Here is a 66,195-nt window from a genome sequence, read left to right on the forward strand (position 1 = left end):
GTTTAAGTAGGAAATGAACCAAAAAAGCAAAGCATAGAGCCTCTTTTGTTTTTCTCCTCCTTTTTTTTTTCTTTTAGGTCATCTGCAAAATTTTGAGAACCCTTTCTTGATTCCTATGCCTTTTTCTTCTCCGCTTTCCTCCCTCTTTTTCTGCTAACAGCCAACGTTTCTCCTGGCGGTTTGCCTGCTTGACTTGGGTCTCAGAGAACCTGGAGCCGGCCGCGGGCGCCTTTTACAGAGCGGCCGCTAGATGGCACCCTTGCTCCACGTGAAAATCTCGGGCGCCGAGGCTGGCGACTCCGGTGGCTCCGTACCGCACCTTATGCGGCCCTCCATCTAAGAACCGAGCGGTACCAAAAGCCATGAATAATTTGCACGAAATAAAAATATAGGGATCGTTATAGCCCTTTCCCTCCATTTTATAGGTTTCGGTTATAGTGATGTCCCCCTCCCTACCGCTCCTCAAATGGTCAATTTTCTGAATTTCCCCCACGAGGAGGACGCAGTGCTCCTCGCCCAGTTGCTGTGTTCGGTGGGGCAACGAATGCGTGAAAACGGAGAATAATAGTAATAATAGGAATAATGGGGTGCAAATCAAGAGGAAGCTTGGTTTGGAAAAAATGAGCTTTTTCGTGCAGGGGGGCAGAGAGCCGTCCACGAAGCGGGGGAGCAGGTCAGGTGAGAGGGGCCCGCGGCACGGGGAGGGGCTGCCCTCACTGCTGCAAAGGGGACCCAGCGAGCCAGTCCGGGGTGCGGGGCCCAGGTTTGGGGGGAACAGAGCCCTGGTTTTATGGGGATGCGGAGGTGCCCCGGGATGGCGAAGCGCCCTGCATGGGCGCGGGATCCGGAGCCTTTGTACGCGTCTGGGTGTGCGCGGGACGGGAGTGGCGAACCCCGCGCAGGACCAGGGTCTCCAGGGCGGCGGGACACGGGGAGCTTGGGATATTTCCTGGGGTGCTCTGCGCACCCCAAGTTGGTCCTCAAAAAAAAAAAAAAAGCACCTTTTCCGGATAGGTGTGGGAGCAGGCATTGCCGCGGGGCTCCGGAGCTGGGGTCCCCGGTTGTCCTCGGCTTTCAGGTGAGATCGGCGGCGGCTCCCGCGCGCCCCGAAACCAGCGGGAACCCGAGCAGGCGAACCTCGGGGCGCCGGTCTTTCGGTCACCCAGCAGCAGCCGGAGGGAGGCCTGGATTCCAGCGCTTTTCGCTCGCAGACCGGCTGGCAGTCGGCCGCCTGATCCAAATCTGCAACTTCCTCCCGGCCCAGCCGGATCCCTGCCTCCTTTCCCGACAAACCTGCGCGAGAACCCGCCACCCACCCTCTCCCTGCCGCCTAGCCTCAGCTTCATTTCCCTTCTCCCAGGGTCGGCTGCAGAGAGGCCAGAGGAGTTTCTCCTCAACTTGAGTTTCCCTGATAAACCTGCGCTCCGTTGGGTGTTTATAAATTATCGCCTCGCTCTTTCTTGTTTTTTCTTATAATAGAAACATTTTCCTTCCATCAGAGATTTCTGGCACGGTGTAGGGATGATTTAGAACAAGCCATTGAATTTCTTCCTCGCAGGTGAGTCCTCAAATCATGACCACAAAATCCCCTGCACTTGATAAAAATGTTCACTTCCTCAACACGTTGACCCTGGAGGCTTCCGCAGCCCCTCAACCCGAGCTGAAAACCCAGACCTGCTTCTGGCCTCTGCTTCTCTCTCCCTTTCTGCACCTCTCCCAGCTCTGTAGAGTCCATTGGGAGGGACCGTGGTGACCTTCGTTGTGACTGGTCTTGGAAAGGGTGATGGTTTCATTTTTACCAAGGTTGGGGTGTCTGGGGTCCCCATGGGGTGCCCCTCTGAAAGCGGACTACTGAGTCCTGAGTAGACAATGAACTGCACTGATTGGTGAAGCACTTCCGCCTGGGTTGCTGGGGATGTTCTTTCCTTTCTCTCTTTCCTTCCCAGCCTTTCCTTTGCCCGGCTGCCTGGGGCGGCCCTGGGTGGGTTCTGACTCTCAGAGCTGGGCCTTCTGAATCTGGCCACCGGTGTCCCTAGGCCAGGTAGGCACGGGAGGCAGTGGCCCAGCGTCTCCATCACCTCCACCCAGCTCTGGCTGCATTCTGGGAGCCAAGGCCTCAGGTCCCCAGGTCTGCAGGGAGAGCCAGGTTCACTAGAGGCTCCCCAAGGGGAGAAGAGAGAAAGTGGGGGGCTCTGCAGCCTCCCCCCATCCCAAGGCCTGTGTAGGGAGTGACAGTGGGTCAGTGGACTATGGGGACAGGGGAATAATAGTCCCTGTCCCCCGGGACTCTGCTTTCAGCCACTGCCCACAGCAGCAGAAGGCTCAGGACAGCAGCGGCCAAGGCCCAGCGTCAGGGCCTGGAGTCCAGGTCCCCTCTGAGCCTCCTCCCTGGCTTTGATGTGTGATTGGGACCAGAGCCCTGTGTGGAAGGTGCTGCCAGCTGGTCTCGTTACTGGGCCCCAGGCCTGGGTGCAGGTGTGGGGTAGTCCCCATTGGGGGCATTGATGCCCCCTCTCCCCTCAGGAGTCTGCTCCACAAAGTGCTCACTGGGCCCAAGGAGACCCCAGCACCCCCTCCCCAGCGAGCAGAGCTTGTGGGAAATTGCAGAATTCTGCCCATTTGCCAGAAAGTTTCTTCTTCTCCTCCCTGAGATCTCCTAGACCCCTGCTCCACAGAAAAAACCCTGGCTGGTTTGTTTAATGAGGGCAAAGTTCTGTGAGTGGCCTGGGCGGGGTGAGAGGGCACAGCTGGGGTCTCCAGAGCAGCTTTGGGGGCAGGTGCCTGCAGGCTGAAGGAGGCAAAAAGCTCAGAAAAGTCACCGTTTGCGCCGAAAAAAAAAAAAATCCCAAACCCCATAATCGTTCTCATTTCGGCTTCGTCACCCCACCGTGCTGCAGTCGGGCGGGGGCGACGGAACTGCAGTTTTATAGCTGTAGAGGAAAGAACTCGTAAAATGCTAACAGCCTTTATGCGCTGCGGCATAAACAACAACAGACTCTGGCTTTATTGCGTTTTATAGTTTGTTAAAGAGTTTACAGCCATTTTTTGGGGGGCCGGTTACCCAGCCAATTCCCTGCACACGACAGTTAAACCTTTATCAATAATAAGGAAATTGATCATTAAAGCTTTAAATATGACTACCTCGTTTGTTTGAAAATATGTTTAGGAGAGGAAGCTGTATGATTTGATAACTTGTATTAAAATACCAATTACATTTATAGGACCTTTTAAAACTCGGCGCAATTAAACCGTGTTCTTTTACATTTTTCCGAAGCGACCCTGACATTTAGAAAGACTCCAATTGCCTCGTTAAAATCGCGAAATTAACAGCGGGGCCTGCGCCCGGCGCGCGTCGCGTCTGTGCGCGCGCGCGTGGTTTTTTTCCGCGACTCCCCCACACCGGCCTTTGGGGGTGGTCCGCGAAGGTATTTGATTTGTTGGGAGGCGAGAGATATCTCATTAATGTAGGTGGTTAAACAGCCTTAATCCGTATTCATCCTCCCGCGCCCCCTCTCCGCTCCCCCTCGCTCCCCCTCTCTCTCCCTGGGTGTTTTTCCTTCCCCTCCTTTTTCTCCGCGCTCCCCAGCTCCTCGGCGCTCTCTCTCTCTCTCCCTCTCTCTCTCTCTCTCTCTCTCTCTCTCTCTCTCTCTCTCTCTCTCTCTCTCTCTCTCTCCCTCTCTCTCCTCTCTCGCTCGCACCCTCGCTCCGCGTTGTGTCCGGGAGGAGTACAGAGAAGCCAATAGGATGCGGGGTCTCTAATGGATGCAAATGATCGTGAAAAGACAGTGCAAAATATGAAACAACTCATTTGCAGGGAAGTAAATCACCGAAAACTGTTTATGAACTGGCATCCCTTCTTCGAAATGTAAAGCGCGGACCTCTTTAAGTGGCGGTAGATTTCGGTTTGGGGGTGGGGGGTGGGGGGCGGGCGCCCGCCGCGGCTGGGGCCACGCGAGCTTAGACTTTGGGAGCCTTCTCGGTCCTTTTCTCTATTCCTGGAAATCACAAAAAGTGTGGCGGCTTCAGATCTTCTTCGCCTTTTTCTTTCTTTTTTTTTCTTTCCTCCTCCCTTCCCCTTTCCTTTCCTGGCGAGGGTGACCAGGAGCCGGCGAATCTGCGTTTTTTCCTCTCTCTCTCTCTCTCTCTCTCTCTCTCTCTCTCTCTCTCTCTCTCTCTCTCTCTCTCTCTCTCTCCCTCCCTTTCCCCCTCCCCACCCCTCCCCACCAGCCCCCAACTACAGCCTCCACCGCCGCCGCTGCCTCAAAATTCAATAAAATGAGCTCTTATTTCGTCAACTCACTGTTCTCCAAATACAAAACCGGGGAGTCCCTGCGCCCCAATTATTATGACTGCGGCTTCGCCCAGGACCTGGGCGCCAGACCCACCGTGGTGTACGGTCCCAGCAGCGGCGGCAGCTTCCAGCACCCGTCCCAGATCCAGGAGTTCTACCACGGGCCGTCGTCGCTGTCCACGGCGCCCTACCAGCAGAACCCGTGCGCCGTGGCGTGCCACGGGGACCCCGGCAACTTCTACGGCTACGACCCGCTGCAGCGCCAGAGCCTGTTCGGGGCACAGGATCCAGACCTGGTGCAGTACGCGGACTGCAAGCTCGCGGCCGCCAGCGGCCTGGGCGAGGAGGCCGAGGGCTCGGAGCAGAGCCCGTCGCCCACGCAGCTGTTCCCCTGGATGCGCCCGCAAGGTGAGCTCCGGCGGGCCCGGGCAGGGGCCGGGGACCGGGGGTCGGAGGGGGTGCGGGGCGCGGGCCCAGGGCGGGGAAGGGGCGGGCAGGCCGGGCGCAGCGCCTGCAGCTCCTGAAGACTGGGCTGCGCTGCAACCGCCTGGCGCTTCTTCCTCCTCTTCTTCCTCCCTCTCTCCTTTCTTTTTTTCCCTTCTGTCTCTCTCTTTTCTGTCTGTCTCTCTTTCTCTCCCTTTTTGTTTCCTTTGAGGGGGCTCGCTGAGCGACATTTCCTGAATCCATAAACCCCTCACCCTGTCTCACTTCGTCCTCCGATCCTCCCCCCCTTTTACTGTTTTATGGGGGGTAGTGGAGAAAGGGTGGTGGGAGTGGGGGCGCTCAGCCCTTGCACTTTTCAATTGCTTTATAGTTTAATTACCCTGAAGAAACTTTTCTTCTAGGGCAGAGGCTCTGGGGGCTTTTCAAGGTGGGTTCGCTCATCCCCAGCCCGGCTTTTTTATCCCCCCCCCAACCTTCCTTCTAAACTTTATGGCACTTTGGATAGAGCTGAGCCACCCCCCCCACCCGACTGTGGCGCTGGTTAGCAGGGGAGGGGGCTCCCCCTTTCTGGCCCCCTTGGATTCAGTGCCGCCTGACCCCCTCCCCCTCCGCTGGCCTCGGCCTCCCCGCGCCCCCCGCCCCCGCGCGGCTGGAAGGTCCCCTGCCCTTATTACCCCGGTCTCCTAGGCTGGTTCACGACTCCGCAACCTTCTCTGTCCCTGCCCCCTCCCCCGTCCCGCCCTTCCCCCCCTCCCAGCAGCCGCCGGACGCAGGCGAGGCCGACAGACCTACAGCCGCTACCAGACCCTGGAGCTGGAGAAGGAATTCCTATTTAATCCCTATCTGACTCGCAAGCGGCGGATCGAGGTGTCGCATGCGCTGGGACTGACAGAGAGACAGGTCAAAATCTGGTTCCAGAACCGGAGGATGAAGTGGAAAAAAGAGAACAACAAAGACAAGTTCCCCAGCAGCAAATGCGAGCAAGAGGAGCTGGAGAAACAGAAGCTGGAGCGGGCCCCGGAGGCGGCGGACGAGAGCGACGCGCAGAAGGGTGACAAGAAGTAGGCTCCAGCTGGGACAGCCAGGGCCGCGCCGCCCGCCGCCCGCCGCCCGTCGCCCCGACCCTCGGCGGCCACGCGTCCCCGCGTCCCCGAGCCGCGCGCTCCAGCCCCGCCGCGCGCAGAGCCTCCCACCGCAGCGCCCCCCGCCGCGCCAGTCCCCGCTAGTGGTAGTCTCTGTAATAGCTTCCGTGTGTGCGCCGCCGTGGGTCTCCTTCCCTACCCGGGGGCCGGGAGAAAGAAAAGGATTGGAAGCCAGGACTCCCTCGCCCCGCGAGGATGAGCGGCCGCGGCCCGCCCGAGCCCCCACGCCCCCGCCCCGTGTACAAAGCCTCGTTGTGCAATGGTCTTTTTCCTTTGAACGTGCTTCTTTGTAAAGACCGAGGTACCGATTTCTGCTAAGTTCTCCCAACAACATGAAACTGCCTATTCATGCCGTAATTCTCTATCTCCCTCTCCCTCTCCCTCTCTCTCTCTCTCTCTCTCTCCCTCCCTCCCTCTCTCTCTCTCTCTCCCTCCCTCCCTCCCTCCCTCCCTCCCTCTCTCTCTCCTGGTGCGCCCTCATTTCCCCTCTAGGCCGCTCTCCAAGCTTCTTTCTCGCTTCTCTCTTCTCCTCCCTCCCCTCCCCTTTGGTTTGACAATTTTGTCTTAAGTGTTTCTCAAAAAGAGATTACTTTAGTTAGCATGCGCGCTGTGGGCAATTGTTAAAAGTGTTCTTAGGTTTACTGTGAAGAGAATGTATCCTGTATCCGTGAATTGCTTTATGGGGGGAGGGAGGGCTAATTATATATTTTGTTGTTCCTCTATACTTTGTTCTGTTGTCTGCGCCTGAAAAGGGCGGAAGAGTTACAATAAAGTTTACAAGCGAGAACCCGACACTGGCCCGGGCCCCCGCGCTGCTCCTCATTCGCTCCAGGCGCCGGCTCGGGCTGAGGGCCTGGGGCGCGGGTCGCCGCGCCGGGCCTCGGAGGCGGCGACTAGGAGGGGCGGGGGCTGAGGGCAGGTGGTGCAAGTCCTGGGCCCAGGGGCGCAGGGGGTGAGGGGGGCGGCTCCACGCGATTGGAGGAGACCGGGCCGAGGGAGGGGAGCCCACAGAAGCCCCCTCCCCTCGCGTTCCCGGGCTGCCCCGAGACCCCTGCGGCCCGGCCGCGCAGGGGAAGAGAAGTGCCGCCCGGGTTGGTGGCTGCATCCCCGGCCACGTCTCTCTTTGTTTCCGTGTGTGTCCTCCCGTGGGGCGTGGGGGGAGGTGGCTAAAGATGAGCGCGAGGCTGCTGAACACGCAGAGATTTTTATTTTTCTGGGACTCTGCTGGGGGAAGCGGGAGGAGAGGGAAGATGCTCTTTTGCGCCCCGCCCTCCGGGGGACCGGGCCAGCTCTGCACGGCTCCGAGGCAGTGACTCGCTGACTCGCTGCCTTCCTTCCTTGGCCGCCTCTGCTTCTCGGCCAGCCTCGCTCCACGGAGGCATCCGGAACCCGGAAAGCAGTGAGCCCGAGCCTGGGCCGCCCTCTCCCTTCCTTTCTCTCCCCACACCCCACTCCCTTCCTTTCCTTTTTTTTTTTTTTCCTTTCCTTCCAAACCTTTTCATTTTTTTCCCACCAGAAACCGCAGCGTCCGACACTCAGGGGCCGGACCCCCCCGCCCCCAGAACCTCGGAAGCCTTGGTCCCCCCGCGCCAGGGTATCTGGGGCACAGAGGGAGCCACGAGGCCAGGCCGGCTGGCTCCTCACCTTGGGAGAACCGGCCAACTTCTCCTGAGGCTCGGGCGGGACGCGTGGCCCGAGTTCATAAAGGCCTGCGCTGCCCCGCGTTTGTCCCCCGCTCGCTGGGGACTCGGGTGGTGGCGACAACACCGACCGCTCCGGGCTTATTTATTTTCCCTTCCACTCCATCCCTTCCTCCCCCGAACCTCGCCTGCAAGCTGCCTCCAGCCCGCGGGGGTCGACAGCGGCCCTGGAGCGCCCCAACCCCAATCCACAGCGCTCGGCTTTCCCATTCATTATTGATCATATTTTATAAATCCAACGCCACACAATTTTTTCCACATTACCGGGAGCCGTGGGGAGGCGGCGCGGCCATTGGCGCAGGGGACGTCACGTGGGCCGGGGTCACGTGGCCCGGAGAGGAAAAAGGGGGTCCTTTTTGGTGTAAATCTGGACTCTAATTCTGTAATATATCAAGGAATCTCGTAAAACCGACACTAAAACGTCCCTGCCTACAAATCATCCGGCCAAATTATGAGTTCATTGTATTATGCGAATGCTTTATTTTCTAAATATCCAGCCGCAAGTTCGGTTTTCGCCACCACCGGAGCCTTCCCCGAACAAACTTCTTGCGCGTTCGCCTCCAACCCCGCGCGCCCCGGCTATGGCGCGGGCGCCTCCTTCGCCGCCGCGGTGCCCGGCTTGTACCCCGGCGGGGGGGGCGCGGCGGGCGCGGCGGGCGCGGCCGGCGTCTACGCGGCCGGCTACGGGCTCGAGCCGGGTTCCTTCAACATGCATTGCGCGCCCTTTGAGCAGAGCCACTCCGGGGTGTGTCCGGGCGACTCCGCCAAGGAGCAGAGGGACTCGGATCTGGCAGCCGAGAGTAACTTCCGGATCTACCCCTGGATGCGGAGCTCAGGTAACGCCGCGCACCGAGCTGTCTCTCTCGAGCCGCAGCGCCGCCCCGGGCGCCGAGCCCGCGAGGGGGCCGCTTCCTCGGCCGGGCGCCCCCTGGCGAGACCAGAGCGCTGTGGGCCCCGGAGGTCGGGGCTGGGGACGCGGCACCCCCCAATCGGCCGCGACCCGGCGCTGCCCTCCCCCCCATTTTTGCTCGGTGCTCTTAGGCCGGCTCTGCTTCCCCGGCGGATCTCTATCCGCCGACGCCGCTGCGGCACTCAGAGTCCCCAGCCCGCCCCCCAGCCTTCCTCCCGGTCTTTTAGCTTTAAATATTTATCAGCAGCGCCGGCACGGGCTGGAGACGAGGCCGTTTGTCTTGTAGACGAAGGCTGGGGTTTGCAGAGAATAGCCATTAGGGTCTCCCCCTCGCTCCCCCCTTTCCTCGCCTGGGATCTCAGCCCTGGGTGTGTCCCCCAGCCCCGGCTCAGACACGATATGGGGGAGGGGGTCCGGCCCTAAGCTAAGCAGTTCTCCCCTCCCCCTTCCTCCCAGCCAACCCTGCTCCCCCATTATCCCCATCAGGACAATTAGAGGTGGGCTCCAGAGGCCTGGCCGGAGGAGGGGGGAGAGGACAGGAGGACCCCAAGCGGGGACCCAGAGCCTGAGTGGCAGGTGGAGGGGGGAGGCTCCTGACCCCCCAGTGAACTTGGGGAGTAGAAGAACTAGGAGGGGGCGGGGGCCTCTAAGGAGCACACTGGCTTCCCCTGAACCCTTCCTAGGAATCCTAGGTGGCCCTGGAGAACTGGCCAACAAGTTGGGGGGTGTCCCTCCAGCAGGATGATCTTCTCTTGGGGGGAGGGGAATGGGACTCCAAGGAGCCAAATCAGGCAGAGAGAGTGCAGGCCTCCCAGCAGCTACTGCAGGAGCCCCAAGAGGCCAGGACTCCGGTGAGGTCTCCCTTCCAGCCGGCTCTGCACCTTGGCTCACACTACCCTAAGGCAGATGGACTTGGGAGACACTCCACCATCCAGAAGGCCCAAGATTTGTGGCCAGAGGATCCCAGCCTCGCCAGGGGTGGGGGTCAGGAGGAGCCCTGTTCTCCCAGCATCAGTATTGGTGGTCACGGTCCCCATTACCTGCCTCATAATTCAACTGCCTTTCCAGTTGATTTATCAAAGCCCAAATTTTTCTGCTCGTAAACATCTCAGCTTGGCTTTTATCTGACTTGGAATTAGGACCTCCAGGCCTCCTCTCTGGCTGGCACCAGCACCCCAGGGCCTCCCCAGGTCTCCTGCTCCTCAGGCTTCTGGGCCTGAGGTCCCATTTCCTTGGCCCCACACACAGCCTTGTGTTCTGCTCCAGCCAGGCTGCTGTCTCTCCTCTGCCCTTTGCTGCCCTGGAGGCCCAAAGATGGCTTTGCAGAGCCGGTTGCCCGGGTAGCCAGGTGGGCAAGGAAGCCAGCCTGGCCTTGTCTGAACCTCAGTCCTGCACTGGGGAAGAATCACCAGAGGATGGCTGCTCTCTGCCGCACCCCTCCATTCTCCAAGGAAATCTGCAGATTTCCCCCTCCTGGTTCCATAACAGGGTGGGGAGCCCTGGAGCTGTGAGGCCCCTTTGTCTCCTTTTCTTCTTGGGAAACACTGAAACCAGGCCTAGCTCCACACCACAAGCCCTGGCAAGGTTTCTGCTGGTGCCTGGCCCCAAAGTCCACCAGTCAGTGGCCAACAGGGGAGGCTTGGAGTCCCTGGTCCCAGAGAGGAACTGGGGATCCACCTCCCCTCACCCCACATACATGCCTTAGGAGCAGAGCCTTCAGGAGCCAGCAGGTTAGAGCTTTCCAGCTTCAGAAGTCCAGGCAGGGTGAGGTTTCTCAAAGGGACAATGGAAATATTTCCCTTAAGCGACCTGCAGAAAATTCTACACATTGAGAGCAAAGGGCAGTGTGGTCTTATGGGCTGGGGCGTGGAGAGCAAGAATTTGATTTAGTTGCAAAATGAGGTGTTTTTTTTTCTTTTTCCCTCCTATGGACCTCACATGCAAGGTCTAAGAGGGAGTAGATACTCTCTTGGGGTTTTCAGCATTTTTTATTTGAAAAGACTGATTTTCCCCCTTCTGTATTTTGTGCGCAGGGACCGACCGCAAGCGAGGCCGCCAGACCTACACGCGCTACCAGACGCTGGAGTTGGAGAAGGAATTTCACTACAACCGCTACCTGACCCGGCGGAGGCGCATCGAGATCGCGCACGCGCTCTGCCTCACCGAGCGCCAGATCAAGATCTGGTTCCAGAACCGGCGCATGAAGTGGAAAAAGGAAAACAAGACCTCAGGCCCAGGGGTCGCCGGCCAGGACAGGGCAGAAGCAGAGGAGGAGGAGGAAGAGTAAGGGGCAGAGAAGAGGAAGAGAGAGAAGAGGAAGGGAGAGAGGGAGCCGCCCAGTTCTGGGACCTGAACCCGGAAAGTCATGTCAAATAGGAAAAAAATAAAAATAAAAATAAAACAAACTATTTAAATAAAAGCAGTTTTTAAAAATTATCAAGGAAAAATTATCAAGGAGAGAGAAAGGTGAAATTTTGGTTTCTCAACACTGTAAAGAAAATACTACCTATAGGAAAGTCTGTCGGGTTTGTTTTTGTACAATATGGGAAGAGCATCCTGTGCTGTCTGTAGCTTTCTAATTCGCCTCCCCTTTTCTATGTCGCTATTGTAAGGTCTTTGTAAAAGTTCCCTCGCTGCTTTGTAAGCCTCCTTTGCGGCTGTCTTCCTGGACTTGGGTCTGGACTAACACCAGTGGCTCCTACCCACCCTCCTAAGCCTCCGCTTTCCCAGTAGCGGCACCCAGAGGGTCTCGGGGAGTCCCGCGGACCCACTGACTGGCCCGCTAGTTCCTGTGCCCCGTGTCTAGCGCCGACCACCCTTCCTCTGTGCATTCTGTGTGTAGCCGAATGATGCAAAAATAAAACAAGATTAAAAATAGTTGCATGCCCTATTTTCTGTGTCTCCCGAAGCCTGGGAGGGGCTTGGGATTAGTGATAGGTGGGTTTCCCGGAGCCCCTCCGCCGCCAGTCCTTTGCTTTCTGTGCTGGGTCTCCTCTTTTTCTCACTGCCCCCTGCTCTGGGGACTGCCAAGTAGTGACCCCTGATATGACACACACACAAGCATGCGGATCTCCTTTGTACTCTTCATACACACTGCCATAACCCAGTGCACACAATCACACGTTTCCAGCGGGGGCATCTCACATAGACAAACACGTACGGACACAGTCACAAATAAACACACACATTCATATATTCACAGAAACACAGGCATTCACACACACAACCAGCTTTGCATTCACACACACACAAGTCAACACACATTTACAGTCACTCACAGACACATCAGACCCAAGTGCACACCCACACATGGATATATAAGCAGAGATTCACATTTGCCCTGGAATAAATACATCCTTGAGCCCATGTGCTCAGCTACACACCCACAAAACAACAAAATACAAAAGCTCACGGATTCAGGAACTCTTTCCCAGCAGGCCCTCAAAGCAAGCTGGCGGACCCGGCCGTCAATACAGAGGTGACATCCCCAAGGCCAGACCCCATAAGATGGAAGAGCAGATGCAAAGGGGATGTGAACCCCGAATCCATTCTGCCTCTTGGCTACCTTTGGGCAGAGGCTGGTTGGCAAGGAGAGGCTTCCTAGCCGGCCTAAAGCGGCCTTCGGCTCCAGGGCGCCCCGCAGCTTTGAGCTCATTCGGCAAACATTTTTGGCCAAATCTATTCCTTTGTTTTATTTCCATGGATGTTGCTTTCCAGTGTTTGAATTTCTCTCAGGCTGAATTGACCCAGGCGATCCACTTACAACTTAAAAATAGGGAATAAAATGGGTCCCGGGAGCCAGAGCAGTGCGAGTTTACCGGGCTGGTGTGGCCCTGTCCCCTGTTGCTGTGAGCTGGCTGTGCCGCCCGCCTCCGGCGACTTCCGGTGAGCCTTTCTGCCTGCTCTCGGGGTGGCCGACAACCTGGAGCCTTCTCAGGAGCACCGAGATGGAGAAAAAAAATGAAAACATTTCGGGGGAGGTTATTTCGTTTTTCTTTGCATTTGGGCCCACGTAGTTCAACCCAAAATACGGGGATGTTTTAGAGGACCTGGGGAAAAGGGAATGAATTGATGTTTTGCACCCCCAAAATCTTTGATCACAGCATGAAACCCTGAAAGATGGGCGCCTACACAGCTAGAACTGCATTGCTGATTTTTAGCATTTATTGAATCACCCTGACTCTTTTAAATTTAAAGAACAGGTACCTCAAACAGAGAGTGGGAGGGGGGCTGGTTTTAGGAAAATCTGTCTAATTTGAACGTATGAGTGAAAGGCCCCTAACCTTGCAGTTTCCCCATTAATAACCACGGAACCCCTTGGCAAGCGAGCCTGTGGAGCTGTCGTAGGAAATGGACCAGCCAGCATTTGGGCAGGAGCGCTCGACATGCGGCTTTACCCTCACCCAGTTTCTGGGGTGCCGAGGTGGAGACTCCAGCTGTTAGATTCTCGGCTTTGGCCCCCATCCAGGTCACCTTCCCTCCTGGGGAAAAAAACTAGGCCCTAGAGAATCTAGGTCCCCACACCCGCAATGCTGAGAGCCTCAAAGGTGGGGGTCCTATATTTTTAGGGCTGAGAATGAGGGGCCAGATCAGAGGGGAGGAGGGACATTGCAGCTTTCACTTCGCTCAGAGGAGGACACCAGAAACAGGCTGCTGCTCCCGCCTCACCTTCAAATTTGTCCCGTGCAGATTTGGGGTGAATTTTTACTAGAAAAGAGGCGCAGAGCTCCTGAGGAAGCAGGGAGATTTCTAAGAGAATCCTCTTCCTAGCTGGACCCTTGTGGCTGCTCTGCCCTGAAACTCTGCACCCCAAATCTCACCCCTTCTCAGCCTGGGGTTTCCCCAAAAAAGACAGAAGGAAAAGAAAAGAAGATGGCGACTGAGAAAAGGGTTGCTGGTGGAGCAGCCAGGAAGAAATGCAATAAATTCCTTGTTGTTTTATGAAAATTTACAACTTTGTGATAGAAGTTTATGAGTGGTTGAATCCAGCGATTGGCCGGCGCCGGTCATGTGGCCGGGCGATCGTGAACATGAACTTTTTATCATTTCCCTGGTGGTTATAATGCAGCATTCTTTTGGACACCACACCTAGGTCGGAGCACTGTCGTCCTTCAGGGCTCCAGCCTCTTGATATTTTTATACTTCAATATCGGCTCATAGAGCAAAAGAGAGAGAGAGAGAGAGAGAGAGAGAGAGAGAAGAGAGGGGGCAGAGGAGAGAAGAGAGAGAGAGGGAGAGGGAAGGAGGGGTGGGAATTATACAAAAGAGAGAACCAAAAATAATTTTGATTCCTAAGTTAATTTGCCTGCTGATCTGGGATTTCAGTCATCATGAAGGGTAAATGGACAATCTGCCCAGGACTGCAGCCTGATACCATTTTTCAAAGCCAGAACTTACTCTATTTTCTATGCAAATGTCAGAAAAGCGAAACACCCTCTCTCCCAAGTCAGAGAAGGGAAGTGACGGCTCTCAGGTTGGGACAATATTATCTGGAAGCCGAAAGAAGAAACCAAACGCTCTTCCCCCGCCCTCCCTCCCCACCCTTTTCGATGATCTGGAGCAAGAAAACCCCCAAGGTCTGCAAAGGTAAGGGAGATTCTACAATTCTCTTCTTATTCCTTCGCACTGCTTTTGTAGGGGGGTGGGGCTTGGGCTTTTCTCCCTCCTCCCCCAACTCCCAGTCTGGGGTTGAACCCCACCTTTGGGCGCTGGGGGAAGAGGCTTCCCAAGAAATTCGGTGTTGGAGAGAGGGGTGGTTGTTTTCTGGAGAGGGAGTCCAGGCGAGGGAGATGGGAGGAGGAACTGAAAGGGGCCATGGAGGCCATCGCTAAGTGCCTTTAAAAAGGCATGGGCAGAAGAGCCCGAGCGAGCGGGGGCTGCAAAGGAGAGGATGGGGTGCCAGGGCTCCGGCAGCCCCGGCGGGAAGCAGCCACTCGATCCAGCCTCGGTGGGTCCGTGCCCCCTCCCCCTCCCAGTCCCTCCCTGGCCCTGGCCTCCTCCGATCGCCCCTGTGCAGTTCTCTTGCCCAGTGTGGGTATCGGCAGTTTTCTGGCAGCATTGGCACGAGGGGCGGCGGCGCTCAGGGTCGTCCTGGTCTCTGTAGGGCCTGGAATCTTCGCAGAGGCTGGCGAGGCCGAGGAGGTGGCTAGAGAGACACAGAAAGAACAGTTCACAGAGAAATATTCACACTCTCCCTTCGGAGACATTTCGGACATGAGAGGGCTGTGGGTGGAGGCGCCCAGGGGTGGAGACACCCTGGGAAGCCCGGCCGAGAATCGGCACCCAGGTCTCTGGCCACTCCGGCAGGAGGGAGCCCCGCGCTGCAGGGAGCTGTGTGGTTTTGATGCGGTAGGTTCCAGCGTGTCGGTTGCGGTGGTGCAGGACTCATTCTCTGACTTGTGTTTTATTGGTATGGGGTGTGTGGGTTTCCGCGGAGGAGAAAATGGCCATGTGTGTTTGATATGGAAAATTCAAACTTTTCTGAATCCAAATGTGGTGTTTGTGGAGGGCTCTTTAGGGTCTTGATGTTTTGGGGCTTGTACACAAAAACAGGGCAGAAGATAACAAGAAAATCAAAAGGAAGCGCAATGAGGAATCTGAAGGTGTCTGGATGCGAAGCCCTGGGCTGAGCTCAGACAGCTTGGTCTGGCACCTCAGCTGCCTGATTTCACCCTCAGCCCAGCCTTGGGGTGGGAGGAGAACTGCTGGGTGGGAGACTCGGATTCCTAAAGTATCTGCTGGGGCAGAAGAAGGAGCCGATGGGTGCAAAGACTAAGTCAAGGGTCGAAGGGGCTCCTGAGGAGATGATGTAGGGTGTGGAGAACCCGAGATGTTTCGATTTAGATTTAGTTTGGTTTGCACGAATAGGTTGTTGATTTTTCTTTCTTAAGACCAGGCACAAGTTCAGCCTGAGGCCTCTGGTTGCCCTGGATTGCCGGGCCTGGTGTGTGTGTGTGTGTGTGTGTGTGTGTGTGTGTGTGTGTGCGCGCGCGCGCGCGTGCATGAGCATCTTGGCCATCTCAGCCCTGAGTTGGGAGAAGAGGGAGATGGCAGCCACTTGTGGCACAGGAAGGGGGTCCCTGGGGGCCCAGGTGGGTACCCTAGGTACAGGCCTGGCCTGGGCTCCCAGAAACACCCCTTGGTTCCAGAGCAAGTGAAGTCATTCGCCAGCATCCGTGACACTGGGGGCCTATTCTCTAAGGGAAATTCCCCAAACCCACTCAGACTAAAGGTCTTTTTCTCCTGGAGTCTTGGCGGGCTATAAATCGCCCCTTAGACAGTTTGCTCTGACCCAAATTATGCGGTTTGCTGCCATCTACCGACCGTTCCGAGACAAACGCGCGACGTGGGCGCCGAAAGCCCAGCGACACTGCCCAGCCATGCCCGACGCCTGCAGCCTTGGCTGGCCGCGGGGTCAGAAAGGGTTCGGGGATCTTGGGGCCACTCCGACGCCTCCAGTCCATGTTGGTTCTCTGGGGCGGATTAGGGGACAAAACAAGTCTCTCGCCTCAGGATCCCCAACCCCCTCCCCCCTCGCCTCTGCAAACCCATCCCAGCCCCAAACCTGGTGGCTGGCAGAGGAAGCGATCTCTCTTAGGACTGATACTGCAACCCGAGGACGGGGGGTGACCGAGCCACAGAATTGGGGGATCGGAGTCCCGGCCCCGCGCCCAACGCAACCCAAGGCTCGGGCAAGGATGGGGCGGCGGGAGCCACGGCTGCTCAAGGTTTATTTGGTTTCTTCATAGCCAAGGGAGGGGCCTCGCGGTTCCACTCGGCTGTCAAAAGACAAACCCGGTCTGTTCTTGCAGTTGGCCGGTGGCGGGCCTCGCCAGTTCCCCGGCGGTGGGTGCGGAGTTTTCCTGGAAACTCGGTGTCTGCCTGTGAGCGCCGGTCCCCTCCCCCACCCCGGATCGTTTCGAGCGAAATCGACGCGAGTATACAGTGGGGACAAATTGGGAGTGGGCCGAGGGGATACATCACGAAGGGAGCAAACCACGGTGACTTCCGTTCCCGCCGGACCCCGCACACCCGCTTGGCGCGACATCGCCCCCAGAGGGGGTGGCGGCGGCGCGCGCGCCCCTGTGTCGCGTTGGCGCATTGGCCCCAGTCTCTCGGGTTACTGATTAGCTCGGGCTTTCAAACCGCAGGAGGAAGAGCTCTCTGGCCGATCCTTTCAAGGTGCGGTAGCCCGGGCTCCCGGGCGGGGGCTGCAGGAAATTGCCTGTGGTTCCAGGCCAGCCGAGGTGTTACTGGGGTCTGGCTGGAGCGGGTCTAGGGGCCGGCGGCGGTGCTGGGGGCGACCCCGCTTGCTGCCCGCCCTCGGTGCCTCTGGAGTCTGGGCCTTTGGGCGGCTCTTTGAGCTTTTCCGCAGTCTGAGTGACTTTCTGGCAGCTGGACTGCCTGGCCAGCTCTGCGGGAGGTCCCGAGGGAGCCGCCCGGGAAGGCCTGGGGCCCCTCCGAGGTCTTTACTCTTGTGGGCAGTGGAAGGACAGGTAGGGAGGGGAAGTCGGACTGGTAGGGAGCTTGAAGCACTTCAGGGGTCTTGGGGTGCCCTTGGACCTGGGAGAGAGGACAAGCAGAGCTGGTAGAGCCACCGCTCACCCCCCATCACAGGGGGTGTCTCTCATTTGCATAATGGAAATGAGGTCTTTGTACCTCGATTTGGACCGGTGGGTTTTAGGGCAGAGTGGCCAAGGTAAAGAGCTGCTCTCAGTCTAGGAGAGACACCACCCTGCACCTCTGGAAATATTTATGTCCCCAGACCCAATCAGAGTCCAGGCGGAGAGGCCTGTTGAGGTGTTTTCCTCTGCCCCACCCCAGGCCAAGTGGGGGTGTGCTGGGGGAAAGGTGCCCCTCCAGCCCAGGAGCTGAGGAAGGGCTGCTGCATTGGCACTGTGGCTTAGAGGAAGCCGGAAGCCTGGGTAATGTCTCAGTCCCACTCCATGCAACAAACGCTGCCCTGGGAGCTGGAATGTGTGTGCTTAGCCGCAGTACTCAGCACAGAAAATCACCATTATGAACCTGGCTTGTGAGGTGTCTGCTCAATCCCCCCCTTGTGTACTCAAGACTTGCTGCTCATTTATATCCACCTCTGGGTACACACACTTGCTCACCGAGGCAGGGAGAGACACCCAGCCCAGTAGGCTGCTGCGCCTGCTGTGTATTTACATACCCACCCCACCCTCGCCGTGGGGACAGACAGACAGACTGCCACACTGCATGGAACCACAGACAGATTCTTCTGGAGATCTGGCTCCACAAACCAGGCAGTCTCTGGCAGAGGCCTGCCTGCCTGTTCTTTTTCCCAAACAAACGGATCAGAGGAATAAATGCTATAAATACCTCTGGGGTTAGATAAGAGGGATGAGGCGCTAGTTCCTTTCATGCTGGACTCCAGGCGCCTGGGCCCTGCCTGCAGTGGCTCCATCTCCCAACAGGCAACCTGCAGAGGTGAGGTTAATTTAGGGGCTGTGACTCCAAGGATAAGGGGATTATTTCCTGCTTCTGTCACAGGCCAGAGCAGAGCTCTGCCCTTGCTGGCTCTTACTTCACCCATACTCATCAGGGAAGGCCACACCACCTAGACCAGGCATGGGATGCTGTGGCCAAGGAAGAGGACTGAGGCCCAGGGCCCAGCTTCAAGCTGCAGGGCAGAGAGAGGCTCAGGCAAGCGCCCTTCCCTTCCCTTCTCAAACAGCTCTTATTCCTCTCTAGGAGTGGGTCCCAACCACAGCTAAGTTGCAGCATGTATGCTTCTCCATCACTAAGTGGTTTGAGTTTCTTTTTTTAAAATCCTTTAAACCCCCATAGGACCAGGGTAGAAAGTGGCTAGAGGGACGCTCAGGCTCAGGGATGGCCACTTTGCATGAAGTGCAGCCTGAGAGTTACCCTAAGTCAGACAGCCTCTTAGAGCCCACTTTGCAGCCAAGTCTATCCCCACCCTTAGCCCTCTGCACCTTCCCTGGTGTCTTGTGCCACCGTCACAAGGCAGAGCTGGCCCACAAAAAGGAGAACAAGGCACGGTGGATTGGCCTGGTCTGCCATCAAACTTTATTTCCCACCCTGGCCCCTTCCTGTCCTGGAGAAGTGTCACCCTTCACTGCCCGGCCTGTGTGCACCTGGGGTGCTGGAGGCCCACTGTGGCCCTGGCTCCCAGCCTGGGCTTCATGCTCACTCATTTTCTTTGGATGCGAGAGAGCACGGATGCACACGCTCATGCCCAAGCTTGCTCAGCAGCAAACCTGAAGCTGATGATTCAAACATGAGGCATGGGGGAAAAGAGAGATGTTGAGGGACAGATGGAACCATGGTGTCTAGAGAGGGGATATTGGGAGACCGCTGCTGAGCCCCCAGGAGGACCCAGACACCTCTCCCTCTTTATAAGACTAAACCAAAACCAAGCCTTGGGAAAGAATTTGAAAAATGGAAAAAGAAACGGACAACCTAGAATATTCTCATGTCATCTGGGGTGGCAGGTGGGGGTGGGAAGTTGCAGACGGGATAAGGATTGGACAAATAAAGCCACCTGGGCCCAAGGTTTTCTCCTGGCTCCTCCACACCATATGCCCCGGTGAGGAGAGAGCGTGTTCCTTCCCCAGGGTGCATCCTCTGCCAGGAGTGAGCTGTTATGCTGCAACCAGGCGAGGTGTCTTGGGCAGCAGCCGCAGAAGGCTTCAAAAACCTACCAGCAGCCAGGAAGCTGACACTCAGACCCGCTGGCCATTCCCTCCTCCTCTGGGTCTTCTAGGCCCCGACCTCACTTAGACCTGAGAGTTGTGGGGAAGCAGGAATAATAGACCCAGGCTTGGAGGAGAGACAGCAGGTCTGACAAACAGGAAAAAACAAAACAAAACAATGATTTTCAGAACCTGGGAGGTAGAGGGTTTCTTCTCTTTCGCCTCCGTTCTGAAACGATGGAAATTAGCAGAGAAGTCTGATTCTGATTCCCTTCTACCAACAGGAACCCCCAGACACAAGCCGCCTCTAGTTGTCTCTCAAACGATTTGGGCTTCTGGGACATTTACCCGGCCCTCCCTTGAGGGACCGGCTTCAAGTAAGCAGGGGTTAACTTTTCTCAAAACACAATTAACTTTTTCCTATTCTGCGTGGAGTGCGTGTGCGTGGGGGAGGGATGTATTTATTTACCCGCTGGGGAATGAAGTGGTCTCAGCCCAAGTGCTCCCTCCCCCCTCCGAGGACAGACGCCTCTTTGCCTGTTTCGCAGATCCTACGTAGGTGGAACAGGACGCGTCGTGTTGTTGGGGGGAGAGAGAGAAAAGAGGAGAAGGAGGGGGAAAAAAAAAGGTTGATAGGTTTGTGCGCGGTCCCTCGTGCGGACTGCGCTCCTCCTGGGTGCTATTTGACAATTCCTGCCTCTGCCATTGGTCAGTGTTGGATCAGATGGTTGTATTTCCTTCTGGCCCGCACTGGCACCTCGCCATCCCCCCTCAGCTAAAACCCAATCTCGGATATACTACTAATAGGCGCGGCGCTCGGACTATAAAACACAACAAATCATAAACCCGGCGGAGCAGCAGCGGCCGCGCGCCTCCCCTGCCAATGAGTTCCTATTTCGTGAACTCCACCTTCCCCGTCACTCTGGCCAGCGGGCAGGAGTCCTTCCTGGGCCAGCTGCCGCTCTACTCATCCGGCTATGCGGACCCGCTGAGGCATTACTCGGCGCCCTACGGGCCCGGGCCCGGCCAGGACAAGAGCTTCGCCGCTTCCTCCTACTACCCAGCGGCCGCGGGCGGCTACGGCCGGGCTGCGCCCTGCGACTACGGCCCGGCGCCGGCCTTCTACCGAGAGAAGGAGTCGGCCTGCGCGCTCTCGGGCGCCGACGAGCCTCCCCCATTCCACCCCGAGCCGCGGAAGCCGGACTGCGCGCAGGACAAGAGCGTGTTCGGCGATACGGAGGAGCAGAAGTGCTCCACGCCGGTGTACCCGTGGATGCAGCGGATGAATTCGTGCAACAGTGAGTGCCACCCTGCGCCGTCGCCTGCTCCCCCGCGGCCCCCCACCCGGAGACGGGAACTAGCGAGCGCCCCCTCCTCGTCCACAGGGTGCTGGGTGGGCATCTGCAGTGCTGAGGACTGAACTCAGGGCCTCATGGGTACCAGACAAGTGCTTTTCCACTGACATCCCCAGCCTATTTTGTTTCCTTTTGGTTTTTTGGGGGGTAGGCATCTCAGGAGGTCTGGGAAGACGGTGCGCCCTCGTGGGGTCTCCTATGCCATCCTCTGGGCCGAAGGAGTTGCAAAGTTTGCAAAGTCTCTGCTGCGCAGGGAGCCAGGGGGAGCCCACCCGCTCCCTGGAGCGCCCGGGGCGAGCCAGGATTCCTGCCAGGAAAAGGCCAGGGGCTCAGAGGCTGGTTTTGGCTTCCCTCGTGCCCGGACCTCCTCCCCTAGCCCCAGCAGGTCCCCCACCCAAGGCCGCTCCTTTAAAAGCGGAGTGCGTCATGAAGGGGTGGAGGCGGCGGCGTGACGCGGGAGGGAGAGCGAGTCCGTCCCGGACCGCGTTTCCCCGGGTGGGGGCTGGGGGCCAGGCACCAGGAAGGGTGGGAGTCAGAGGAAGGAGGGAGACCAAGAGGGCAAAGGAGCGGACAGGCTGAGAGGGAGAGAGGGCCAAACAGGCGCCTGGGTCTCAGGTCGGATTATTTGTCGGCTTTAAATCCCAATTGATGTCCATTAGCGGGACACGAAAGTGAGGGGCTGTTAATGCGGACTAGAGATCGATCCGCGTCATTACGGATTAAGGGGCAGAATCTATCATTGGGTGGGTCGGGGGTGGGGGGAGCCAGATGGATGGCAAGGAAGGGAAAGAAAAGACCCGGCCTGGAAGGGACACACCTGGTCGGCCCCTCCCCCTGGGCGCAGGTGGGAGATCAAAGCGCGCCTCCCCCCCCCCCAGGCCCAGGAAACCGGGAGGGAATCGGAGGGGGCGCTGCAGGGGTGGGAAGGGGGCAGAGAGCGGGGAGCCTGAGGGCGCCCCGGGACAGGCTAGAGTGCATGTTTGGGGGTCCAGTGGGAGAGGGGGCTCTGGGCCTGGTGACCTCAGGCCTCAGCGCCTCTGCTCTGCTCTGCGTAACAGGTTCCTCCTTCGGGCCTAGCGGCCGGCGAGGCCGCCAGACCTACACGCGCTACCAGACGCTGGAGCTGGAGAAGGAATTTCACTATAACCGCTACCTGACCCGGCGGAGGCGCATCGAGATCGCGCACGCCCTGTGCCTGACCGAGCGCCAGATCAAGATCTGGTTCCAGAACCGGCGCATGAAGTGGAAAAAGGAAAGCAAACTGCTCAGCGCGTCGCAGCTCAGTGCCGAGGAGGAGGAAGAGAAACCGGCCGAGTGAAGGTGCTGGAAAGGGAGGGGGGACGCGAAGGCAGAGGCCCTTGCGGACCCCAGGGCTTCGGAGAGGCCGGGAAGGCTCTGCGGGCGGCGGGGGAGCCCAGAGACCCGCGCGCCAAGGCGACAGGCGACCCCGCACCCTCCCAGACCCCGCCCGCAGAGCTCCCGCCACAGCCGGGCGCTCCGGCGGCGCCGCCTGAGCCCACCCCACACCCCAGCACCCCCTCCCTCCCCGAGGAACCCGCCCGGGCCTGGTCAGGCTCCCGGGTGAGAACTGAGAATGGGACTCACTTGATGTTTGCTGGAAGCAGAGCGCAATGCTCTTGTATGTGTCGCGTCTCATTTGGTCCACGTCCCCCGTGCACGGTTCAATGGTAGATTCGCTGCCCCTCAGCAGGGGCCTCGAAGACTCCCTGACCCCAGACTTGTCGTCTGTCCCACCCCCGCCCCAAAACCACTGGAAGGAAGGAGCACATACTACCTAGAAGAAGAGGAGCCTCAGAAGAAAACAAAGTTCTATTTTATTAATTTTCTATGTGTTGTGTTTGTAGTCTTGTCTTAGCTCTGGACGTGAAATACTTCGGTAATAATATTAATATTATTAATAATGATGATGATAATAATAAAGATGTGAAAACTCGCTTCTCAGTCATCTCCGATCCCCCCTGCCATTCCTTTCTTCCCCCACCCACCCCCAAATCCCCCCCTACTCCTGGAGCCTCAGTTCAGCTCTAGGGGCTCCGGTCTGCCTCAGGGCCTCACTCGGAAGTTGCAGTTGAGATAAAGGCTGGGGTGATCGGTGGTGGCAGCCAGGCTCCCGGCACTGTGTCTTGCAGATGTTAAGGCTCAAAACTGCCTCTCCCAGTGCAGAATTATGGAACAGAGGGGACCCTTTCCCTCTTATTCTGCAGCCTGTCTTCCTTTCTCTGCCGCCGCTGCTGCCTCCTCCTCCTCCTCCTCCTCTTCCTCCTCCGCCACAGAAGAGTTGCCACAGGCCCCCAGCCCAAAGCCCCTGCGGAGACTGGGCCGGGTCTGGGTGCCTTAGTGCTTTCCTGTCTTCAGCTGGCCCAGGGCCCTGGCCTGTGGACGCCCACAGACATGGCGGAGTTTCCAACCGCCTTGGCCCTGGGCTCCAAAGACAAAACTGGGGCCACTTCAGCCCCAAGGCCAAAGCCTCCAGGCACCCCTTCCCTCCTTAAGTAGGGGCTCAGTGAGCTGGAGAATGCACAGCCCAGGGCAGGCATGAGGCACAGGGTGCTGCTTGCCCTGCCCCTTGAAAACCCAAGGGCAGGAGCCAGTGAAGGGTCTCCTTAGCCTCTCAACCCAAAACGCCCATTTTCTCTGGGCCCCCACCCTCACCCCCAGCAGCAAACCAGAGACACTGTTTTTCTTTCTTCCTCCTCCTGCTCTCCCTTTTTTTTATTTTTAAAGAAAATAGCTGCCTGGCAGAAGGGGCCCAGCTGCAGCGGTCTCTGGCCGCCCAGCGCGCTCAGCACGGTGCCGTTGGTCCTCGGAACCCTTTCCCAGGGAAAGTGGCAGGCTGGTGGGCAGATTCTCCAACTGCCCAGCTGCCAGCGACAGAGCCTGGACCGGACCGAGGCCTCCGAATGCAATAGCCTGCATCTGACAAGCAGGCAAAGGGGTCTCTTTTAAACCCCAAACTCTCAGACACATGTCACTACCCCAACCCAAACCACTTTCAAGGCGGTGGCCGCTGCAGTCTCTCCGGCGCCTGGGCCGCTGGGCCCCAGCCCGGTTCATCATCCAGAGTCCCTGTCCTGCTTTGCCATTTCCAGGCCTGGGCTCAGGACGACAAGGAGGTCAGGAAGAGGATTCTAAACTTTCAAGGGGCCCAGGAGAATGAAAGCGTTTGCTTTGAGGTCTTGCAGCTCAGCCTGAGGCTGTGACCAGCTCCTGCAGCCCCACCAGAAAGCAAGGTGCAGGGTTGAGCTGGGGCCCAGAGTGGGATCTTAATAATTATTTTTCCGCACACAACTTCCAAGCCTTTCCCCCATTCCTGCCCTCAACTCGGGAGACTTGCAAAGCCCTAAGAAGGGATGAGCAACTCATTCTTTGATCATGTTATCCAGAGTGAAAATCATAATGATGATAATAACAGTGAAGGCACAAATAAACTAACCGCGCCCTGAGAAAGTGGGGGAAAGGCTCAGACCCGTCCTCTGTAAAAAGGCTCAGCCTCGCGGGTGAGTCACGGCCAGGTTTCTTCCTCGCTGGGCAGACTCAGGGAGCTAAGAACCAGGCACCACCGCCGCCATGGCGGCCTGCGGCCCGCGCTCCCACCGATCGCCGGGAGGTGGCGCGCTCTGCTCAGAGGCCAACGCCAACCTTCTCCCGATTTCTCCCCCTTGTCTTTTTCCCCCTCTCTCCGAGGCTCGCATTGAATCGGCCCTAACGATTCTCGGATCGTCATTATTTGTAACCATAGAGCATGAATTACCTCTTGAGGTCATCAGCGAGAATTTACGACTGGTCAACAAAAGCACGTGATTCCCTAACGCCCCCCCATCCCCCTTCCAACCTCCCCCCCCATATTTGGCCGCATACATAGCAAAACGAAGTACAGTGCATCGCTATAATTCATTAATACATCATAAATCGTGAAGCACAGGGTTATAACGACCACGATCCACAAATCAAGCCCTCCAAAATCACCCAAATGAGCTCGTACTTTGTAAACTCCTTCTCGGGGCGTTATCCAAATGGCCCGGACTATCAGTTGCTAAATTATGGCAGTGGCAGCTCTCTGAGCGGCTCTTACAGGGATCCCGCTGCCATGCACACCGGCTCCTACGGCTACAATTACAATGGGATGGACCTCAGCGTCAACCGCTCCTCCTCGGCCTCCTCCAGCCACTTTGGGGCGGTGGGCGAGAGCTCGCGCGCCTTCCCCGCGCCCGCCCAGGAGCCCCGCTTCAGGCAGGCGGCGTCGAGCTGCTCCCTGTCCTCGCCCGAGTCCCTGCCCTGCACCAACGGCGACAGCCACGGCACCAAGCCCTCCGCTTCGTCCCCCTCCGACCAGGCGACCCCGGCCAGCTCCAGCGCCAATTTCACCGAGATAGACGAGGCCAGCGCGTCCTCGGAGCCCGAGGAAGCCTCCAGCCAGCTCGGCAGCCCCAGCCTGGCGCGGGCGCAGCCGGAGCCCATGGCCACCTCCACGGCCGCGCCCGAGGGGCAGGCTCCGCAGATATTCCCGTGGATGCGGAAGCTTCACATCAGCCATGGTAATTCTCTGACTCTTTTTTGTCTCCTCAGCTGCCCTTCTGTGTGTCTGGGGGCCAGGAGAGCTTGGCTTCACTCAGATACAGATGTATTTTCCCAAGCGGGAGACGTCCCTGAGAGGGTCCCCAAGGCTCCCTGGACAGGGCCAAGCAGGGGCTTCCGAGAGGGTGATTTTTAATAATTTGTTCCCAGGCTCGGCTGAGGGTTTAGTCGCCCAGCCAGGAGCCAGCTTTGGATGAAGGATGGGGGGTATGTGATGTAGGGCAGAGTCCCCCGAAATCTCGAGAGGGCTGCTGGGCTCGGAGGGCAGACAGTCGGAGGAGCCTTCCAGGGCAGGCGTGGGGCCGCTCTGCTCCCTCCCTGGGCGAGCGGCCGCCTGCGCCCCGGAAGGGTGAGGCACTGGAGAGGGCGCAAGAGACAAAGCCAAAGCGGACGCCTCCGCTGCCAGCAAAGTGGGGGCTGCAGGACGAGGGGGTGCAGAAACGGAGCTTGGCCGCGGGCATCTGGAGAGGGGAGGTGGGAGCTGCGGGGGGCTGGCTGCTGGGGACGCCTGGGTCCCGCTCCCCGCCCCTCCCGCCCAGGGCCCCCTCCTGGAACCGGAATAGGAATAACTAACGTGGCCTGGCGGCTCTGTTCTGTCTGCTCCAGATATGACTGGGCCAGACGGGAAGAGGGCCCGGACCGCGTACACGCGCTACCAGACGCTGGAGCTGGAGAAGGAATTCCACTTCAACCGCTACCTGACCCGGCGGAGGCGCATCGAGATCGCCCACGCGCTCTGCCTGTCCGAGCGCCAGATCAAGATCTGGTTCCAGAACCGGCGCATGAAGTGGAAGAAAGACAACAAACTGAAAAGTATGAGCCTGGCTACAGCCGGCAGCGCCTTCCAGCCCTGAGCCTTGAGCCCGCCCGCCCAGAGGAGCCCCCGGCGGCCCAAGAGCCCGCGCCAGCCCCAGTCCCGGCCCCTCCGACCCTCCCTGCGCTGCCGCCGCCCACTGGGGACCGGTTCCCACGAGCCTGCCTCACCCGGCCTTGTGTTCTGATTTTTCGTTTGGTCTTAGGTCTTCCTGTGGCTCCCTCTCCCTCTCTCTCTCTCTCTCTCTCTCGGACTGGTTATCTTGTTACTATTGTTAATACTAATAACGATGATGATGATAATACTTATTATTTTCCCTCCGGACTCCCTCCTCCCCTCTGCTCGCCCCCAAATTCGCCAGTGTTTCTGAATGTTCCTGTCTGTGGTTGCGCTCTTTCCCCCAGGAAGAAAAAAAAAAAAAGAAATTCGCATGTTTAATGTGGACTTTCCCCTCCCCATCTGTGTCCTAACTTATTTACAAAGGGATGATGGCTATATTTTGAGTTTCAGCTGGAGACTTCTCTAAGGGCAGCAGTTGAGTGGGGTAGTGTCGCAGTACTGGGCCCAGCTGAGCTGGCCTCTGAGATGGAGTCCATGGCTATGTCTCCTTCCACCCTCTCCTCCTCCTCCTCCTCCTCCTCTTCTTCTTCCTCCTCCTCTTCCTCTCTCCCCAGGCCCAGGTCTCCCAGTGGCTTGGTCCTGGGTGGGAAGGGGCCACACGGAGGAACCAGAGGTGACATGGAGAGAAGGAAGGAAAATAGCGAGGTTTAAGTTCCTGCTGCCTGATAGGCCTCACAAGGCCTGGTCTAGGGGTGGACGGAAACAGAAGAAATAATCCTCTGTGTAAAATGTCTCGTGTGTATTTCTTTGTGAATCCTTGGGTCTGGCTGGAGGGTCCAACGCTTGTAAATATGGGAACAGCCTAGGTCAGACCCAGCTCTTCCTTCCTAACCCATTTGCTACCAAGACCATTTCTAGTGAGCAGCGAGTGGATGCCGTGCCGTGTGTTAAATCTGTCTTTCCCAAGGCCTGTCTCAGTGATTCGCTTTTGGTATTTGTTTGTAGCTTTCCTTAAAGTCAAATAAATGTTTCCCCCACTCCCTTGCCCTTCCACTTGTCTTTTCTGCGGGGTTCTGCCTCTCCTGTCGCCGAGCACACCCTGGATCATTCTCCATGAATCTAGGGTGCAGGCCAGGACAGTAGGGTGCTCACCAGCAGCTCCTCTCCATCATCCAAGTCCTGGCATGATTAGTCAGTGCTGCTTGGGCCGGGGGACAGGGCTTCAGGCCTGGGGGCTGGGAGGTGGGGCTGGGCTGAGCCCTATCTTGACCTCCACCACCCCACCACCTGGCCAGGAGACCCCCTAGGAAACTCCAGGGAAAGCAATTGGGGCCTAAGTCCTGAGCAGGAGGCTCCTGGCCTTCTGGGAGTGGTAGAGGCCTGCCCAGCCACCCTGTCCCCTGCTCCAACCCCAGTTCAGCTCTGTCACCCACTATGGCCAAAGGAAAAAAAAAAAATTCAGATCCATTTCAAAGGTTTCCTCTCCACCTCAGCCTTCTCTACAACTCTGTAGGGCTCCTCTCCAGGGGCCCAGCTGACCTCCCCTCTTGGTTAGGAGTTGGGGTACCTCCTGAAAGACCTCTGGTTCCCCCTCCAGCCCAGCCAGCCTCCACCCTGAGCACAAGCGTCGAGCTGGACACTTACCCAGAGTCAATCCCTTCCAGCTGGGCCCAACTTCTCACAGGACCTGGGGGGAGGGGGAGGGGGAGAGGAGGGCTGCCGAGGGTCCCGGAGGCTCTCCCGGGCCCTCCTTCCCCTTTACCCCCTGACTCTGTCCCCCTTTGCCGATAGCAAACTATCCCAAAAGTCGCTATGACATTTAGATGTCAAATGGATAGGGGTTTTATCTCGAAGTTAGATCGTAAAAATCGCCGAGAAGTCAGACAGATACCCCTCACTGGCTCGAGAAAGTCACGTGAGGTCCATAAAGTTAGTTTTATGGTTTTGGGGAGTTGACACCGTGCGGTATATTTCACATTCTCCAGAATGTTAAGTGACACTTTAACTGCTCGCCGCGGTGGGGAGAGGGGCAGAGGTAGATGAGAGCTCTCCCAGCCTAGAGCAGAGCAGCCGACCAGCCCAGGAGGTGGTGGCGGCCCAGAAGCCTCGCTCACAGTAAGTCGCTTCCAGCTTTCCTTTCTCCCCTTCCTTCGCTGGCACTTTTGGGGCTTGAGGCTGGAGGAAGAAAATCTTGCTTCCAGCAGGGCTGTGGAATGGTGTAGGGGGTGCTTAGCCTGCTTTCTAGCCCCAGCTCAGAGAAACTGGGTGCTTGGAGTGGGGGCACTCACTCGGTGCCAAAAAGCTTCAGGGGTTGAGGGCACCTGGATTTTATTTGCAGGACTGTCTGGTTTTAGGGGGCAAAGGAGTTGTGTGGGATCCTCATTCCTTTGGTGTGCTGGGAAATTTCTGGGCGTGAAGAGGGGTGTGTACTGCTAGAGGAAGGGCCTGTTTTGGGGCGCCATTTCACAGCTGGCTACCCTAAGACTGGTATCTTCCCATCCCCAGAAAAAAAACATGACATGCATTTGTCAGGAGTATGTGGGTGCCAATCACCAGGTACTTTTATCTGACTAAGAACAAGCGCCAGGGAAGGCTGCTGTGGGAGACTTCATCTTGGGGGTGCTGTCTGCCTCTCTGGTCTTTGAGTCCCACAAAAGGGCTCTTTGGCCTTGTCAGGGTTCTGCAGGAAGCAGAGTGCAGAGCTTCTGTACCCAACTTCAGCCTGTGGGTCTGGAGTGATTCCTGCGGCTAGGATTGGAGAAGGATGCTGGGGTCAGTGTGGGTATGGGGTAGGGGACAGGACAGAGGGTGAGGAGCAGAGGAGCTTCTGATCTGGCCTGGAGGAGGAGATGTTGAAATAGATCCTCTAGAAAGCTGGTCACAGATAAACCTGTCTGGGAACATGGACCCCAACTCTGGCAGCAAAAAGGCAGACACTGGGAGAGGAGATTGGAAAGGTGCTCTCTTCTCTTTCCTCTTTTTCCTCTTCTCTCCCTGCCAGATCCTCAAAGGCCCCTTTGTTTTGTGGCATCACAAACCAGAGGGACTTCCAGATCCAACCCTCAGGGGCCTGTGATTTTCGAAGGAAAAGTCACCCTTCTTCCAAAAGCCTCAGGCCTTTTCTCCACTCCCCACCCCAAGATTTAAGATCCCTGAGGTGACCTCCAGGAACACAGCCTCTCAGCTCTCCTGCTCCTGCATCCTGTGCCGGCCACCATCTCTCCACTCAGCTCACCAACTCCTGCCGGTGGTCCCTGGGATTGGACATTTGGCTCCTTGAGAGGCTTCTGATCTGGGGACAAGGGTGTGTGTGTGTGTCACAAGATGCCCCGTTTTCCCACTCAGGGGCACTGGGGCCCTCCCCTCTCTTGTCCACTGAAGCTGCTTGCGCTCTGCTTTTCCAACTCGCCATTCTCTGCCCCTCTTCCAGGAGACCTGAGGCGCTTTGAGCACAGAGTTAGAGCACAGAAAGCTTGGGGTCCTTGGCTTGGGGTGAAGACACATTTTCCAAGAAGGATGGGCACATGTGCCCCTTGGAAAGGACACAAAGGACAGGGCAGTCAGCTCCCAAAGGATCCCCAGCACCATTTAGCAGGAATACATTTTGGAGTCTTGGCTTCCACTCCCTACAAGGCAAAGGAACTGAGAGGGGTGCCCAGGAAAAGCACAGCAGGAACAGCCCAGCTCAGGGCTCCAGGGGAACCCTAAACTTACTGAGCCTCCGGGCCTCCTTCAAGCTCCCCTCTCTCCTCAGGCTCCACTGAAGATTTTTTCCCCTCTGGCCATGTCACTTCTGCAAACTCTGATAAGGAGCAGGGCGGGCCGGCAGCACGGAGCATCTGCTGGGCAGATCTGGGCAGATTTTCCGGAGGGGAAAAGTGCAGCCCCAGGAAGGGGGATCCACTTCCGCTGCAGAGACCAAACCTTTGGAGGGTCTCCTCCAACTATAAGGAGATTCTGGAGAAATCCTGGCTGGGCTTTCCCTTTTCCCATTTCGGGGGTTCTGGGCAATGGCCCTCACTGATCCCCAACCAAGACAAGTTGGGGGAGGGGACAAGAGGTCCAGTGAGGTCTGTCCTTGTCCTCCTGCTTGTCCCCCAGATGCCTCTCTGGAAATGCTGCTCTGTGCTCTCCAAAGCTCTTCTTCCCCCTTTCCCCCACCACTTCCTCTTCCCCTCCAGTCCAGGGCTCAAGCTTCTGAACTAGAGACCAACATCCTCTGGCCAAATCCTCAGCCCGGGGCAGGCCCCAGAAAGCCACAGTCAGAGATGGAGGCTGCAGTTTCTCTTTTGCTCTGAGGTCAGCCTGACCACCACTCAGTGGACAATCTGATTTTAACTTTTTGTTTTGTTTTATTTGGTTGTTTGTTTTGTTTTGTTTCTCTGTGGCCTCAGGGTGGGAGGAAGTATAAAGAAGTGTAAACAGGAAAGCCAGACAGGCCTGGAGTTCCAAGTGCCCATATTTCATCGGCTTCCTCTCCATAACTGTGGAAGGGACAGTTAACCCTTCCCTGGTGGTCAGAAGTTATTTACTGGGGATTGGGAGGGCAGGACATGGGAGATCCAAGAGAAAACTCCTTTCTCTGCCTGGTTCCTTTATTGCTGAGATCTGGATGCTGGAGTGGAAGCCCTGCCTCAGAGGGAGGGAGAAGACAGACTGCTTCATGTGATCCCCCAAACTCAGCTTGGGCTCAGCCTGGCCAGCCTTGGAGGACAGGGCCATTTAAAAACCGGCCCTCCTCTTTTAGAAGAGGGGCCACTCCTCACTCTCACAATTTTTGGAGTTTCTCAGAGTAATCGGATTCTGAGGCTGGGATCTGCCCGCAGCAGGGATGTATCGATTGCTTCGTTGCTGTTACACATCCATATTAATTAACCCAGACACCGCCTGGAAATGGAGTTGTTTGGGGCGGGGGAGGGGAGACCCGGGGGCCCCTAAAGGAGAGTGGACATTTCTCCCTAAGTGGCCCTGGAGGCCCAGATTGGACAGGGGCTTTCTCCTCAAGAATCCTGTGACCCTCCCCGAGCTCCAAGACCCAGCGAGGGTAAGCCTCGTGCCTTGGGCTCCACAGTCCCGATGCAGGGAGAGTCTCCTAATGAGACCCTCCCCAGCAGGTTCCTGCAGGCCCTGACCCATGGTGGAGGTCTGAGGCTGGTCTGCCCAGCTTGTGGGTGCTGTCTCTGGTGGAAGATCCCAATGCCGTCTTTCTAGAGATGTTAACACCTCCTTCCCACCTCAATTGCCCGAAGGTAGAAGCTTTTGATGGCTTTGGGGTTTGTTTTGTTTTGTCTTGTTTTAGTGTCCCATTTGTTGTTGGTGACGACAGTGATGGTGTTTATGGCCTTCCCCCTTTCTCCTACCCCTCCCTCCAAAAAGTGATTAAAATCTGTTAAAGGATTTAATTAAGAGAGTTAAATGAAAAGGAAGGAGGTGCAAATGAGTTGGGGGGGGGAAACCCACACCAAAGCTATTCTCAACGATTAAATCGCCATTTTAACAATATAATGGAGTTTGCATCCTGAAAGGGGGAAATCAAGCTCATATCTCATCAATAATTCATAGAGTCCGGGATCACGCAGAGGTCAGCAGACACGGGGGCCGCAGTGCCGGCCTACTCGGGGCTCCGGGCCGCTGCCGCATACATTACGCGCCGCCCTCGGCCGGCCACCGCGCAGGCACCGGGCGCTGCAGGCCCGGCGGGGGCGGGCGTGCCGGCAGGTTTAGGCCATCTCTTCTCTCCCGTAGCAAGTTCGCTGAAACCCGGAATGCAAGCTCAGAACAGAAGTGGAGGGATTTAGGAGCCCAAAGAAGATGGCCTTTGAGCAATCTAGGAACCTGTCGGATCCCCAGCAGCAAGCGCCTCCTGCTTAAGTTTTCATCTCTCTCCTCTCCCTTTCCCTTTTCTCTATAGTTTAGGTGCCTCCCTTCCGGTCTCTGCTCTCCCTAGTTCCCTCCGGGAGAAGGAGAAGCACTCTCTGCAGCGTCCTGCAGTTTCTTCTCTCCGGAAAAGGCCTCGCGGCGCTCTGGTCTCGATCCCCGAGAGGACCGGGGCTGAGCCCAGGCGGCTACAGCCTCCCGCAGAGCGCGGAGCGCGGAGCCTGGGTTCGGTCGCAGCGAGCCCTGAGCTGGGAGTCGGTTGTGTGGATGGGTCCCCCTAGGAAGGAAAGGTACCACAGGCTCCAGGGCAGAGGCCGCGGGATGAGCCCGGGCCAGGTGGAAAGGTGGGCAGCCAGCGCGGCGCGGGGCGCTCAGGGGACAGGTGGGGGAGAGTGCAGGGTGGGGAGGGGATTCCTGGGAGATTTGGGGGCTCCATGGGGGAGAATTCCTGTGCTGGGGCTTCTCCTCGAGTTCTCCTCTCGTTCCTTCGTTCTCCTGTTTCCTCTCTCTTTATTCTTTTCTGGCTACCGAGGGCCCCCCCAGGGAAATAGAAAGGAAACCCTGCCTTCCCCGCGACAGAGGGGGTCCTGGCAGGTGATGTCGGCACAGAAGGGAAACCGAAAGTGCGCGGGGTGGTCCGCAGGGACGCTGCGCTGGCCGAGAGGCAGAAGCTGTAACATCCCCGAGCTGCCAGTAGAGTCCGCCTTAGACCAAGTTCACAGCCAGGCCGGGCCTCCCAGGCGCCTGGGAGCGCCCCGCAAGGTGGCCCCGGGCCCCGCTCGGCCTCGCATTACTGGGACACAGCTGTCCCTCTAGCACCATGGACACAGTCCTGGCTACCCACCCTCCCCAAGGGAAACTCTGCGCCGAGCGTTGCCGGCCTCCCCACAGACACCCCATCTAGGTCGCCCAGCGACCGCGGCCCCCTTGGGGAACCGGAGGACGAAGACCAATGGGTCATCAAAACAGGGCTCCCCAAAGAAGAGACTTGTAAAAATGCGGGCAGTGCGGCAGGCACCCCCCACCCCCTCGTTATTTAACAATCAGCGTCCCATTCCCCAGGTCTAAGGCCAAGGGGCGCGGGGCGGGGGGAGGGGGAGGATGGAGGGGGACGAGGTGGCCAGGGAGGAGGGGCGCCGAGGGCATTTGTGCGCTTGGGTTTCTGCAGCCGGCGCAGCAGAAAGAGACCCTGGCGGTGAGGCCAGTGTTATTGCCCGAGGGGTCGCAAAGTTGGAGGGTCAAAAGTTTACAGCGTGCGTGAGCAAGCGGATGGCGAGGCGTCTAGCGGCGGGGGCGGGAGGCACGGGGGAGGGGGCCTGCGGAGGAGCGGGAGCAGAGACGCGCGAGGTAAGGCGGGGGTCGCGCGTGGCAGAGGGCGAGTGGGCAGGGGCGAGGGCTGTGGCTGGGGAAGGAGAAACTGAGGAAGGAAGCAAGCCTTCTGCAAAGGAAAAGAAAAAAAATGCATTGGTGGTGGTGGCCGGAGAGCCGCACAAAAGACAGCGCTTGGGCCGTGGTGAATCCTCCGCGCAATTTTCTCTCCCAAAGATAACCTTTGAGTCGCCATATAAAATTTAATTAAAACTTACCCACCCGCACACATTTTAAAAATCCAATTACCCGCCCGTCCTTGCAGGACGTTCGGCACGTCCAGAGAAAGCTTCCAAGGTGAAGGCTTGCTGCCTCCCCTCCCTGCTAGCCCTAAAGGGGCCAAACTGCGGGCAATTCCACCCAACCCCAGGTTGGCCTGTTTTTAGGGACCCCCTACCCTCCAGCCTGGCTCCAGGTGGCTGGAGTTCAAGACCACGGGCCAGCACCGTGGAACTGTCCTTTCTGTCCCATGGACTGGTTTAATAAACTAAGGTATAGAAAGGAGGTTAGTTTGTTGGTCCTCCTCTTGCTCCTAAACTCCATTTGGGTGTAAATCTTGGCACCCTGCCTTCCTATTTGGAAGAGGGAGGGGAAGCGCAAAGGAAAAATACTGAATAGTCTCAAGGAGATCTTTTTAACTGGAGCTGAAACAGGCGTCCTGAAATGAACCTTCAGTCCATACATTAAGCTCTGCTCATAAGTAAAACGTTTAGAGAGACGGTAATTACAACACCAGGGCATGCGCCTATTTTGGATCTTTAAATGACTGTTGCCTTATGAAATGTCATTATAGTCTTTTTCCAAACACTTACTAGAGGAGGTGCCCTGTGGGTGTCTGGCCTTCCAGAATGGAGATAACCCCAGGAAAGATGCCCTTGGAAACATGGCCAGAATAGAAAACGATTTAATAACAAAATTCAACTCCATTTGACCCCCCCCCCCCGTTTTTGTTTTTTGCTAACCCAGCTGGGTGCAGGTCCCTATTTCTACAGTCCTCCATGGATTGCCTCTGGGGTGTCACTCCAGGCAGGGTGTGGACGATGCAGAAGTCAAAGCCTGAATTGGAGGACCATCTCTTCTGTTCCCTCACTCTTCTTTCCTTTACCCCTGGCCAGAATGGTAAATTTAGGATGCTGTGGAATAGAGTCTAGTAGCCCGGGTCCCCTCAAGCTGGGTGGCTTGAGAAGCAGTTTCCTGACCCCAGGCTACCACCCTGTCACCCCTCCTAGGCCGGAGCCTTGAACTAGGCAGAAAGAGTGTCACCTGACCTACCTCTGCAGTCCTTTGGGGACTAGAAGGAGGAAGTAGGGATTCACCAGGTTCTAATCCTAGAACAACAAACCTAGGAAATATTTTGGAGCCTTGCTGATTTGCTCTGGAGCCTCCTGTGTGATGATGGGGTAGGCAAAAGAGGTGCTGTGTATATGAGAATGGGCCCTTTTACAAACTCCTTTGTCTGGTTTTGTTTTTAAGGGGCAGCTTAAGCCTCTGAAAGCCAAGTCCCCAGGTCCCTAGCTTTGATCAATGCAGGCCAGCACCTATCTCTGGGTTCCCCCTCTTTCCCAAATGCACTGGCTGTGGCCCAAACTCTCCTCCCCAAGAGATGGAAAAGGAGCTCCCAAGGTTTGGGCAGAAATAGGGGTATCTCTGCCACTTGGGGAAGCAAATAAAGCAGACAGAGTGTGGGGTGGGATGGGGAACAGGCCTGGCCAGTGCCGGACTTAGGGGAAGGCTGAGAAGGTCCGCTGGCCTAGGCCTACTCCCTGGTGCAGATGCCCAATGCCAACCACCTTTGCAGTTCTCTGAGTGCCAGCCTCCTCCCCGGGCTTCAGAAGGGTTCCCTATGGAATCCCATCCTCTCTACAAAGATATAGGAATGGTAGAAAATCAAAGCAGGGGCAGGACAGCCTGAACCCCATCCGAATGGGACTTTTTTGGGGGGTTGGGTGAGAAGGTTCTGGGGAAAAGTCAAGCTGGAGAGGATGAACAGAATCAAATTCCTGCTCTGTCATTTTTCTCCCAAGTAATGACCTGCGCAAAATTCAATATGTCCGAGCAAACCGCGCCAGCATATTAGAGCCACCGCCTGCTCGTGGGGGAGGCCGGGAGAGGGGTGAACCGCAGGTCACGGCGTCTAAAAATTATTAAAATGTTCGAGAGCCTCGTGACGCGCCTAGCTGTTTAACAAAGACTGCCAAAGTATGAAATTAATACGAAAACTTGAGCTTCCAAAACAAAAACACCAAAAAAAAAAAAGTCTTATTCCGGCCTTGGAGAGGGCCGGGGGACTCCTCTGCCCGCAGCCACGGTTCGGTTTTCCGGACTCACAATAGTGGACTCCAGCGAGCTCAGCTGTTACCCAGCGGGGCCCTGGCGGGTCACCACCCCGGAGGGCGCGGGGAGCGGCCGGTGAGTACTCGAGCCCGCTCAGCTCCAAGGCTCCTGTCCTCCGCGGCGTTGCCCGGGGCGCGGGCCGACTGGGCACTCACGTCCCTGGGCCTTTCGCTTTCCCTCGCTCGCTGCGTCCCTTCTTCCGCGGCCATGAAAGGTGGCTGATTCTTTAGGGCCTGGGCCCGCCCGGGGTGGCGGAGTGGGGGTCTGAGCAGCGAGAGGTCAGGCTGGCAACCTGTGGCTCCCTGCAGAAGGGGGCCGGGAAGCCGCCAGACGACCCGGGAGCGCTGCAGAGGCGGCTGGAGCGCGCTAGCCCCTAGCTTTTCTATTATGCGTATTGCTCTTGGTATTCCGGGTGTGGACCGGAAAGGCAGCCTCCTGCTCTGGAGAAACTCGTCCTGGGAGTCCCTGATAAACCTTGTCCTCCTCCCCTGGCAGCAGCACCCGGCTGGAGCTGGGGTGGGGTGGGGTGGGCTGGGTGCGGTGCCCTGGTGGGAAGAGCAGGTGACGGGTCCCAGCGCCGCAGGGGAGAAAATCTTTGCGCCCTGGCCCCGGAATCAACGGTGCTCAACCCTGCGGTTGCTCTGCCCCCTAGGAATCGCTCCTGGGATGCTGCGGGCACCTGGGCCGCATCCTTCGTGGAGCAGAGCCGCAGAAAGGCCCTGCGCCTCTCAGAAACTTCGGAACGGCCTTCGGGTTGGACGGGTTTCCAGGAGCCGGCAGGGGAGGGCAGGAGATTTGGGGTGGGGGAGGGGCCTGAGCAGTTGAGTGGGTCCTGGAGGCCGTAAGTGGCTGTTGAGAAGACTTCCAAGGGTCTTTGGTTGGTTTGGGGGAGCTGGTGCCACGTGGGCCCAGGGCCAGACTCCGGTCTCCCTGGGTGCCCAGGCGGGGTGAGATTACCTGTTGGATCCTCGTTTGGGCCCCCCCCTTCCTGTGTTGACCCGGCCTACCTGGGAGAGTGGCGATATTAGAAACTAGGCCCAGAGGTCATCACTGCCAAGGAACAGATTGGGGATATTAAAGGAAAAATAGTTGCCTGCAGCTGGGAGCTCTCCCTGCCCACCTTCTAGAGGCTCAGGTCTAGAGATGGACAGAGACCTAGGGCGTTTGGTGGTTAAAAGGTGGTTCTGCGTTGTTGCTGTATTTGCTCATGAAACTGATGGTATTCTGAGTTGTTCTGGTAGGGGTGTGTGTCTCAGACCCTAGGCAGGCGCTGAGCAACGGGTCTGGGGGGGGAGCAGGCACCTGGGGATGCATCTCCCCACCTGGTCACAGAGTCCAGTCTAAGCTTCAGTTCCGCCCAGCCCAATCCCCAGTGTCCCAGTTAGTAAATTCAGCAGTCACTGGTAGGTTCAGAAACCCCAGCCCCTCTTTTGGGCCTTGCCACTGGCAGCAACCCAAGCAAGCAGGTGGCTGGGCTGAGTGACTTTAAACAGTGGGGACCCTCCTGGGGCTAGGGAGGTGGGAGCCAGGGTTCCTCCAAACACCTGTAGGGGATCATCCTCCCATTCTGGCCCCCAGAGGGTTCAGGGGACTGGGAGGGGCCCACAGATCATCTGGCAGCATCTTTTATGGTTCCGCATTGCCCTTCATTCGGAAATGAAATGCCTTTGATCTTTTCTCAGGTTGTAAACGGAATTGCCCGTCGTTAAATATCCGGGGCCCCATCTGCTTGGTCTCCCAGCATTTTTCTTTACAGCTGTTTCTCTCTTTTTACCATTGACTTTTTCCAAAAGGACTTTTATTACACCCCTTCACACCCAGCCGCCTCTCCCTCCTCCCTTTGCTGAGAAGCGCTTTGGAAAACATCTAGATATTCGTTTGATCGAAAAAGAAGGCTGTGAAGGGCACTGGAGGAGCTGATTAGGATTTTGTTTTTTTCTTTAAAAAAAAAAAGTCCTAGGGGGAGGGGAGGGAGGCGAGGGCACCCAGAAGGGCCTGATTCTGACTCCTCCGCAGCCTCGGGATGACCCTTCCTCCTTTTGTGCTTAGCTAATGTTTACATCTCATAATTCATGCGCGGGAGAGTTACCCGGCGGCCGGGAGGTTTGTGTCTCTTCACAGACCGTCTGCTTCCTTTTCTCTCTGAGTTGAAAACCTTGTAATCCCAAGAATGGACTCAAGAGCCTCATTCGGCTCGCAGAGGTCAAAAACTAGAACAAAATGAAATAAAACGAAAGCACTCCGACCACACCCCAAAAGAAGAACGCGCAGAAAAGTAGAACTGGAAAATTTCTGGGCCAAGAAGATCTGTCTGTCTTCTGTATATACCCTGTAGGTCCGAATTTGTGTAAGGAATTTTGTGGTCACAAATTCGTATCTAGGGGAATATGTAGTTGACATAAACACTCCGCTCATTTTTTTCCAGAAAGAAAAAATATATATATTATTTTTCTAAATGAGGACAATTTAATGACTGAGCACGAGAAGACTTCTTCCGTTTTCTTTCTTCTTTTTTCCTTTCCTCCTTTCATCGGTTAGAGATGGAACAACCTTCCACCTGAACTCAGCTCCTGTCTGCCCCTGGGAGCTTTGAACCTTTTTCACTTGTCTTAAGAAGTTACTGTTGTTGATGATGTTTTTAATTTATCCTGATTTATCCTGTCATCCCAAGTCCACCTCTTTTTGCCTCTGGGCCGGAGGGGGCTTTATTGCAAAAAAAAAAAAAAAATTTTTTTTTTAAAAGACTGTTTTCTGCAGTGTGCGAAGGCAAAGAAAATTCGCTGTTCAAAGGGATGCTGGGGTCGACTTTCCGTTTGGGTTCAGAACATGACGCCTTGGAAATACGCGATTGCCGGGGGTGTTATTGTGTCTGGGGGGGGGGCCTCAGGGCTAGGGCGTCTGACCCCAGCACCACCGGGAGGGGAGGATTCTCTAACCGCGGAGGCTGCGGCATTAGCGCAATTAGAACGACTCGGCGTCACAGTTAGTTTTGCTCGGTTGGTTCTGGAATTAGCAAGTTGTTATTCAATTTGCTCTCATAAGTTGCAGGTATTTTGACTCCAGCGCTCATCTTCACCTTGGGGAACCAAGTCGTTTCGCCGGCCATGGGCTGGAGGAGTGGCTAGGTGAAGGGGGATAGACGGACTGACTGACGCGGTCAAGCTAACAGCGCAGCTAAATGCGACTTGGAAGGCGAGGTCTCCCCGAATTAGTGCATGCATTTTCTATCGATCCGCTAGCGCTTCCATTCATCTCTGACAAGTCCCTCCGCGCACCCGCCCTCCTGCTCCCCACGCCTCCTGGCTCACCCCCTACCCCTCCTCATCTGGCTGCAGAGAAAAGCCCCAAGCTCAGCGCCCCTCGCCCCCAGTGGGCTCCCCATTTCGAGGAGGAGCCCCCAGTCCACCAGCCACTGAACTCCCCACGCGGACGCCGGGCGCACGGGCTCCCTCTCTCCCCAGGGAGGAGATGGAGCCCTTTGGAAGGCACCGAATGCCAGGCAGAGGTGAGGCAGGACAGGAGGGGCTACATCGGGAACCCCAACTTCGAGGGCGGGCATGCGGGGATCGTGCTCTGCCCTGCGACCCAGCAAGCAGGCCCTCGGTCGCAACCTGCTCGCCCTCGCTTTCTCCTGCGCTCTGTGCCTCTCCGATCTCCGGGAGACCGCGGCGAGGAGGGGTCGCCCTGCAGGAGCCCTATGTAAATCCTGGTGTCGGCTGGGTGGGGAGGGGGAAGCGAAGAAGGGAAATAAACCTCTTTGGCTGGAGTAGGGTCTGGGTGAGCAGATTTCCTTATCCGGGAATCGCAGGCGGGGTGGCCATTGGCTCGGAGGATCACGTGGGGCCCTAACTTTGTTCACTTGACAGTAAGTAGGAGGGCTTTCGGAAACAGGAAAACGAGTCAGGGGTCGGAATAAATTTTAGTATATTTTGTGGGCAATTCCCAGAAATTAATGGCTATGAGTTCTTTTTTGATCAACTCAAACTATGTCGACCCCAAGTTCCCTCCGTGCGAGGAATATTCACAGGGCGATTACCTACCCAGCGACCACTCGCCCGGGTACTACGCCGGCGGCCAGAGGCGAGAGAGCAGCTTCCAGCCGGAGGCGGGCTTCGGGCGGCGCGCGGCGTGCACCGTGCAGCGCTACGCGGCCTGCCGGGCCCCTGGGCCGCCGCCGCCGCCGCCGCCGCCGCCCCCTCCCGGACTGTCCCCTCGGGCTCCCGCGCCGCCACCCACCGGGGCCCTCCTCCCGGAGCCCGGCCAGCGCCGCGAGGCGGTCAGCAGCAGCCCCCCGCCGCCTCCCTGCGCCCAGAACCCCCTGCACCCCAGCCCGTCCCACTCCGCGTGCAAAGAGCCCGTCGTCTACCCCTGGATGCGCAAAGTTCACGTGAGCACGGGTGAGTGCGTGGGCGCCCCTTCCCCTCCCACCCCCCGGCGCTTTCCAGCGAAGGGACCCGGAGGCATGGGGGGAGGGGGCTGGGGAAGCCAATTGTCCCCGCTATAAACTCGCCATTGCCAGAGATTTACTGTCGCCTGTTTTCAGAGCCACATAATTACATCCCCCATAAATTTTTATGGCCTGGTGGGGCCTGCGCCTTTGAAGTCGGTTCTCCATCCTCTGCCCTATTCTCACCAGCGACTTTTCGCCGAGGAGATGGAGTCCCAGTGAAGTTGGAAGTTGGGGAGGGGGTGTGTGGGAGGTGGAGGAGGAGGAGAAGGAGGAGGTAGTAATCCGTATTTAAGCAAGAGGCTGCAGGCAACTCCCAGTATTTTTTTCCTCCTCCCTTTCTTCCAGGCTGACTGGGGAAGTGTGCAAAAGTTTTTACTGGGGCCAGCGAGGGTGGGCACTGAACAGGGGAAAGGTTTAGGGCAACACCCTCCCTTGCCTGCCCCCCATTCTCCCATCCGAGGCCCCAGGCCAAGGGGGAGAGAGGGCTGAGGAAAACCTCGCAGGATTCCTCCCCGCTTCCTTAGACACGCGAACAAGCACGCTGACAGCCCAGCCCCGCATGGCTCCGAGGTCTTTCTTTCTCCGGCGTGCGGCTGCCTTCCCCAGGAGCGTTTTGCTCCACACTGGAGGTGGTGGGAGAGAGAGGGAGGGCGCCGCCGCCTTAGCTAGAAGAAAGGGCGCTCCCTCCTCCCTTTCGGGGCAATAAAACTTTCTCTTTCTCCCTGTCTCTGTGTGTGTCCAGTAAACCCCAATTACGCCGGCGGGGAGCCCAAGCGCTCTCGGACCGCCTACACCCGCCAGCAGGTCCTGGAGCTGGAGAAGGAATTTCACTACAACCGCTACCTGACGAGACGCCGGAGGGTGGAAATCGCCCACGCGCTCTGCTTGTCCGAGCGCCAGATCAAGATCTGGTTCCAGAACCGGCGCATGAAGTGGAAAAAAGACCACAAGTTGCCCAACACCAAGATCCGCTCGGGCGGCACCGCCGGCGGCGCAGCCGGAGGGCCCCCTGGCCGGCCCAACGGAGGCCCCCCCGCGCTCTAGTGCGCCCCCCAAGCTGCAGCGACGGACCTGGGGGCGGGGGCGCGCCGCCAGCGCGGATGGGGGCGCAGGGGGTGCGGAGCGGCCGGCCTGGGCCCCCACAGCCTACCTGACCTCCCCCCACTTCGTCTATGTATGAATAAACGCGGAGGAGGAGGGGTAGGGGAGCTTTATTTATAGAAATGACAATAGGGGGCCGGGCGAGGCCCCCCCCCAGAAGCAAGATCCAATCTCTTGCTTTCTTCCTTTAAAAAAAGAAAAGAAAAAAGGAAGAAGGAAGAAAGAGAAAGAGAAGTAGGAGGAGGCTGCAGCTCTTCGTTTGCAGCTTTGGCGAAGATGGATCCACGTTTCATCTTTAATCACGCCAGGCCCGGCCCATCTGTCTTGTTTACTCCACCGAGGAGAGAGGAGAGGACGGCCTCGCCTCGGCCTCGGTGGCGACCGTTACCTCGACACTCAGCTAACAAATGAGGCCGGCCAGGCCGCCCCTCTGCTGCTGCCGCTGCCGCTGGAAGACAGCCTGGATGTTCTTTCTTTGTCCCCCTCCTGACTCCCAGCGAAACCACCCCGTGACTGCCAGATAGCCCAGTGTTGTGGCCACGGTAACAAACAAACACACACGACCTCGCTCCTCCTGCGTGCCTGTTCACAGGGGACAATTGACTGCTCGCCCCCTGCTCCCACTCTGGGGTGGATGAGGGCCAGGAGGATGGGGACACGTGGGGAAGGGGCGGCCTTGACAACGCAGGGGCAGGCAGGGAAACTGAGTCCAAGCATAAAAAGATTCACCCAGACGACCAAGTGCGGAGCCATGCTTGGCAGGGCTGGGGTCTGGGCTCTACCCTCTGGCCAATCCAGAGTTGTAAGGCAGAGGCCTCTCTCTTAAACTGAAAATGAATGTGAAACTAGGAAATAAAATGTGGCACTCCCGCTCAGGGAGGCCGACTTGTGAGTCCTCTCCCTTAGCTTATCCTTGTGCATTGTTTATTATTATTATTAATATTATTATTACGATTATTTTTTGTCATGTGCGTCCTCTCTCCTGTCCTCTCTCTGACATTCCAAACCAGGCGCCTTCCTACCCCTCTGGGGCCGCCTGGAGTCTAGAACCTTTCCTTGGCGTGAACATTTGTGTCCTGTACAGAGTGACAATAGAAATAAATGTTTGGTTTCTTGTGACCGCCATCACATCCGTGTTTTTGTTGAAACCTGGAGGTAAAGATGTGGACAGATGCCACCCAGGGTGTACGTTAAGTGCCCTCCAGGCTTTGGCTTCATGTTATATGTGGTCGCAGATATTCCCTGCCCAGGGATCCAATGGGAATTTCTGTCTCAGAGGATTCCAAATTGTGGTAGCTGGTTTATTTCCCTTTTGGGATGGGTGTGTTTTGTTTGGGGCTTTTAATTTTTTTCCTTCCAGTCCAAAAATGGTTTGGAAGGCCTGGGAGGGCTGATTCCAATCCCTAATGTGTGTGTGGGGGGAATGTTTCTTCGTAGGACACAAGAGGCTTAAGTACGGCAAAGCCTTTCATATCATGATTTATTTGTCATAAGCAAATAAAATGCGGTTAAGCTGTCTCCTCCTAGACAAACAGCTCTTTGGTTATTAAAGAGAGAGAGAGAGAGAGAGAGAGAGAGAGAGAGAGAGAGAGAGAGGAAGGATTCTTCCAGACTGGCCCTTTTCCTCCCTGCCTAAGAAGGTATCGCTTTCCTCTGAGGTGTTTAAGGCTTTAATGAGTCTAATTTTTTGCACAGATGTTTCTGGGTGTTTGCAGGTTTTCAGAGTATTTTTATATTACAAAAGAGCTAGCCGGTGCCATAGCTCAAACTCTGACAAGCAAATAGATAATCAAGAAGACAAATGGCCTCTTTTGTGAAGCCCTGCTCCTGTATTAATTTTCATTTTCTTTTTCATAGAAAGTATGGAAAGTACGACTGGGGGCCAAATAGCTTTTTGTCTCTGAGGTCCCAGTCACCCTAGAATGGAGTGGGGGAAGGGGAAGGGGTGCAGGTGATCCTCAGAAGCTTGGTCAGGCTTGGGCCCCTCCGCTGAGATGTCCAAAGGTCAGCCTGGAGCTTGGGGTCCCAGGTCCTGAGGTGCGTGGTTGTTCGGGGTGATGCCACCACCCCACCACCAAAAAGCTCGGTGCTCCGGAGAACATATACAATCAAAAGGTTGTTGTTTTTTTTGGTCTTATCCTTCAGAAAATAAAAACAGCCAATCTCACGCACATGTTTTATTGTTATTTATTTTGCATTCCTTGGTTCATAGCCGTGGTGGTGGCAAGCTAGGCAGGGCCTGGCAAGGGACAGGCCTGGTGTCCCCAGCGCGGGAAAGGGTGGTTGAATTGTGGGTTTATAGGCAGCCTGGAGATTCATTTAAAAAAAATCGCTCAGGGCCTGGAGAAGGCTGAGGGGCAAGTTTTGTTTCCTTGGTATCGCGGTGTGATGTTTTAGCTGCAAAGAGATTCGAAGCCCCTTAGTTGAGGGGAAAATAGTTCTTAAAAAGCATACACCCCCCCAGGAATGTCTCTAAAGAACTAAATCAAAGCTGCTCCTTGGAAGGTATGAATAGAATTTTTTAAAAAAGACTTCTATGGAGCTTAAAGTTCACAGCCATTCTGTGTAGACAAGAGCTAAGAAAAATGTGAGAATTATACAGAAAACCATTAATCACTTCTTTTCTTTAAATACGTATCCTCTCTCCTTTGTTATTATTCAACAGCAAATCTCCGCAGACCGGCTGTTGGGGGAAAAAAGTGTTAGCAGTCTCTCCCCGGATCTGCGAGGGGGAAAAAATTTGGAACCCTAAAGTTGAGAGCTTTTTTCTCTCACTTTGGAAGAAGCTGCTCATCATGAATGGGACCAGCGGAGCTGGGGCAAGAGGAGGCCAGAGGCGCAAAGGTAACAAAGCCCCCGGCCTGGGCTGGCTTTTTTTTTTTTTTTTTTTGATGGTTTTATGAGTTCTTTTCAGAAGCGACAGAAGAAACACTCTCTTGCCTCCTCTTTTTTCTTTTTCAACTATCTTCGAGGGTTTTTATGGTGGACACTTGGTCAGATTTGCTGCTTTTATGATGACTGATGTTTGGGTCAGAGGTGGCCTGAGCCTCAGACACCTGGAGGGTGTTTGAACTGGTGGGGACGGAGGTGTCAGGGCCCCCTGAAGAACCCCAGATGAGGCTGTCGGAGAGGTGGCTCCGAAGCGCTTTTCTGGTTTTGGAAAATGCAGGCTGCTGGGGAGAGCCAGCCAGCATGGTGCCCGTGTGTGTCTGTCGAGGTGCATGTGTACTCCGGGCTTTCCTGGGATTCCAATTGTCTACACTGGGGGGCCTGTGTCCTCTCTGCCTGTTTACAGCGAGACTTCACTGCTGCCTCCTGGGAAAATGGAATCCAGTTCTCCGATGGAAAGCCCCAGCCTTGGAACGGGGAGAAGTGGATGCGTTCGCTTTTCTTCTTGTGTGTAGCTTGAGCTTTGAGACAAATCTGTGTTCTCCTGAGAAGCGGGCTCAGTTCCAGGCCAGGTGTGCTTCCTCGGGCCAGGCCGCTCTTCTGCTCAGCCCCCTTCCCTGAGGCGCGGTGTTCAGTCCGCTTTTCTCCTGCTCTCCCTGCCTGGGGGCTCTGCTGACTTCTCTTTCGGGCCTGGCTCTGCAGGCCTGAGTCCCTGGGCTCTGCCTCAGACCTGAAGCGCTGGCCCTTTTTCCCTGAGGCCTCTCTTAGTGAGGCTGGCAGGAGAGAGAGTTCATGGAGAGGCCACGTTTTCTAGGCGATTAGCTCAGTATTAGAACCACAAAATGACCTCGGAAGCCCCTTGACCTCTGTGAGACTGGACATTGTGCTGGCCCCTGCCTCCTGCCCGGGAGGGACACTCACACCTCTGCAGGGAGAGGTCCCTGGACCTTCTTGTGCTCCATCTCCTCCTGTTTCCCTCAGGCCCCCAAAACCTTCCTTCTTTGCTAGCTTGGAATTCCTGGATTATTTTTCCATAACCATCCTTCAAGGAGAAAAGGAATAAAAGTGCTAGCCCGGATGTCTAATACCCAGGTACGAGTGTGTTAGTAGTGTGGGGTAGTAGGGTGCATAGTCCTTCCCAGACCAGGCTCCAGCCCCCTCTCTGCCTCCTCCCGTGATCAGCTCAAGCCTCCTTTCCAGCTTCCCCAGGAGGGAGCTCAGGGAAGAAAGACAAAGGGATATGGATGCTATATAAAGACTTGGACAGGCGCAATGCACAGGGCTGCCGAGGGCCAGAGGAACAAGCTCATGGTGGGGTGTGTTGTAAGGAGTTGGCCCCCACCATGAACGAATATTCCTTTGATGTCCTCCCTTCCCCATATCCAAATCCACAGACTCTCAACTCAATGTCTGAGGTTCCTTTGTCTAGAAAGCTATTTCTATTATCATCTTTATCCTCTTCCTCTGTTCCCAAATGCTCTGAGTGAGTCCTTGAGGTATCTCACCGGCTCCCCAGCAGCAAGACAAATGAGAGGGATGCAATGCAGGCTTCTCTTACCCCTCCCAGGGCCAGGTCTGCCACAGGAGCCAAAGTTTTCAGAAACTTAATGTCAAGAGTTGAGTGGGAAATCTGCTAAGAGGGGAACTGGATATGGAGAGCCGTCCCAAATTTGTATTCTGTTTGCTTCATCTTAAAAATCCACACACCAGCAGGGCATCCTCTCAGGAGCAGGGAGAGAGCCTGATTCTGGCTGGGAAGAGGAATTGCTCCCCTTGAGTTAGGAATAGGAGAGACAGAACCTTGCTGGGATGTGTGTTGGGGGGTGTTGGTTTGCATTTCATAAATTATTTCTTGTAAGTTGGACCCTGGGCTCAGGCAAGAAATAACTGGAGTGATAGGTATCTTCTTTTATTTTGTCCCTGGGTAGCCTAAATGGAGAAGCTGGAGGCCTCAGGTGGGAAAGGGGGAAACAGAAAGGCAAACTGGCCTATTTCTGAAAAATACTGGGGCCTGGGAAAGGCTTCTACTCACCTAGAAAGGCAGATAACCGTTTTGGGCCCTCTGTAGGCCCCAGTGACTGAGGACCCAGTTGCCCGGGACTTTACAAACTGCTCTCTATAATGTGAGGATTAGGGGTTCAGCAAAAAGAATCAGTGGGGAGACAAAGAGGGGAAGGCTGGGGTTCACAAGGGTTTCAACCCCCCTAGGCCCAAACACAAGATCTGTCCTTTCCCTTACTCCAAGACCCTAACCTTTTTGAGAGCTGACAGCTGCCTGCGGGCGCACTTTCTGCAGTCCCAGTGGCCACCCCAGGAGAAGGACCTCTCCTCTTGTGACCCATCTTCCCCTCAATTCCCTGGGCCCTCCCCGCTGGCTTCCCCAGCCTGCCACCTGCCTGCCAGCCTGGGCAGAGGCGACCCCAGCACCCAAGGTGGGTCTCCCCGGGAAGAGGCGGCTGAGGAGGAGGTCTGCTTGGAAAACCAAGTTGGGAAGTTGGGAAGTTTCCCAGTGTGAGCTGAGCGCTGACGGATTTGTGATCAGCCATAAAACCGGCGCGTTCAGATTCGTAAATCAATCTCTCCTTTCTCACAGTCTAAACGTTCGCTTTATTGGCAGCAAGAAAAGCGCTCGGCTCTCTCGCTCGGGCGCTTGTTTATTTGAACGTGGACATTCCCAGGATCCGAAAGGAGGGCAAGAGTGGGGGACATTTTTAACAGAACCTGCCTGGCCTGCCTTCGTGTCATTTTGCTTTCTTGTGTCCTGTCCTTAAAAAGAATCTCTTGGTTTTGAAGATGACTCTCTTGCTGTGCTCCTGCTTATTCCTCCTCTCACACACATTTCTTCTTTTCTTTTCTTTTCTTTTTCTTGTGGACTTTAGTGTTTATCTTTGGCGCACCATTTTTAATGAATTTGTAGCCAGGACCTTGCAGGTCCTGGTCTTAACTAGAGCCAGAGCCAGAGCAGGGCCTGCAATCAGGATGGAGCCGAATTCAATACCAGTCTGTGTTTTGTATCTGGACAATCAAAGCCGACCCCCCCTACAGAGTCTGGCGCCCCCACCCTGTGGGGAGGGGCGGGATTCCAGTGCCTTCCTGGGGGACCCCACTGCAGCAGCCAGACCTTCTGGAGGGGCTGTTTCTTTGGGGTTTCTTAGGGTGACGACACTTTCTGGCTCTTTCTTTGAGGTTGATATGGTGACAAGGTCTTCAACTTTCTCCCCATGGAGTCATTTTTGGTTCAGACCTCAAGCAGGGGGGGCCCCAGCCCCACCCCCCCACCCCCAGCTCATCTGCGCTCCCCTCATCCCTGTCCTTCGGCCACAGAACTGCCGAAGCCAGATAAGGCGGAATGCGAGGCTGGCCGGCTTCTGAGGAATGTCTCCTTTGCTTCCCTTTTGCCCTCCTCTGCTGCTCTGTGCTGCAGCCAAGGACTGGGATTCTGATTGGAACTTGCGAAGTTTGGGGGATTTTTGGTTTTGTTTGTCTTTGAGATGGAGAAGTCAGTGGACGTCTCTCCTGCGGGTGCCTTTCTCTCCTCGGGGCATTGAACCCTTTAACATGCACCCCACACACTGGGGGTCTCTGTTGTGTGTTGCTTGGAAGCCCAGGGTGCTAACAGCACCTGGAAATAGGGACCCGGCTGCCAGGCCACTTCAAAGCTTTCCTTCCCCTCTTTCTTCTCCGCCTCAGATCTCCAGCTGTTTTCGCTGGTGTGTTGGGCGGAGGGGCAGAGACACGGTGTGATCCGGGGAGAGAGGCTGGGTGTCCACTTCTTTTGTGTAGAAACCTTCGACCCGGCCCAGGTCTTTGTCTGTAGAGCCTATGCCCAAAGAGCCAGTAGCATGTGGCTTCCTAGGGTAGCAACAACACCAGGAACCCAAGTCCCCCTGGTGGCTCCACTCAACTCTGGAGCCTTCTTCACCCAGCCCTTCCTTCTGCCCTTCAGAGGCACCACAAAAGCGAAGAAAGGGAATTGAAGTGCAAAGGCCCATTCTTGACCCATGTGTAATAAGGACTTAGAAAGTGTTCCTTTTCAAGCTGGTCCCTTTAGAAACCTTGTTGGTTATTTTGGAAGAGGGGGGAGTGCGTCCCACTAAAATAAATACCCCGAGAGTGGGAGAGAAGAGTTGGAAGGGAATCTTAGTCCTAATGGGCACAGGCGGAAGAATTGGAAGCCGAGGAGTACGGGGGCTTGGAGAAGGGCTCCGCGCCCACCCCACCCCCACCCCACCCCTGCAGACTATTTCTGCACCTCCAGGAACTAAGCAGAAGCAGGAGGAGAAGGGAGAGGAGAGAGGTGGGCTGTGGGTAAGTGTGTGTCTGGGGGGCAGGGAGGTGTACGTGGAGCCAGAGAGGTGCATATGGGAGAGAGGAGACCTCACTCCTATTCCATTGGTGGGCTGGGGGGGGGACCTATTTTGCAAGAAAATTTCTCCTCCTGAAGGGGAAGGTCATAGTGGTCCTTTGAGCCTGAAATCGAAAGACCCCCTTCCCCCTCCTGGTCACGTGATTCATTAAATAATTAATGCCGAGGTTGCAGAATAGATATGTATTCGTCAGGAAAATCACAGGCTCGGTCTCCCTGTTTCTGACGTGCAATTCAACTGTCCTTTGAAAAACAAGCCTGTACCCCGAGAAAAAAAAAGAGAGGGGGAGAGAGAGGGGGAGAGAGAGAGAAAGAGAGAGAGAAAGAGAGAGAAAAAGAAAGGGAGACAGCAATAAAAGAGCCCCGCAGCCGGAGCCACACCGCGGGCTGGGGTATTGTAAGTAGAAGGGATTTCTCACTACCTACCGCGTCTTATATGTCCATGTAAATTTATTGTTTGTTATTAATGTTATTGTCGTAAAATGTGACAAATAGCCATCTTCATTTCCTGCCATTTCTCTTCACACGGTGTTCTATGTGTTTATACCCATTGAGGCATTGCATAGAGATTTTAGGAATATTCTTCCTCTCTCTCTCTCTCTCTCTCTCTCTCTCTCTCTCTCTCTCTCTCTTCCAACCTTTTTCTTGATTTATAGGAATATGGGTGTCAGCTTCTCCTTGGCCGGCATGCCAGCCATTGTGCGTGTGTGTAAGTGCGTGTGTGCGCTCCCGTGTGTGGGCGCGCGTCTGCGTGTGTTTGTGAGTGAGTTGTGTTGTTTATGGCTGTGTCTTCGATAAATCATTTCTCAAGGAAAATGATGTGGGAGCTTGGCTCTTTCTGCCCAGAGAGTGGCTCTCCTGAAGGCGCTTCCTCCCTCTCTCCTCTGCTCGCAGGAGTTGGTTATTTCAATTTCCAGTAATAGATCAGCAGTTAATATGAAAGCTCTATAGCTAGAGGTCTTAAATTACAGCATCTGTGATCATCAATTAAGGCGAGATTTGTATAAATTTGGTAAACCAGAAATGCCTTATTGGCATATAAACCCATTCAAAGAGCACGACCTAATATAAAAATGATATTTGTAACAACAGTGATATCTGTGAGCCTGAGAGAGCCAACATTCTTGCAGCAAAAAGAGCTTCATTTTTTAGTGATTGTCCTCTAGGAGTTTGGCTTCTCCAACTCCCCGCCCTGGGTGAACCAAACCCAAGTCTGAAAGTGAAGGAGCCCCGGGGGGCAGGAGAGGTGGAGGTGGAGGAAGAAATGACTGGGGTTGAAAGCAAAGATTTTTGGAATCATGGAAACCCCATTAAAGTCCTCCAAAAGTGTAATGGGATGGATGGTGTCGTCCGTCCGTACAGTAGTAAAGCTTCATTTGTCTGCTGGTCTGATGAGTATGGGGTGTTGGGGGTGGAGAAGGAGCTACCCAAATTGGGGGAGACAGTGGAGGCTGGCAAGGGGTGAAGGGCTAGGAGAGAAGCAGCAAGACTGCTCCCCACCCTCCTGGCTAGCAAAACAAGGAAATGGATGCACACCCCAGGAGCCTTCCTTAGACCTCCTGAAACAAAGAAAAGTTTCCTGAGCAAGTGAGAGACTTTGTGTGTGTTGGGGCCAGAGGGGTGGGGGGAGAGGTTTTCTGAAGTTTTTTCTAGAGAAGAAATGCTCTAGGAATCAATTGGGTGGATCTGGAAAGTTGGAGGATGCTCAAGGACATGGGATGTGTTCCTGCACTTAAGCCCCCATCTTTCCAAAGAGGGGGCAAGTGGGGTGCACTTGAGGAGGGGGGGAGCTTTTCCCTAGGGTTTCCCGTGGCGGTCACAGGAGCTGGCCTAGAGCAACGCCAGAGGTGGCTTCTGGGATAGACCAGGACAGTGCCCCAGAGTCCTGAGGGACGGTGAGTGGCAGAGGGCCTGATCCCCTGCCAAGTCCAGCCTGGCTGCTGGTCCTCACTCAGGCGGCTGGAGCCAGGCCAGCTGACTTTATGGCCACTATTATCTGTGATACTTAACTCTGTCTGCTAGTGTAAACCCTGGAGCAGGCAAATTAGAGCGACGTCTCGCCCAGGTGTTAATTATTCATGGTAGCAGGCTGGCTGGCGGACTGGCAGCATGGGGCCCAGCCCTTCCTCACTCCCACGCGCCTGTTCCCTCTGGATGCTGAGCCCCATCCTTGTTAACAGGAGATTGGGGGTGTGTGATGCGCTGGGGAAGACACCCACAAGACCTGGGAGCAGCAGGGGCCCCAGGCCTTTTGGTCCCATTCTCCTTCTGTCCTTGGATGTTGGAGAATCCCTGTTCTCTGTGTGGGAGGTGAGCAGTCCTGCTTCTTCACCTGGGACAGGAGGCGTGTCATGTGTGGAGCCCCAAACTGGTGCTTCAGAATTTAGCCCAAAGTCTTGGGAGTTCCTGAGAGGAGGGAAAGGATCACCTCTTCCTTAGGAAGCAGAAGTCGCACGAAGAGGGAAGAGGGCAGAATTATTGGTGTTAGCTTTTGACTTCAATCTGCTCTGGAGGATGGGACACAAAGGGTCTGGAGCTGAAAGATCTGCCCTTCTGGCCAGGCCAAGCTGGGGGGGGACTGCTGGGAGCAGGTCCCACAGGCCCTTGCCCTGTCCCCCTCCCGTCCTCCCTGCTACCTTCCCCTGGCCTGTGACACACAGGGCTTCTCCTCTTCCTTCTCCCAGCCCTCTTCGGGCCTTTGTCTCCTCCGGCCTTGGGAAGGGGAGTTGGCACCCGTGCCCCTCCCCCTTCCTCTCCCCATCTGCACACTGACTTCCCCCAGAGACAAAGCAGGGAGCCCATCCCTTACCACCATTATCTTTCAGTCACTGGTCCTCTCCTCATCTGGGTCACCCATGTCCCATGTGAGGCCTGATGCCCTCCCTCCAGGCTCCTAGGCCAACCCCCAAATCAGCAAGCAAAAAGACTTTGTTGTTTTCTTGTATATTTATCAGCACTTGGTTTCCTTGAGCCAGGGAGCACCCCAGCCCTCTGATCTGCTGTCTGTGTCCTTAGGGGGAGGGTGGGACACCCAGTGTCCTTGGCACCATCTGATTGCAGTGTCTACCTGTGGGCCGGGCTGCGAAGGCTGTAGTGACCAGAGCATCTGAAGATGAGGAGTGGGAGAGAGCATGAAGGATGGGGAGAGGTACCAGAGAGAAGCCCCCCGAAGGCAGGCTCCCTCTGGGCTGGGAAGTCAAGGCTGAGCCCAAGGGGACAGAAAGAGAGAGAATGAGGACAAAGGACAGTCTGAGGGGAGGAAGGACCCACAGTGCCTGGGCCTGGACTAGCACAGTTGAGTGGAAAGGAAGCACCCTCTTGCCCGCTTCTCTCGGGAAGAGAGCCTCTTCGTGCAGAGGGTGGGTTCCTCACAGAAGAGAGGTTCCCGAGGTGTGGGGACAGCGTTCCCTTCGCAGTGATTTCTGGAGACACCTAGAAGACCTCAGTCAGCCTCCATTCCAGTTCACTTAGAATGCAGGGGAAGGCAGAGCGCGGGAAGACAAAGGGGACTGTGAGAAAGGACCACAGACTCGAGAGGGCTTAGAAAGGGGGAGAGCTCGGGAGAGAGGCTCAGGGTAGAGACAGAGCTAGAAACCCCTTGGCGTGCAGACACCTTGGGAGGCTCCACGGAAGCCAGCCCCTGTTTGTCTTAGCTCCTCCAGCTTTTCCTCACAGGAAGCTGTCCAGAGCTGAGGCTGCCACAGGACGGGGTCTCTCGAGTAGGCCCTGGGGGCTCTAAGTCAGGTGGGAGGCAGCTGGGGAAGGAACTGTAGCGCCAGGGGCCGGCCAAGATGTCCTGGACGCTTGGGTCACCTCCTCCACTGCCACCACCAGTAACTTAACCATTGCGACCTCTGCAAATTCATCCTGCAAGGGAGGATGGGCCAGGCTCTCACACCTGGGCCTGGCATCCTCCCGGCTTCTCTTCCCCCTGTGGGTTTGTTCTCTCCTTTGCCTTTTTAGGGACGCGGAGAAGGAGTTGATCTTACTTAATGCCGCCAGAGAACTTTCACCTCCAATCCACATCTCGCTCAAATCCCCAGACTTAACAAACAGAAGCTTCCCTTCCTCCTCTCCTCCCTCCCATCTTGCAGGAAGGAAAAGGAAGAAGGGAAAGTTCCGAGCAGCCTGAGCAGACTTAGGAAACTGGAGGGGAAGTGGAAACCGCCACCCTTGCTCCCCCAGGGTCCCTGCATCGCCCCCACCCCCTGCCCTGCCCGGCACCATGGCCTCCCTCGCTCTCCCTTCTCCGCCGGCGGGACATATGGAACCCATTTCGCTGGTGACAGTGAAGAGCCGCCTTCCGCCACGGCGCCCCTCGCCCCCCGAGCCTCGCCTGGCCGTGCCCCTGCCACTCGCCGATCCTCTCGCCTGGCAACTCCGCTCTGGAAGCCCCAGCCCGGCTCGGGGCCACACGGGTCCCGCCTTCCGCAGCCCCAGGCCCAGGCCGGCCCCAGCGGAGCGGGATCCCCGGCTTCTCCTGCCTGCGGCCGGGCCTGGAGCGAGCGCAGGACCCCGAACAAAGCCCGGGGCGCGGGGCGGGGCGGGCGCAGGGCGAGCGCATCCGGCCTCTCCCCCCTCGCCCGGCCGGCGGCGGGGCTCTGCGGGGCTTGGCATGCGGCGGGCCGAGGCGGTGGAGCCCCACGCGGGGCCCAGGGTCCCGGGCCCGGCCAGCGGTTCTCGCGCGCCCCCCGCACCGCCCGGGCACCCGCAGCTGCTCTAGCGGGGCGCGCACAGGTGAGTGTGGGGTGCCGATCGGATCCGGGGACCCGGGAGCTGGGCCTGGCTGGGTGGAGAGCGGGGACGGGGACCCCCGCCCCTGGCCAGTCTGGGGGCGGGCAGGGAGGAGAGGACAAAGACGAGAGCAACTTGGGCGGGGCAGGAGCTGAGCCGAGGTCCGGCCACCCGAGGGTACCGGAGAGTGAAGCAGTGTGGGCCCTACCTTGTAGTGCAGACAGGGTCGGGTTGGGACGGGGGAGAGCTCCCTGCTCGGCGGCTGGGGAGACTGGTGGGGTTTCCAGGGGAAGCGGAATGGGCTGGTGAGGGGGATGTGAGGGGCACCTATCTGCTGGGGCAGAGAGGGGGAAGGCCGGGCCGCATCCACAGTGCAGCTGCTCGCCCAGCCCTTTGGCACCTAGGGGTTATTTGAAGCTGAAATTACAAGGGGTTGGCTGAAGCTGAGTGTGAAGCCGAGAAGGTAGGAGAGGAGGTGATTTATGGCTTCAGAGAAGCTGTGTTTACTATCTGCCTGCTCTGGAAACCAAAAGCCAAACAGAGCAGAGGAGGGAGAAACCCCTCTCCTTGGAGCAGGAGGTGCTGCCAGGCGGATGGAAGGTGCTGGGATTTCTTTTCCCAGAAGTGAGCTCCGAGTGGGGGCTGCCCCCTTCCAGGCGCTGCCTGTGGTGGTTCTGTGTAAGAGTGTGCAGACGTGCACACGTGTGTAGGTGTGTTTGTGCGCTGAGCGTGCGCCTTGGGGTGTGTGTGCGCGCTTGCAGGAGCTTTCAGGTTGAGAGTTTGTTGGGTGTGTTTATAGGATCGCACACACCGGGAGCCAGAAGGGAGACAGGGTGTTCTCCCCTGCTGGTCCTCCGGGAGGGTGCAGCTCCAGGCATTGCTGCTTCTGGCCCTGGCCAAGAGGCAGGGATCCTTCCCGCCTGCAGCTTCTTTCCCCCCAAAGCCACACACAGCGCAATCCACTTGTCCTGGCCCTGGCCCCTGCTCCTGTTGGCCTTTTCTTGTGGGCTGTCTGCCCACGCAGCCTGATCTTCACTTTGGGTCTGCAGGTTAGCAGTGAGAGACTAAGAACAGAGTGAACGAGGTTGGGGTGGGGAGGAGAGAGCCACCAGAGGAAAAAGGTCTGGTGTGGTAGGAGAGCTCAGGAGACCTGGGATTTGAGGCTGGGCCTTGGCTGCATCGGGTCTCACCGTCCGCTCAAATTCTCCCCTAATCTCTGCTTGGGAGGGCGGGCAAGTGAGCACAAAGGTGACCAGGCAGGATGATGGGGGTGGGCAGGAAAACATCTTGAACCCCAAATAGTTATTTCCGCAGGCCAACTAGTGGCTCTTGCGTTTCTGTCCAGACGCCCAGCTTTGCCTGGAAATTGTTTTGCATTAAATTTTCTCAGCCGCAGAATTATCTTTCCTCGCCTCCAGCTAAACTTGCATTTTTCCACCAGACACTTGGGCCCCGCACCAATGAAATCTGAGAGGAAGCGGCTGGGCCCTAAGTGGCTGTAATTTAATTGATTTTATCATAAATCATCAACTTGATGAAGAACCCGAGGTTTCAGTGAAGTAAATTGATATTAATGGGAGTTTCTTGAAATGCAAACTCGATGCATTGTTGGGGCATCTTGAGCGGAGGAGGAGGTGGATTACATGTTTCCCAAGAGCTGAGAGCAGGGACCAGAAGCCCCGCAGAGCTTTGCCGGGGGTGGGGTGGGGGGCAGAGAAAGTTAGCAAAAAGGGGCAGCTGCTGCAGACAGAGCAGAGAAGGAACTTTGTTAGGATAGGAGCAGACCCCCGCTCTGGCTCTGTGGAGCAGGAGCAGGAGCAGGAGCAGGAGGGCCATCCGGGGAATGCTGGGCTGCAGCTGGTGGGGGAGGGGTGGAGGCATTGGGGGGCGGTAGGTGTGTGGGCAAGGGTGGGGGTCGGGTGAGAAGGCCAGGCTGGTACAAAGGGTGCATTGAGGCTGGGTTAAAAATTGCCAAGTCGAAGGCTTCCTTCTCTAATTATACAAATTAATTATTTACTGCTCAGGTTGCTGTGTCCAAAAATAGCACTTTTGATTTGATAATGAGGGTAGAGAATCAGCTGTCTCCCCACACAGAAGAGCAGTAAAACCCAGGGCCAGCACCTCTGTGGGGGGAGAAGGAGCCAAGAATATTTGTGCTCAGTGGTAGGGGCCTAAGCATTTAAATCTGAAGAGGAAATGCTCTGCGTCTGATCTCCATGCTGTCTATTATTGTCCGGACTCACTTTATTACCGCTTATCCCCACTGCTGCCTACATCAGCACATGGAGAACTACTGATGTCCAATCCGGAAGGGGGCTTTAAGTCCATTACCCCAGCCACTGCCCTCCACACATGTGCCTTGACTTTACAAAAGGGGACACTGAGGCCCAGAGAGTGCCCTGGTTTAGATCCCACAGATCCCAAGTATGCCTTTGGAGAAATCCCTTTCCCCTGAGCCTCAGTTTCCCTGTCTGTAAGCATGGCAGAGTTGGACTGGACACTCTGAGTCCCCCTTCCCTCAGTCCCAGCCTCGGTGCCCCTGTGTCTGTCCTCTGTGGGACAGTGCGTGGGAGCAATCTCCTCGTGTGACGGGAGGCCTGCTGGCATCTGGGGCCAGAAGTCACTGCGGGCTGCTTTGCAGTATTCAGTGTGTATGTGCCTCAGGCAGTGGAGGGCTTCTCGAATCTCAGCAGAAGAGGAGCGCAGGCAGAGAGCAGCCCATAGTGACTTAGAATCTGGTGACTTAGAATCTGGAATCCATGACAGCAGGTGGCCCCCCCCCCCGTCTCACTCTGGACCTCTGGGCCTTTGGGCCTTCTTTATTCTGGGACTGAGCACTACAGTACTCTACCAGGTCTCCCTCAGGGTGCCCAGGACCTAAGAACTGAAGATCTCTACTGTGCTCTTCTTACTTTTCATCTCTTCCTCCAACTGGGGGGAGATAACATTTTGAAGTAGTGGCTTCGCAGTTACAGGGTGTGAGAACTGAAGTTTCTTGGGGCATCAGGGATGTGAAGAAGCTGGGCAGAGGAAGGGAGGATCAGAGGCTGCTCTGAGAAGTAGGTTTGGGAAATGAATTTGGCAGGGGAGAGGGAAGAGATGGGCAGCAGCTTCATCTTTGGAAATCTGTCTCTTGCTTGATAGTCCACTTCCCAAAACCTCACCCAAACCCTGGTGTGGAGAGAGAAAAGAACAAAAGGGCTGGCAGGCTCAAACTGGCCCTGTCCTATTCTGACTTCAGAGTTTTATATTCGGACGCCTTGCACTGATTGGTCATTAATCCAGTGAGTTATCGTCTGCTAAACAGAGGTCACTGGGAGAGACACCCAATCTGTCCCTGTCCGTAGAGACGGGGTAGCCACTCGCAGGGGACTGGGTCCCTATTCCTCTCTTTCCCCTTCTCCCAGGACACCCCCACCTCTGCAGCCACCGGGATTCACAGCCTGCCCCCTCTGCCTTCTCCATCCTGCCCATCTTTGTCCCCACACTTGCTAGGGGTGGGGTCTGCAGGCCGGGACTGAGTTATGGCGAGGCAGGTCCCTGATTCCAAAGGTGGCCACCAAGCAGCTTGCCAGCTCCGGTGCTGCTCCAGGATGGCCTGGGCCCCTCATTAGCGTGGCCAGGCTGCCCGGTTCTTCTCCAAATCCACTTTGTTGGCCCCGGGGGCGGCGCGGGGGGGGGGGGCTGCCCTGTTTCTTCTCACCTCCCTCTGTGGGTCGGCCTGGGAGAGGGTAGCATCCCCACACCTGGCCTGGGGACAGAAGCACAGCTTGGATTTCTCTCCTCGCACCCCGGCAGTGTTTTTCTTCTTCCGACTCGCGCCATTGCTAAGCAGGGCTGTGCTGCTCAGCCACACAGGGCCCAGATCGGCTCCTCTCCGATGTCTCTTTGTTCCCTCCCACTCCCGCGCTTTAGAGAGCTGAAGATTGGGGAGATAAACCCCAAGAGCCATTTTCATTAACAACCTCCCCCCCCAGCTTTGAAATCTTTCTTCATACTGGAGGAGATGGGGATTTGGGAGAGTTCGTGAACTTTTATACCACTGCCACAAAGTTGGGCAGTAAAACTGGAAAAAGTATGCGGGAGAGAATCCAGACAAGGCCAGCAACAAGCAACCCACTAACCACAAGCCCCAGGCTCCCAGCTCCCAGCTCCTCCGGTGAGCCCAGCCTGGTAACCAGGGACAGGATCCCCGGCTGCCCCAAGGTGCAGTTCCCTTGGTCTTGTGGAAAGAATTTTCGTTTGCTCTTTTATGGATTTTTGTTTAGGGGGGAGGACAATGCTGATCCTACCAAGGTCCAGAAGTGGGGGGTGGACAGCAGTTGTTCTCAGGGCTTAGAGGGCTCCAGTCCCCCTCAGTATGGGGTACCAAGGGGAGTGCCAGAGCCAGAGTTGTGGCTCTTGGAGAAAAAGAGATCTAGGAAGGGGGAAATTTTCCTAATGTTTACATTTATTAATTTTTTGCTTTATTAGTTTACATGAGTTAATCTTTTTCTCAGTTTTCCCTTTTCAATCTCTCACATACACAGTTTTACAGAGAGAGAGAGAGAGAGAGAGAGAGAGAGAGAGAGAGAGAGAGAGAGAAAGTTACTGAAGTTTCTCTCCCTCAATTCAGGAAGAAATTGTTCCTTTCTCTGTCCCTAAATCACAGACTTCCTCCTCCTCTTTTCTCAGACCCCCCTGAAGCCCTCCGCCCTAAGCTCCCCGCCCAAGTCCCTGCCACCCACCATTTGTCTCCGGAAGTTTGAAAGGTCCCTAACCTGTAGCAACACTGCCAAGGAAACCAGGCACCCTCAGAGCTGCCAGCTTCCCTGCCTTCTGCCCTCTGGCCTCCCAGCCCCAATCAGGGCCAAGCAGCCTCCTTCAGAGAGAGGGAAAAAAGGCAAGAAAGGAACCAGATTGGGACCTGCTGCCTCTCAAGCAGTCCAAATGGATGCTGGTTTCCCTCCAGAGAGAGCAGAGCAGAGTCTCCTAGACATCTGGAGGGGTACATCCTTCGGGCCCCTTTGTGTTCTTGCTCCCCACTTTCCTTTTCACTCCCACTCCACAATCCCCCACCACCTTGTGCAGCCAGGTAGGGCCACCAGAACTTGTGGAGGATGGGAAGGCAGGGGCCCCTGCTGTCCCTGTAGCACATTTCCTCCCAGGCGGAGCATGCCAGGCCACTTCTCCCCTCAGCCCCACGCCCCCTGGCACAGACTGCAGCTGGCTGGGTGCCTTTTGGACTCTCCTTATTCCTCCAGGAAAAACTGCAGTCTGGACAGCCACCAGCTTCTCTTCCAACTTCACAGTGACCTTCTCTAGCCAGTGACTGTTAGAAGAATGAAGGGTCTAAAGTGCACTGTTGACTTTTGCACTTTGGGGAGCTAGAGTAAGATCCAAAGATACGGGCTCCCTGGAGCCCCTGGAAACCTCCGTGGCCCAGTCCCTAACCCACCAGGCCCAGAGGGGTCTAACCCTGTAGGTCTCCAGCCAGGGTCTGCTCCACATACTCATCCAGCCTTAAAGGGTCTCCTCCTCCGGAGGGTCCTGGCTCAGGCCCCAACACTTCCTCATGTTTTGTCTGGATGCTGCTAACAAACACAGAAAAATGGATCCCACCTTCGCTCCCGACCTCTCCCCTTCCCCTAGCCAGCTCTCCAGGCTGTAGGGCCCTCATTCAGGACAGCAGGAAGAGGGCTCTGCAGGCCACTCCTGTGCTAGAGGCCGCAAGCAGGCCCGAGGGCCCCAGCTGCTGCAGCCCACCTTGTCTGACTTGGCTGGGCTAGCAAAAGTGGGGGCCCTAGGCCGGGGACCACCCTCTTGCTCATCCCCCAAGCAGAGTTGGGGTAAGAGGGGGGTGCAGGACTCCTCATCTCAGCCAGACAGAGCCGCCCTCCCTCCGCAGAAGGCGAGACAATAGCTGGAAATCATCTCTCACCTTTGTTTCCCCAGTCCCCTGCCTGTCCTAGTGCATCCAGATGGGAGAAGCCAAAAGCCAAGAATTCTAACCAGGAAGTCATGGGGTGGTGGCTGACTGTCCAGGCGAAGTTAAGAGAACCAGCTCTCCCAGAAGAGTGACGGGCAGCCTTCTGTGCTGTCCCCTAAGCCCCGAGTCAGCAGTTAGACAGTGTTTCGGAGGCTCCTGCTTGGGAAAGTGTCCTGGCGCTTTTTTTTTTTTTTTTTTTGTCTTTTTCCTCCTCCGAGAATGGTTCTTCCCCACCCCCACTCCACCCAAATCTGCAGACATCTACATTCTTGGCTTCTGTCTTCCTCCCACAGGCCACCTCCTTGCCTTTTCCTGCCCTGCTCACATGCACCCTAAGGAAACTTTAGCTTTTGTAACCTTCCTCACTGGTGCCAAGAGTCATAAATCTTGCAGAGCAGAGAGAAACAAACAGGTTTGCCCTGAATGAATAGTAATAATAATCCCAGCCATCCTCCATCCTCTCAGCTGCTGCCTTTAACATGAAGCCATTCTGCTCGTTGAGCTCATCTTCTCAGAAGTACAAATGTCCTGGTCACCTCTCGGGCCCTTCTGCCTATCCGGAGGTGACAATCTTCACAGAAACTTCTCCATGAAGTTCTTACAACCGCTCTGCAGCCGGCGTCCAGAGCTCCAGCTAAACTGCAGGGTCCTCCTTCTGTCACCCTCTCCTCAGCTCCACTGCCCCTGCAAGATGTTCTGGGTTTTTTAATCATCACTCACCGCTTGTTGTCTGTTCTCAAAAAAAAAAAAAAAAAAAAAGAGGGAGGAGGGTTAAAAAAAAAAAGTCAGCCTTTGCACCCTCCCCGGGGTAGGGAGCTTGTGCCCGGAGGTCTTGAGGGTGGGGGAGAAGGATGGAGAGGGTGTGGAGCAGAGAGGTACACAGCCTGGGAGTGAGTGTTGTGAGCCAGGACAGTGGGAGACCCAGCCACCAGCCACCAGTCCCGGAGGAGTGAAACTCCTTAAAAAAAAAAGTCCTGGTGCTCCAACTGCGAAAGAGCGGAGGGACGCCCAGCACCCCCGCCCCAGCCGGCAGTCCCCTCTAGGCCGCCTGAGGCCACTTCTCAAATTAGCATAATGATTTACTAGTGGGATGGGGGGGGGGGCGGTGCTGTAACTCCAAGGCGCGCCTCGCATTTTCTCTGTCTTCCCAGATCTCAATTTTTAAAATTTATTTGTTCTTTAAAAAAAAAACAAAAAAAAAACCAAAGCAAAGCAAACCCATCCCGAGCTCCTTTCTCACTTTTTTTGGGGGGGGGGCGTATCTAAAACGCCCCCTCCCACATCAGCACCAGCACCTTCCCTCCTTATCAAGCATCTAAGCTTGCTAAAGGGGGAGAGGTGGGTGTGTGTGTGAGCTTGTGTGTGAGTGAGTGTGTGTGTGTGTCTGTGTGGTTTTTTTTTCCCTGTGCAAAAGCAGAGGCCATTGTTACAGAGAGTAGGGCGTACCAGTCTTATAGGGCAGGCACACTGTGGCGGCTTGGCCGTGCCGGCGCTGGAGCTGCATCCCTGGCGAGCCCAAGAGCCCCAGCACCTTTCGGTCTTCTATTTTTTTCCCGATCCCCCACCCCCTCCCTCCTGCGCACCCCCAGCTCCTAAGCCGAGTGAATTGAAGCGGACGCCGCGCCGGCTCCTCTGGCCGCTCTGCCCCTCGGGCTCCCCAGCAGCCGGGGTGGCTTTGGGGAGGGGGGGCGGGCGACGAAGCTTTAAACAGTGGTCTTTTTTTCCTTTGCCTTCAAGGAGGGGAGATTTCTCGCCTGCCGCTCGCGCTGGGGCTCGATGTGAATATATATTATGTCTGCCTGTTCTCCCCTCGTCGGTGGCTAAGGTAAGCTGGGCTGAAATAGGCTATCAGTTTGTGAATGGCGGAGAGTATGTCTCAATGATTTATGGCCCATATGACTCCAATCTCGGTTCAAGAAGAGTTCACAAGCTTTAAGCTTCCTTCCACGCAGCGACTGACTCTCTCTCTCTCTCTCTCTCTCTCCCCCCCTCTCTCTCTCCCTCTCTCTCCCCCTCTCTCCCTCCCTCCCTCCCTCTCTCCCTCTCTCTCCCTCTCTCTCCCTCTCCCTCTCTCTTTCTGCTTCTCTCCTTTTCTCCTCTCTTTTCTTCCAGCAGCTAGAAAGATCCAGGGCTGAATTTTCCCCCGGTTGCTAAGAAGAGCCTAACCTTTCTTTCTCTCATTCTTTTCTTCCATTAATTTTTTTAAGTCCTGGAAGGTGGCTGTCTTCTCTCCCCCGGGGCTTCTCCAGCTATTGTTACCCTCCCTGGCTCTCCCGAGGCCGTGCCTGGCAAGGTGGGGTTCTTTGGGGGGGGGGGCTCACCTCCTTTCTCCAGCGGGACCCAGGGGGAAAGCTGGGAGCCACTGTCTCCCTCCACCTTTCACAGGAACCATATGGAGCCTGAATTTTTCCAACATGGAGGAAAGGGAAATAGGCATGTTTGGCTGGGTAGAGCTGCTCCCCACCCCCTCTTCTCCTGTATCCCAAATCTCAGAACCCCTCTGCACCTTCCTTCGTCCGCTGTCCCACCAGCCAGACCTAAGCTCCCTCCAGCCCAGAGCCCAGCCTGGCAAAGTTGCTCAGGCACCTTTTAATTCGGTTACCTCCAGCGCCCAAACTTGTGGCTGCGGGGCCAGGCCCTGGGCTGGCCCAGTGTGCTGGGAACCTGTCGCTGGCCACCCCAGTGTCCAGATCGCTTTCTCTTCCCCTTCTTGGGCTGGCGTAGGCATCATAGCTGGTTGCCAGCCACTGCGGCAGGGCAGCAGCCGCTGAGACAGCCTGGCGGGGGCAGCGTCAACAGCCAAACACTGTCCCGCTGCAAAACCCTTCGCAGCCCTGTGTCACCGCCTCCAGTCTCCATTCTTTCCTATCGGTCTGTGGCTCCTTCGCCTCTCACACTCCGCCTGGCCTCCGTCCTGCAATGGTTTGGGGTTTATTGCAGGGGGAGCGACAGAAATTTCGACCCCCGGGCGTCTAGTCAAATTATTGTTTTATTATTATTACCACCATCATCATCATCATTATTGCTGTTACAATCACTTAGCCTAAATAAAGCCAGGGCCCAGCCAGCTAACCCCCTCCAACGCTTTTATTTCATTCTCTATCTATTAATAACAAACTCAACTGATGCCTGTTAATTAATTCCCCTTTCAGCCAGGGCTACTTGGAAGCTAATTTTGGTTAAATCATCGGAGGCTAATGGTGATAATAATAAAGGGATTGGGTCAGCCTGGTCAATTGAACTCCAGTTCTCCCTGGAAGGACCCTCCTGCTTTGCAGACCCATGTGTATTTCCAGAAACAATTTTTTTCTCACAAACCAATCGGAACTCAGGGCCATCCGACTCCCTTTTGAGTATAAATCTGTGCCACTGAGAGCAGGGATTTATGTGTGGGAGGGACTTCCTTCACTCGCACTCCTTTTATTTTATTTTCCTAATTTTAGTTTCCTTTGGAGTTGACCAGCTGGGCTGAATGAGATTTAAGTTTTCCCAACACTCATGACAGGAGAGAGGATCGGAAGGAGATTTTATGAAAAGTGATTGAGAGGGATTGGAGAACATAGGCAGGGCGCGCGGTTAGAAGTTTCAGATAAATACACAAAATTCTGTGGCCAACCCAGCTCTTTATTTTACAGGCACACTTTTATAAGGCTGCATTAAAATACTGATTGCATTTTTACCTTTATTTTTGCCTCAGGGATCCACAGTCAACGGGGTACCCCCGGTTTCCAACCCAGAGAATAATCTTGTTCAAATTGCTTTGTGGATTTTTTTTTCCTCGAATAATTTTCTGTTTTAAGGCACTTTTCTCGACTCATTAGCAAAGTCTATCAGTTACACAATTTCTTTTTTCTTCTTCTTCTTTTGGCGAAATCAAAGAAAACAGACTGTCAAGAAAAAGGGGGGGGAAATTGTCATGGCTGGAGACGGGGAGAGGCTTGGGCCAAATGGTCAGGGCACCAACCGGCTTCGGCCCTGGGAAGCCAAAACAACCCTACTCCATTTGGAGGCTCCAGGGGGGTCCGGGGCCTGGCTGAGCGTGGAGCTGACTGGAGGTTATGGTACCTGCAGCGGGCCCGGATGGACGAGGCTGGGTTCGCTGGCTGGGGGCTAAAACCTTCAGGAAGTTTCTAGGTCACACTGGCGTCCGCTTGGTGCCGTTAGTGCTGGAGGCCCGGAGGCGAGGAGACCTCCCAGAGCGATCCCCTGAACTTGCCTCTCCAATCTCTGTCTCCTGCTTTCCTCCAGGCCAGACTACTTAGGCGAAGGATGGAGAGGGAGGCAGAGGCCTCTCAGCTCCGAGGCGGGCTTGGAGACGCTTTTCTTTCCAAGCTGGCGGGGCCCCCACCGCGGAGCCACCCTAGCCCCGAGTTGGGGGAGGTTGGCAGAGGGAGTGGGACAGGCAAGGGGTGCTCCGAGGAGCAGCGGCGGCCCGGGCAGCGCTGGGGCCGGGCTCCGAGGCGGCGAGCACAGCCCTTAGTTTTGAAGTGGAAATGAAAACTGTCGGGCATTTTTCTTTTAAAATCAAAGCGTGTAAATACTAAAAGTCCCATTTCGGGCTAGAGACAGGGTCTCAGCAACAGCTCTGGAGGTGTTGGGGAGGGGAAAAGGAAAAACCCTATTGATGTCAGTTCCCTTTTCAGTTCTTAAGATGGATTCGAGTCCCAGCCCTCTTCTTCCCCCTTGTGTCTCTTCTCTTGCCCCGCAGGTCAGCCGCTCCGAACAGACCCGGGAGGAGGGGGGCAGAGAAGGGGGGGGGGTCCGGCGTGTCACGTGACCCCCAGGGGTGCCAATGTCCGGTCGTGAGGGTATCAGGCCCTTGCAAGTTGCCACCCACGGCCCGGGCCTCGCCCAGCGATGCAGAAAGCCACCTACTACGACAACGCGGCGGCCGCGCTCTTCGGAGGCTACTCCTCGTACCCTGGCAGCAATGGCTTCGGCTACGACGGCCCCCCCCAGCCCCCCTTTCAGGCCGCCACGCACCTGGAGGGTGACTACCAGCGCTCAGCGTGCTCGCTTCAGTCCCTGGGCAACGCCGCCCCCCATGCCAAGAGCAAGGAGCTCAACGGCAGCTGCATGAGGCCCGGCCTGGCCCCCGAGCCCCTGCCCGCCCCGCCGGGCTCACCCCCGCCCAGCGCAGCACCCACCAGTACCACTAGCAACAGCAGTAACGGGGGAGCGCCTGGCAAAAGCGCGGCCCCCAAGTGCGGGCCTGGCTCCAACGCCACCCTCACCAAACAAATATTCCCCTGGATGAAGGAGTCGAGGCAGACGGCCAAGCTGAAAAGCAGCTCCCCCGGCACAGGTACCAGCTCCCTGCCTTCCCGTCAGCAGCTTTTGTCCCGGGCTAGGAATGTCACTGTTATTGTAGCGCCCAGCCCCGCGGCGCCCTCCAGGCGGCCGGGAACAATCTTAAGTGGCGGCCAAGCCCGGTCGTTTTCCCCCTCACCACCTGATGACCCCTGATCCCGCCAACACCCCGTCCCTGCGGCCACCTGGGCTTCTGAGAAGTCCAGGAGCTGGGGCCTGTGCCGCAGAGCCCCTCCCCAGGCCGCCCAGCCAAGAGGCGCTGCCAGGAGTCGTCAACGATGATTATTAAGTATGATTATTGTGTGTATTAATCACCGTCGCTCTGGTGGCCCGGGGTCCCGGCCTGCAGGCACAACAGTCAGTCTCTCCGCCCCACACTTCCAGGCCCTGCCCGCGACTGTCTGTCCAGCCTCCCTCCAGGGTTCTTGGTCACCCATCCCGTCCCTGTAGGATGGGGATAAGGATGTCTTTCCCAGACCTGGAATTGGGAAGGAGGAGAAAGAGCGCAGCAAAAAAAAAAAAAAAAAAAAAAAAAAAAAAGATCCAGTCCTAAATAAATGGCCATGCAGCTCTGTCTGCGTGACATGATCAAATTTTCATAAGCTGGGGCAGTGAGAGGAGAACAGGTCTCTTAATAAATGCCACTATTATAGAGTGTCCGCTAATGCGACGGGCGGTGGGGAGGGGTAGGAGGAGGCGGGGACGTGCAGGGGAGGGCGACGGGGGCTCTGAGTCCAGGCCTGGATTTATTAAGAAACGATGCATTCAATTTCGGCGTGTTCAGTAATTATCTTTTATTTCATTTTCTCCCCTTCCCACCCCTCCCCCCTCGGATCCAGCAGAGGGCTGCGGCGGCGGCAGCGGCGCAGGAGGCGGAGGTGGCAGTGGCGGCGGCGGCGGCGGCGGCGGCGGGGGGGCGGGGACCGGAGCCCCCCGGGGTCAGCGGCGTCCAAGCGCGCGCGCACGGCGTACACGAGCGCGCAGCTGGTGGAGCTGGAGAAGGAGTTCCACTTCAACCGCTACCTGTGCCGGCCGCGCCGCGTGGAGATGGCCAACTTGCTGAACCTCAGCGAGCGCCAGATCAAGATCTGGTTCCAGAACCGGCGCATGAAGTACAAGAAGGACCAGAAGGCCAAGGGGCTGGCCTCGTCGTCCGGGGGTCCGTCTCCCGCCGGCAGCCCCCCGCAGCCCATGCAGTCCACGGCCGGCTTCATGAACGCCTTACACTCCATGACCCCCAGCTACGAGAGCCCGTCCCCGCCCGCCTTCGGCAAAGCCCACCAGAATGCCTACGCGCTGCCCCCCAGCTACCAGCCCCCGCTCAAGGGCTGCGGCGCCCCGCAGAAGTACGCCCCGACCCCGGCGCCCGAGTACGAGCCCCACGTGCTGCAAGCCAACGGGGGCGCCTACGCGACGCCCGCCCTGCAGGGCAGCCCGGTGTACGTGGGCGGGGGCGGCTACGCGGATCCGCTGCCGCCCCCTGCCGGGCCCTCCCTCTACGGCCTCAACCACCTCTCCCACCACCCCTCGGGCAACCTGGACTACAACGGGGCGCCCCCTATGGCCCCCAGCCAGCACCACGGACCCTGCGACCCGCACCCCACCTACACAGACCTCTCCTCTCACCACGCGCCTCCTCCTCAGGGTAGAATCCAAGAAGCGCCCAAACTAACACACCTGTGATGGGAGGGGGAGGTCAAGGACGAGGGAGGGCTGTGGAGCTCTGCCAGGTGCGCAGGGAGGTGGTCGCCAGGCCTCCCGGGCCTGGGGCTCCCTCCCTCCTCCCTGGCCCGAGGGCTTGCTTTCA

The 66,195-nt window shown here is 56.5% G+C and overlaps 6 protein-coding genes and 2 long non-coding RNA genes across 11 annotated transcripts in view; 6 read left to right on the plus strand and 2 right to left on the minus strand.

Moving 5' to 3' along the window:
- The first annotated feature begins 3,292 nt into the window (after positions 1–3,292).
- Positions 3,293–6,669, plus strand: Hoxb8 (homeobox B8). Of its 2 annotated transcripts, none has more exons than XM_004867887.2 (2): positions 3,293–4,699; positions 5,493–6,669. In XM_004867887.2, exons 1-2 carry the CDS (start codon positions 4,276–4,278, stop codon positions 5,798–5,800), a joined length of 732 nt encoding a protein of 243 aa, XP_004867944.1. In that variant the 5' UTR covers positions 3,293–4,275; the 3' UTR covers positions 5,801–6,669. The 2 variants fall into 2 exon arrangements, with proteins under 2 accessions (XP_004867944.1, XP_004867945.1); XM_004867888.2 differs by having other exon boundaries at positions 3,294–4,699; positions 5,496–6,669.
- Positions 6,670–7,091: 422 nt separating this feature from the next.
- Hoxb7 (homeobox B7) lies at positions 7,092–11,364 on the plus strand. Its single transcript, XM_004859616.3, has 2 exons — positions 7,092–8,413; positions 10,521–11,364. Exons 1-2 carry the CDS (start codon positions 8,029–8,031, stop codon positions 10,772–10,774), a joined length of 639 nt encoding a protein of 212 aa, XP_004859673.1. The 5' UTR covers positions 7,092–8,028; the 3' UTR covers positions 10,775–11,364.
- On the minus strand, positions 11,210–27,813 carry LOC110344809 (uncharacterized). Its single transcript, XR_002387651.2, has 3 exons — positions 27,636–27,813; positions 13,156–14,632; positions 11,210–12,416 (listed from the first exon to the last, which is right to left on the minus strand). It is a non-coding gene; the product is annotated as an uncharacterized LOC110344809 (long non-coding RNA).
- Hoxb6 (homeobox B6) lies at positions 19,526–22,475 on the plus strand. The gene is made up of 3 exons (XM_021240088.2): positions 19,526–19,543; positions 19,974–20,464; positions 21,580–22,475. Exons 2-3 carry the CDS (start codon positions 20,050–20,052, stop codon positions 21,837–21,839), a joined length of 675 nt encoding a protein of 224 aa, XP_021095747.1. The 5' UTR covers positions 19,526–19,543; positions 19,974–20,049; the 3' UTR covers positions 21,840–22,475.
- On the plus strand, positions 24,410–27,031 carry Hoxb5 (homeobox B5). Its single transcript, XM_004859614.4, has 2 exons — positions 24,410–25,077; positions 25,724–27,031. The coding sequence occupies exons 1-2, from the start codon at positions 24,513–24,515 to the stop codon at positions 25,969–25,971; spliced, it is 813 nt and encodes a 270-aa protein (XP_004859671.1). The 5' UTR covers positions 24,410–24,512; the 3' UTR covers positions 25,972–27,031.
- A 10,876-nt stretch (positions 27,814–38,689) lies between the features above and the next one.
- Hoxb4 (homeobox B4) lies at positions 38,690–42,246 on the plus strand. Of its 2 annotated transcripts, XM_087202508.1 has the most exons (3): positions 38,690–39,075; positions 39,571–39,967; positions 40,763–42,246. In XM_087202508.1, the coding sequence occupies exons 1-3, from the start codon at positions 38,749–38,751 to the stop codon at positions 41,062–41,064; spliced, it is 1,026 nt and encodes a 341-aa protein (XP_087058634.1). In that variant the 5' UTR covers positions 38,690–38,748; the 3' UTR covers positions 41,065–42,246. The 2 variants fall into 2 exon arrangements, with proteins under 2 accessions (XP_087058634.1, XP_004859667.1); XM_004859610.3 differs by having other exon boundaries at positions 38,886–39,967.
- Positions 42,247–57,597: 15,351 nt separating this feature from the next.
- Positions 57,598–64,201, minus strand: LOC147821033 (uncharacterized). 2 transcript variants are annotated; one of them, XR_015447813.1, is made up of 3 exons: positions 64,062–64,201; positions 61,681–62,965; positions 57,598–59,808 (listed from the first exon to the last, which is right to left on the minus strand). It is a non-coding gene; the product is annotated as an uncharacterized LOC147821033 (long non-coding RNA). The 2 variants fall into 2 exon arrangements; XR_015447812.1 differs by lacking the exon at positions 64,062–64,201 and having other exon boundaries at positions 61,681–63,796.
- The window catches only part of Hoxb3 (homeobox B3), a 3,559-nt gene continuing 1,299 nt past the window's right edge, over positions 63,936–66,195 (plus strand). The window contains 3 exon segments of the mRNA XM_004859609.4: positions 63,936–64,383; positions 65,228–65,298; positions 65,301–66,195. The exon segment at positions 65,301–66,195 is cut by the window's right edge and continues 1,299 nt beyond it. Coding sequence (XP_004859666.2) covers positions 63,936–64,383; positions 65,228–65,298; positions 65,301–66,071 — 1,290 coding nt within the window. The 3' untranslated portion in view covers positions 66,072–66,195.

This window comes from Heterocephalus glaber, unplaced genomic scaffold (genome assembly GCF_053883595.1).
Source record: "Heterocephalus glaber isolate CG9 unplaced genomic scaffold, H.glaber_assembly_v1.0 deba00001773, whole genome shotgun sequence".
NCBI lineage: Eukaryota > Metazoa > Chordata > Mammalia > Rodentia > Bathyergidae > Heterocephalus > Heterocephalus glaber.

Bases quoted from the DNA above. Each gene is read 5' to 3' on its own strand.
- Hoxb6 (XM_021240088.2), top strand. From the start codon at position 20,050: ATGAGTTCCTATTTCGTGAACTCCACCTTCCCCGTCACTCTGGCCAGC. The intron at 20,465-21,579 runs GTGAGTGCCACC...TCTGCGTAACAG, and splicing joins GCGGATGAATTCGTGCAACA to GTTCCTCCTTCGGGCCTAGC.
- Hoxb8 (XM_004867887.2), top strand. From the start codon at position 4,276: ATGAGCTCTTATTTCGTCAACTCACTGTTCTCCAAATACAAAACCGGG. The intron at 4,700-5,492 runs GTGAGCTCCGGC...CCCCCCTCCCAG, and splicing joins CCCCTGGATGCGCCCGCAAG to CAGCCGCCGGACGCAGGCGA.
- Hoxb7 (XM_004859616.3), top strand. From the start codon at position 8,029: ATGAGTTCATTGTATTATGCGAATGCTTTATTTTCTAAATATCCAGCC. The intron at 8,414-10,520 runs GTAACGCCGCGC...TTTTGTGCGCAG, and splicing joins CCCCTGGATGCGGAGCTCAG to GGACCGACCGCAAGCGAGGC.
- Hoxb5 (XM_004859614.4), top strand. From the start codon at position 24,513: ATGAGCTCGTACTTTGTAAACTCCTTCTCGGGGCGTTATCCAAATGGC. The intron at 25,078-25,723 runs GTAATTCTCTGA...TGTCTGCTCCAG, and splicing joins GAAGCTTCACATCAGCCATG to ATATGACTGGGCCAGACGGG.
- Hoxb4 (XM_087202508.1), top strand. From the start codon at position 38,749: ATGCGACTTGGAAGGCGAGGTCTCCCCGAATTAGTGCATGCATTTTCT. The intron at 39,076-39,570 runs GTGAGGCAGGAC...GTCGACCCCAAG, and splicing joins GCACCGAATGCCAGGCAGAG to TTCCCTCCGTGCGAGGAATA. The intron at 39,968-40,762 runs GTGAGTGCGTGG...GTGTGTGTCCAG, and splicing joins CAAAGTTCACGTGAGCACGG to TAAACCCCAATTACGCCGGC.